We start from the raw sequence: 72089 nt of genomic DNA, 5'->3' as shown, positions 1-72089 counted from the left end.
AGGAACGTGTAGCCCAACACGGCAATTATCTTTTTTAACTTACAAGAGTGACTGCCAAGAAACTGGTAGTGATTACACATTTCCCCACTCCTTGCATGCAGCTGCACTGGAAAGAAAGAGCATAACAACTCTGTCTTCAGTTTGCACGTGGGCAGTCTGTTCCTGAACCTTCCAAGCCCCAAAATCTTTGTTGCACCAATTAACTGTACACTGACTTAAAAAAACACTTGCAATGGGAAAAGGAGCACATCCTGGGTCATCAGAATTTTAGGAGGCAATTTTCAATCTGCTGCCAGAGCAAGACAACATTCTTAATAAAAGTTTCATCTATGCAGAGTAGCTGAGAACAAAATCAATCTGTTTCCCAGCATTGTTTTGCTTTTGTTCAGTGCTCACACAATGCAAACCCGTCAGTACCGCTCTGGTGGCAGTTTCCATGAAGATGATTTTCTATAAATCTGAGTATACACTGTGCTAAATTGTTCCTTCTCCTGCATCGCCCCACAGAGCGGTATTACTCAACACAGTATAAAATTCTTAGTCACCGCTATCACTGGACTTTCTGCGGCACAGACCCAGTTTTCTGTGCTGCATTCCTCATTTTATAGAACAAACTGGAGCTTGTTTTTGTTTGAAGAGCATTGACCAACATCCTGAGCACTGCCCATTAGGGTCAAGCATGGAGAATTTCACCACCTCCCATTTCTCTGGACCGCACTGTGTACCATCATTAAGTTTGTACTTGCAGGAAGCTGAGTCATACACTCTTCTCCACTTTGATGCAACACAGTTGACAGTTGATGGACATTCAAAGACAGAAGCAGGGCTTTGCAGTTCTGTCCTGTGATATGTTACCTCTCCAGAGGAAACAAGGTAATTTTCAAGCTTAGGTTTATTGTGGCATTGAATTTCTACCCTGTACTTTATATGGCTTTTCCATCTGATCTGACCAATTGATTTGCTGGTCTTGCTGCCCAATCATTAAAACACTTCCTATCACTATAAATTAAAGTAAGCACTGGAAATTAGGGGAAGAAGACAAGAGATTGGGAAAGCCAGCCAAGATTTCAGTGATGTATGCAAAGCAAGACCATCTCAGCACTCTCATCCAAATGCCCAAAGACCACCACGTGGAACAGCCTGGACATCTTTCTAGAGGCAGGGTGATGACAGGAGGGGTAGGATAGAGAGGTGTCTTTTTTAAATATGCAGGGGACCTATGGCAGTCACTGTTTAGGCCCATGGATGACCATGGGCATTGGCAGGCCTATTTCCTGGAGATAAAGATTCCTGAAGGTTTTAAAATCCAGTGAGCGCATAAACAGAACAAGCAGGACATTTCATGCACTGACTCCTCCATGAGACTCTGAGAGGAGCATGCCCCTTGTGCCAGAAGCACCAGGGGTACCTTACCTCCTACTTTTCCCCACATGTCAGGCTTTCATATGGGGGACCTGATAACTTATCAGTTTTGATGGACTTGGGACACTGCATTATAGATACACTCTAGATTGTCCTTCCTACTGGATTAACCTGTGGCTTAATCAAGCATGACAAAGTTGCTACAGTAGAGTACCTGAAATAGTTCACACTCTCATCATGATGTGCTGGGCTTGGCACATCTACACCACCCACGCCAAAAACATGCTATTGATGACAAAACCTGAAAGTCACCACAAACCTTTCATAATCTAAATTACAGAGACAGTGTCTGAGTAGCAATCACATGGCAAAGATTCTCTCTGCGTGCTCAAAACCAGTTAGCCTGTTCAGTCAGGCAGAAAGGTCAGGGGATGGACAGGGTTATATCACCTGTAAATTCACTGGGTTTTAATCCTCTCATTAACATGGGCTGAGAAGGTGGTATCCTATAACATGAAATGGCTGTAGTCATGCCATCACAGGCATGTAAAGTTTTTCCCTCCAAACTATAAGCTCATATTCCTTTGTATGGAATCATAGGCTGTGATTGGAATTGTATTTATCACATTGACATCCACCAATAGCAGTGGGTGGTTGGACTTCATCTTAAATGTCTAACCTCAAAGATTTCATGATTCTATGGCAAACTTACTGATCATTCTGCACCAGATTTACGTCTTAATGTCAAAGCAAGATTTCCCCATGATGCCCCTAATTCTTGGACTGTCTCGTGAGCCTGACTTCATCTCACACCAAATTTCCTACCCCTCAAACATCTTTCTCTTGCTTCTTGCCTGGTTGGCTGAAAATTACACGCTGTTTCTCATCTTGATTTCCTGGCAATTAAAAAAAAAATTAGAGCTCCCAAGGAGCATACTCAGTGTGTTCCCTTATACTCATGTTTGTGAGTGCACAAGCGTGCACGTGTGTGTGTCCACAAGGTTCCTCTTGCTCTGTTTCCAGGGTGCAGTCTGTATGCCTCTTGTGATCAACAGTGTGCTCATTCTACCAACATCAGACCTGAGATGTGATTGCCCTGTGAAAGACCTAATTGAGAGCAATCTGGAAAGAGCAAATACAGCAAGAGTTGCTTACAGGACCCCAAAGTTATGTGATCAACTAAAGTAGCAGAATGTTTGCTTAGTCACTAACAACTGAGTGAAACGCAAGCAGGCAATGTCATTTCTTTAGATAAGGTGCTGGGGATCAAAAGAATTTGGACTTGTTTCCATTGAGCACATGGCAGTAAATGTGGTAACTTGTGGAAAGTGTTTGAGAAGGCAGAACTTTGAGAAGGCAATATTTGTTGTATCTTGCAGGTGAGGGTTAATGGGTCAGGTTTATTTAGCTGGTTTAAATTATTCAGCAGGATGAAAAATTCTGTCTTGGTTTGAAAGGCAAGTCCTAAATATTCACATCTACAAAAACAGGGAATACTCAGTCAAACTCTATCTACATCTTGTCTCTACTGAACCAAAATTCAGAGTAACTGTGCACACCTATTTATTACAAATTTGGTATCTCTTTCTTCCACCTGTGGGTTGTGGTCCTCTCAAACAGAAATAGTTACTCTAACCATTTAGTTATAAATTTACTTGCTTTGCAGTTATAGAATATCCTGATTTAACAGTAGGGCAAAAATTGGTTTTTTTCTTTATTAGTAAAATTTTATTTTCATTCTCTGCCTTTTTTTAATGGGCAAGACTGAAAAAAAACAGTGATGACAATTGTTGAGGGGCTTGAGTAAGGAAAATCTGAAGCAGCAGTAGAGGCATTTTAATAATTATCTGTATCATCTGTAAACTTGGAATCTCTACTTAGAGCGACAAATTATTACTCTCTGAAAACATCAGAATTGTGTGGATTTATATAACAAATATTTTAATTTTTTTATTAATTTGCTTTCATTTCTTAGCAATTCTCATTTATTTATTACAAAATTGCAAAACAGAATAGTTGCTCTGATGTTTTGCTAGAATATTTGGATCATTTTACACCAAATGTAGTAAGTTTAATTTTATTTAAATGAGTTTTTTTCTTATTCACTTGATATTCACTAGATTTTTATGAAAAGAACTAACTTCCTCAGTGCCTGTGTCTATCTTGTACACATATTTATATCTCTAGTAGAAGCTCCCAGTTCAATACTAGGTTAAGTGTAAAGGCATCTCATTGTTTTTTAGACTTGAGGAAGTTGTAGATTAGCTTAAGTTTAATTTAAAGCGTTCAGGCTCTTTGATATGAACCGAAACTGAGATTTCCCAAAAATGAAAAGTGGCTGAATTGCAAACATTCTTCAGACCACAAAACCAGTAAATTCACCTTAGTTTTATCCCTGAACAAGAAATCCTTGGTATTCGTAATGACTCAGAAAAAAGACCCTAGCAAACTTGTTTTTGACCCAATCTATCCATTGTCTTCCCTCACACATTCTAAAACAAGTCAGGCCCATACAGGCAAGAATGCTGCGGAGCACATGGGCTGTGTGTGTGTGTGTGCACAGTGTGGTGGGACACTGTGACCCAGGGCACTGCCCTGGCCAAAGCCTCCTCTTGGCAGAGAATGGGAATGGATCCTGCAGAGCCATTCTGGTGGCTGGGATTGGAGATGCTTTGGTTTGTGCTGGCAGCAACAAAGCCATTTCTTGCAACGACAATGACGTGCGCATGGCTATGGCCAGTTTCACTTTGAGTTTTCGGGTTCACACAATACTGAAACCCAAAGCACAAATAGTGGAGGGAATGTCCCAAAATGAGCACACCAGGTCCATTTTCCAAAGCCTATGCAAATTGCCGTTGGTGGGTTTTGCACAACATTACCTGATAAATCATGCTGCAAAGCCATCTAGAACATTTTACACTTGTGAGCTCAGGCTTCCAACAGGGTTGCAGCAAGTGCCTCAAAAACACCACCTGGCACTCCTCTGACACAGGAGGCAACTCTAACAATATCCACAATAAACTTCAGAGAGCCCTCAGCAGAAGCTTAGGCTGCCTGTATGCCCTGCATAACTCATTGAAAATGCAGTGCTATTTAGGTGACGTGAAGTTTTTGTACTGTTTAATGTCGTGGGATGAATTTCACCACAAAGCAATCTAAAGTGACCACACAACTGGCTTCAGCTACAGTGGTGTGCAAATTGTGACCCTGCTACCAGCATGGATTTAGATGTCAGCATCTTTTGTGAGGCTGATTTAATTGTGTCATGGCCACTGTTTGAAAATGGAGCAGTCAAAATATTCAATGGAAAAGATTTCCTGAAAATATCTGAAATTCCACAACTAGCTGCTGAAATGTCGCTTTGTTTTTTTCAGTGCTTTTAAAGGACAGACATAAAAACTACATGCTAGAGCAGGTTGAGATTGAGAAATGCAGAAGGTGCCCAGCTCATGATACTGCCACTTAAAAGAATTGAGTTCTGTTTCAGCTGTAACTACTGTCATTTTTCTCACTGGAAACAACTGTTCCTTGGAAATTTTGACAGAGGGGAACTTGTTGGACTTAATATTGACGAATTATCACTTGAAAAGGAAACTCATGAAGATACCATTTCACGGATAATCATTTCTCCATTTATGAGCATGAAATAGAACAGGATTTAATGAATCACTGACTTGTGATTCTATTCCACCAAAAATTGTGTATTTTCCTTCTTCTCTTTTCAGGGAACAGCAAGATATCATGTGAGGCTTTTCAACTGCATGGGGAATCTGGTTTTGACCACTGTAGGTTTGCAGATCAATGGTATATTACTGGCTAGCATTAACTGTCAAGTTATATTACAGCAGCTACATTAAGTAGTGCCAAGACACTAATCTTGAGTAAATTAACAATTGCTACTAAGGGATGTTTCATTTTAATCCTTAAATAATTCACCTACCTTTGATGTAAATAAAGTGGCTTAGAGAAGTAGTATTTGATGGAAAAAGGCCTCAGATGCCAGCAACAACATGAAAAGCTCCTGCTTAAAGCAGTTAACAGCTGCAAAGCTAAGTGCAACAATAAAATGTATTAGCTAAAGAGATGTATGTATATTTAAGTGTACTTAGATTTTATTACTAAAATGTATAATGTGATACACTGCAAAATTTAAGTGGTAGGGATTTTTATTACCTTCTCAAGTGTTCAGAAAGAACATAGTGGAGAATGAGGGATAATGCACTGCATTTTTGTGGGCTGCACCCACACGTTCACATTTCCCAATGTTTTTTTCTTTATGGGAAAAAAAAGAATGCACTGGGCAACTACTTGTTTTTTTCCCATGTAGAAATCATGTGCCAGTGATTCACTAATTCCTATTTTTTCTTGTGCTCATAAACGGGCAGAGGAATGACTGTCAATGAAATTATTAAAGGATGGAGAATACCTCAGAGAGTCAACATTCCATGATATATTTAAGATAAGACAGATTCAAACAGGTCACTGCTTTGCAGTTGCACAACTGTCTGGATTTTTTGGATGTAGTTCATTTCATTCCAGTCTCCTGAAATTCTAACTTAGGCATTGTTAGGAGGAAAACAGTTTGATGAGCTGACATTACAGTCACTCCCAAATGTTAAAAAAGCATGAGTCAGGAAAATCTAGGGAATGGCGTCAAGAAAACCTAATGCTCTTTTATTTGTTTTCTGATTCCTGAGCCATTAGGGTGGACTTCCTCCACAGTTTCTGGCTTTCCATGGTATCAATTAAAGCTAGAAATGTAAATTTATTAAAAATGCAGGCCAAGAGCAGCATACAGCAATAGGGTTTGGATTCACAATAAAACTAGCAGTGTGGCCTGTATAACCGCATGGAAAAATCCAGTCTCTCCACCTGTATTTTTATGGCTTGTGTTCAGTTGAAACATTTGAGTGGTCAGATTTTTTTTCTGTGTCTTCACAGCAAGTCAGTGGTGAGTTTATACCCTGGTATAGCAATCAGTGGAACCTACAGATTCATCATCTCAGAGAGGAGGAAGGCTGCTAGGTATTTTAAGAGACAATCAAGGTCATTCCCTGCACCAAAGTAGCCACAAAATCAGAGCTATGAATTATGTATTTACTCAGTCAACAAGTCTTTCAAAACCAATTTTTTTTCTACTATCTAATCCGTGTGGTGAAAAAATGTCAAAACGAAAAAGAAGTGAAAAAATAAGTTCATTTTCCCCCCTAAAAATAAAACCTTTTCTCATTTATTTAATAACAGAGATTTTCTTAGGCCTCATTATAAAGGTTTTTGTTTTGTTTTGTTTATAACAGTAGTACTAAAACAGTGTGGGAACAGAAAGGAACCCCTGTGATTTATACAACTAGTTCCAGTTAAGCCAGATAAAACTTCAAATGTCAATATTGAATAGTTCACTTTTATACCCGTCCACCCAAGCAAATCTCCTTAAAAAGCTTTAAGAACAACAACAACAACAACGATGACAACCAAGCCAACACAACTTATGAATTCCACAAAATCATCACTTCTGTTCAAATTAGATGCAAAATCCTCAAACAAAAAGCAGTCAAGATCATGCACTTTCTTAGGGCAGCTAACAGCTTGATAGGTCCTTCCTATGGCTTATGCCATGCGTGGAAACAGCTCACATCAGAAACAGCTGAACCTCATAGTCAATTCTTCTGCATCAGTCCAGTTCTGCACCTGATGAAGTTTTTCTCTTGGAGGCTTGGAGCATCTTCACCAGAAGATGATGTTTAAGAATAGCTGTATTTACTGAGAATCTCCTTCACCTTTAATCTTTTCTCTTTCCTGTGCAGCTCTTTAGGAAAAACACTAATCAAAGTTACATTAACTTCTGGCTTCTGTGTGATGCAGATCAAATCTATACAATTTTTCAAACTTTTATTTTGATTCAATAATCAGTTCAAGAGAGTGCTGATATTGAGTGGCAGTGTTCTACTAGATTTTACTTGCAATTTGCTGAGTGGCAACAGTAGAAAATGAAGGGGTAAAACATTACAAAGTGATCCACTAACAGTAATTTAGGCTTTTGGAAAATCTGAACTACAGGGGTTTATTAGAACAGAGTCTCACAGGGATTGCAATAGGTGTGCACACCCTTTGGTGGTCTACTCCTCCTTTCATGTAAAGAAGAACAGCTTAGTAAGGAAAAAACTAATGTGAAATGGGTGAAGAACAGCTGTTATGATATTTGGAGGGTGCTTGGAAGCAGAAAAAGAAGTGGTATAGTGAGTTAAATGAGAACATGCTGAGTGATGGAAAGAGGAATACAGAGATTTAACAAGAGAGCAAGAATGGATGTTGTGAAGGCTATGGTTAAGCTGTTATGTTTCCCACTAGGCAAGAAATCAAGCACTGAGCTTTCTCCCAAGCCTGTCACAGATGTGCTTTGTGAATTTGTGAGGGTCAGATAACCTCTCCATCTTTCTGGTTCTCCATCTGTCAGTCAGGAATAAAGTACTCCTGTTAACAGATTGCTACAGGATTCTCCCCACTCTTCTTTTCCTGGGAGGTGTCCAAATACCATTGTGTTGATAATCCTGCCTCTATCAGTAGATCAAAGATAACGTGTGATACAAAATGTAGATCAAAAAAAGTCTAACTTTTTTTTTTTAGTTTTCAGACTTTGTATTCTATTTTTATGTGATATCCATAACTATGATATCAGATCACCTTCTAATAGTTATGTAAGATGACTAATATCTGTCAGGTTAAGTCCTCTCTCCTCCCAGGGGAAAATTGTCGGGGTTTAATATATGTGTTTATATATATTTTTGTGTGATTTTAGTATTGACAGCTGGGTCAAAGAAGATTGCTTGCACTAAGCACAGAGGTATGAACACTTTGGGGAGCCAAAATTCTGCAAGAGGCAATTCCACAAGCTTGGACTAAGGCGCTGAGAAAGACCTGTCTCGGCACAGCCTATTTGCATAATCAGGATTTATCCTTGTTAAAGCAGCCAGCATTTCTTTTTCAGATTCACTATAGGTCTCTACTCACAGCACTCTCTAGCATGAATGATGATCACACTTTCTGTGTTACACAATATTTGCTGCTATGGAGGGGTATTTCCAGGCAGCATTACAGGTACTGACCTTCATCCATGCACATCACTTTGTTTATCTAGGGGTTAGATAAAACTGGTGGATACTGTATAAGCATTTAATAACTACCATTTCTGAGAGAGAAAAAAGGGAAGTAATAAGATTTGCAGAGGTTTGGGTTTTTTCATGTAATTGCTCAATTTTTATTTGGTTTACTGGATTGAGAGCTTTGTTATAAATCACTGTACACTTGTCATTGGAAAAGCTTTGCCCAAAATGTGGCCCAAAGAGCATTTGAAAAGTTGAACAATTATCTCTGGGCATGAGGATGCAGCCTCCCACCAAGACACTATTAATAATATATCATCTGAAAAGATAACATAACAGAGTGAGTTTCAGGCTGTACAGTAATTTGAAGGTAGCTGAAGTGTCTATGATGAAGGGAAAGTGGGCAGGAAAGGAGATGCTCAGAGGCAAGGTTGACTGCTACCCTCCCATCTCTGCATTCTGTTTCTAATGTGATCCAGTCCCCAGTTGAAATGCTGTGCTCGTTCCAAGTAAGCTTTTATTAAGAAAATAAAACCACCAGGGAGGAGGTTGTGCAAACTGTCTGGAGCTCCAGAAAAGAGATGACTTACACACCAACGTAGTGGACAAGCTCAGAGGTTTTACTCACCCATCTTCTGGCACGTCCCAGTGCACGCCAACTTTCCCTTGGGGAATTGTCATTTCCCATTGGCAAAGTTGGGGTTGAGAAAACAAAACAGCATTTACAGAAACAGACATGCCAGCACATCACGCAATTTTTTGGACTTTTTTGCGAGGTTTTTAAGAGAACAGAATATAGAGAATGTGTTTTAATAGGTAATTGTCACTGATGAAGGTTTTTTATTCTTTTTGCAGCCTGGGTTAGTGAATGTTCAGACTGATTTATTGTTCCCCTTCTTGCTATTGTTTCTACAGAAGTTAATATGCTGATCTTAGAAAAACCACTATATTACAAAGTTTTAAGTCCAAAAATAAAAGGCAGTAATAAAGCTCCTTATTTTTATGCACTATCCAGAGCAACTTCTTTCATTGTGTATCATGCCTTTAATTGGCTGAGATCCTGGCCTGCTACAGAGGAAAAGGAGAAATGAGATTTCCTTCTGAATCCTCATTCACTGTACCATGTTTTCCAGAGGACATTGCTGGCTTGCTTCTGCAGCACGTGATCTGGGGCCATACTCCTCTCTGAAGTCATCTCTATCCAGAGCTTCTGCCAGAAAGAGGGTTTGTGTTGGGTTGGGTTTTTTTTTTGGTGGGGGGTTTTTTGTGTGTTTTCTTTTTTTATATATATTTTTACAAGGACAGGCTCATCTCAATTTAGCTTTCTTTACCACATGGAAGGAAATTATATCTCCTTTTCAGGATTCTGCTCCTGCATGCCTTTCTCTCAGGGTAACCTTACATCAGTATTTTAAGACTGATATTAACATAACCATCATATGCCTACTTTTTAAAATCAGTGGGTTCTTTGAAAAGGTAGGTAGCCATTTCAACACCTTCAGTAAAATACTGTTGGCATTGAATGAATACAAACAGCAAAATAGGAGTGAGACCTGCTGACATGATTACTGGCTCTCTCATATGCTGGATTCAGATCTCACTTATGCCCTGATGCTTCTAAATAAAGGTGGATTTATTCTTTTATTCTTTGGAGCAAAATCTATTCTAGGTTGGTGCAGATAAAAGAACTCTTAGAAGCCAAATATTTGGTATTCTGTCCAAAACCGAGCAACCTACTCATTTCAGTGAGCAAGACTTAAGGATTTTTCAAACTGAAAAGTGAGAAATGTCATTATCTCTTACAACCTCCCACACCAAACATTTCTACTTGAATTTTTATGTATGACCTGTACATAGACTTTATCCATTGCAGAGCTAGTCACCCTGAGGGATTGCAGAATTAAGCTTCTAAGGTGACTGCCCCCAAGCCCAGCTATCTTATAACTTTATGTGGGAGCCAGCAGTATTTCCTTGTGTAAGCTGTCTCTACAGATGCAGTTCCCTGTGCTGCACAGACCACCAAGATCTATTTCTACATGATGAAGGAGAAAACAGTTGTTTGGCAGTAGCTTACTACCCAAGCCTACATATCAGTTCTGAAAGCACTAAAACAACAGAAACTGCAGCATGGATTTATGAGGTATTTCAAACATCCCTTTGCTGCTGACCATTGAGGTGTCTTAGACAAAAATGTAGTTTTTTCATACTGAATCATTAATGTTGTGTTACTGTATTTTCTCTGCTTGTCTACTTACAGTTGAGTGCTAATCAGCCTGGTTCACAAAGCAGAGCATGTCACCTACATGAGCTCTTATTATAAAAGTCAGGGACACTTACTCCAAAGATATTTTACTAATCACATGTACACTTGCAAATTTGTAAAGAGTGAACGAAGAGTCTTTAGTGGCTTGTTTTAGCTGTCAAAGCTGATTTCTTACTAAAAAGACTGTGAAGCTATATAGTGTTAGTTTTATGGTCGAATAGCTTCTAAAACCCAAGACTATTGAGATATCCAGTTACTGCTTTCCAAGGAAAACCTTTTTCCTCCACTGGCTCTGTGTGTGAGATGATTAGTATGCTTTGTATCACAGTTTCAACAGAACTATGTATTAGAAGTCTATTTAGTGAGTGTGGAAATGAGGGTTGGATTAGATGGATCTTTGTATGTGCCTTCCAACCCAAACCCTTTTTCAATGTGTTCTGTGAGGGGTGCTCACCTGACTGACACCAACTCACTGGTTACACCTGGCAACTCCTGGCACAGAATGGCACATCTGGAAGTGAGGGTGAGAGTGCTTGTTGCAGGTAGCAAGGCTTTACAGTGTGCTATGGACTGTCAGTGCTGCATGAATCCTAAAGTTCACCTGTGGGAAATTTCATTGGGAAAGATCACTAGACCTGGCTGCCGGTTCTTCAGACAGGCTGTGACTCTGACTAATCTCTTCAGTTCACTGAGTCCAAGTGGAATTGAAGTGAGACAGATTCTACTGACCCATTTGGAGTAAACTTTCAGGTAGTTCAGAGAGGGAATGAAGTCAGTATGGTATATGCAAGCTGCCTTGTGCAAACAGGCCACTTACATTGGCAGGTTAGATTGTGGCCAGTGCCCTTTTTTGAATTTTTTTTTTTTTGAGAAGACATTATTTTAATGGGTCATGAAGAGATATTCCAGTCTGATTTTATGAGATTCAATCACAGTTCAGGAAAAAAAAAAAGAAAAAGAAAAAAAAAAAAAAAAAAAAAAGACCACTTTCTCACCCCCCACCCCAGAAGTTCAGAAGGCTTATTTGAAACTAATTTTCCTGCCTTATAAATTTCCAATTAACAAAATTGTGTTAGAGGTGGACATGACAAAATCTACTGCAAACACTTTTATTCTGGTTCACCCTGTTTTGCTCCTCTATAATATACTCCAAAAGAAACTGGGCTAATAGCTACAAAATCTAGGGTAAGGCATTCATAACCTCTCCTCAGACCTACTACAGCTTTGCACAAGCACCTAGGTGTAGCAAGCTCTAGAGTTTGCTGCAAAGTAAAAGCTGGAAAAAGTTTAAATATCCAGTAAATGCAGAAAGTTCAAGCAGGTTAGAAGAAATAGTAATAATTACAGTGGTCTAAATTGTCATACGTCAGTGACATACATCATTGTAACTTCTCTGAAGGCCACGGGATCCAGACTTTAAAATACAGGATGGAATCCAGCTGCAAATTAAGCACGATTAGGTTTTCCTTCTTTTCTTACTTGCTTTCTTGCCTTGAGAAAAACACGTGCTATTCATTTTGCCTCCCATCTGTACAAGAAGGTAGCAAGTATGCAGGCCATATCCCTGGACAGAAGTAAAAGAATACTGGGATCAGACGATTTCCAGTGGAAAAACATGAAGCAAGTGTCTGCTGTTTGTGAAATGACCACCCAGGTGTGAAGTTTCTTTCCTGATTTAAAGGGTCAGCAACAAAAATACAGACAAGAAGTTCTTAGAGGGGTTAGTCCTCAGGGGAGCTAAGAGAAGGAAAGGCAGTTTCTGTGTTGTATTTCCTGCTCTTGTATCAAAGGGGAAGAGCCCCTCTGTCAGCTTTCCACCACGGACTTATACCCAAATTTGGAAAAGTACTGTGCTTGCCCAATGATGAGTGCCATCACTGATAGCTAAAGAGAACTCAGTAGCATGCAAAATCCACTAAGTCATCTTTGCAGTTGTTTAATATTTGGAATGTCTTTAGAGAAGCTGATGCACCAAATAACAGAACCAAATAAATGTGTAGAACTGTTTTCCCTGACAGCATGACTCATGCTGATCATCCTAATTTCCAGTTAACTTTCTTACACTATAGTGTGATTGTCACCTTCACCAGGTGTGGTTCAGTCTTACAGAAAGTTGCTGACATCTGGCCACAATCACAACCCATTTCAAACTACAATAACATGATGGAAGTGTAATCTTGTGACTTTATTTCCCATGACATTTACCATCAATGTACAGAAACTCAGATAAAATCCTCACCTAAGCCCCTAGAGACCAACACACCACACTACAGCCATCTCAGTGACAGCAAATAAATGGCAAAGAAATAACCACCAGTGCTGATAAAATAAGTGTACTTCAATGGAGGTGCAGTTGGACAACAGGTATAAACACACATACAGTTTCATGAGCATGAGGAAATTCCATCCAAGTCAGAGAAAAGAGATGGCCAGAATTACCCATGCTGCCTGGATGCTCTGTGTTCTCCAACTCTGCTGGAAAAATTCCATGTTTGGAGGATCCTGAATAGTTTGAAGTGATTGAAGTGATTTCATAGGCTGTTGAAAATTCCCCCTACCATTTTGACACCTGCCTGACACTGGGGCTTATTTAGACACTCAGGCTCAAAGATGAGATAGGAAATCTCACCAAGGAGTTATGTGTTTTCTGGTGGGCAGAAATGTAATTTTGTGAGATATCAGAGAATAAAGAGTTCCCTGATCAGCCTGGCAGTTCTTATGAGTTCAGCAGGGTGGTGATTTATAGTTCTGCTTCCATGGCTGTGCTGCTGCTGGGATAAGATCCACCACTACTCCTGGCTGCTCCTGGCTTGCCCTATTACCTCCTCTTCCGCGGGGATGATAAGATGCCTTTGTCATCCTTAGCATTTTCCTGAATTGCAATAATTGTGAGAACACCATTTATACTGTAGGCTGTAGAGGCACAAAATCTTATACAAAAGCTTTCTCATAGCTCTCAAAACATTTGCACTGAGCTATCTAGTTTTATAGTAAGAGAGAGACAATGCAAGGGAAATACTCCAGAGCTGGTTAACTCTCATGCTGAGTGAGTATGTGGGAGAAACATGTTCAAATCCCTGATGCAGAATGAAAAATCAGGGTAGAATCAGGTAGAGCAGGAAGCTGTGCCTGGGTCTGCCACATGCCTGTCTTGTCCCTGCAACACCCAACTATTAAAGTGACACATTCATCCTACCAGTACAAACAACTGATAGAACATTCCGGATTTAATTTCAACAAAGAACAAAAACAAATCCTTAAACCTCAAAGTAGTCATGTAGCAGAGTTGCTGTCCCCTAATCAGGTAATGTTTCCTGGCCTTAGTTACTTTAGTTGCTGCTTGCCATAATTGTCCTTGCCCATTACACACTAGAAAAGGAAAAAGTAAGAGGAAAAACTGCTCTAAGGGGGTTCCTACTTCCAGCAGCAAGTACACGCTTGTAAGAAAGCCTTGGTCTCAGGTAGCATGGGTTAATTTTCTGGTAAGCTTTTGATGAGCTTCTGGCAACCAGTACTGAAGAAGGGTCTCCATCAAAACACTGCTGGAATCTATTTAATGGTGTCTCAAAGGCACACTTCTGTGTCTCCATCACGTCCTCTCCTGGCTACCAACATCTTGCTATATCCTCACATTTGATTTGCCCATAGCCCCCATGGGCTGTCTGTCTGCTGTGATTGGACCCTGGGAGGCAGCTAAACACTGCACAGCTGCTTGCTCACCACCACTCCATCCCCAGCAGGATGGGGCTGAGAATCAGAAATGTAAAGGAGGAAACTCAGGCATTGACATAAAGACTGTTAAACAGGTAAAGCAAAAGCCACATGCACACGCAAAGCAAAATATAGAATCCATTCACTGCTTCCCATGGGCAGACAAGTGTTCGCCCTAAAATGGCTTTCAATCTTTACCCATGAGTAAAGGACTCACACATATTATTTAAACATTTCACTCTCCTTAACAGCAGTAGTTTTTAAAATTATAAAATTGATGTGACGACTTGGAAGAAAAAAAATCACACTGCAGGAAGAAGGGTAAGGATATAGCATTAGAGTTTGCAAACTTTAATCAGTTTTAACTGAGGATCATAACCCTTGTTTCCAATTACATGTGACTCAGTTTGTTTATTTGTTCCTGTTTATCAAGGACGTGTCTCTGATCCTCAGTAAAGAAATTCTGTGGATGCTTAAATGTGAACCATGACTGGAGAGAACCTCTGAAACTCTTCACTTGTCAACACACAGGAAAAGAACTATGTAACTTTTCTCTTGTTCTTTCTACCATGTGGTATGATAAATAATAGCCAAATAATAAGTAGGAAAAATAGTGATTTCTTGTAAACAAGCAAGAAGTAATTCCCTCCACAGCAGGAATTGTTATGTCAAATTCTACAGTTTATTTGGGATTAAGTGATAGCTTGTGGTGTAACTGAATCTACCAGTAAATTTTATTGCAACATGGGTTTAGTCATAAGTATACTTATTAGAATGGGAAGAAGACAGGTATCACATATATAACTGTCTCCACATCTTCACAATGACGAGTCAAATTATTTGCACACATTTAGTATCAGAAATAGAAATGTTCCAATAATATTTGCAAGTTTCATGTAATGACCAGTAAATAATATGTCATGTAGTTGCCTCAGTAAGGAACTAAGCTGTAACAAGACAAGTCATAATAATGCCAAAAAGAGAGCACAAGAGTGATAGAACAGCAGAATGTCTTCAGTTTCTTTCCTTAATCCCTGGGCTACATAGCAGAGAACACAAAAGCCCAGCTGCACCTTTTCCTGTACTCCAGACAAGGTGATCCAATTGTGTGTGACTTCAGACTCAAAAATCTTACCATAATGCTTGTGAATCACAAATTCAGGGGGAGCTTTGTCTGACCATCTGCAGGTGTCTGCAGTATGGACTCCTACATTTGAACTCCTTGCCCAGGACTCATCAGTCAGGGGACAGGCAGGCTTACAGTGCAGCTCCTCTCATCCTGTAGTAAGTAGCTAAAATAGATCAGATGAAGAGTGCTCATCTGAGAGTGAAGATGCTTTTTTCAGGGCTCCCATATACGCCCTTTGTAGGCAAATCTTAAGGTCCTCTTTCTCTCTGAATAATCCAGCTAAGGCATGTGTGTAATCGGCAGGATCATGGGCTGTGGTAGAAGTAGTAACTCATCTGCCTGCTCCATAACAGACAAGTGTTAGATATGTTTTTCAAATCTGAGCCCTAGTGAAGACCTACTGCAGCCCTTTGAGAAAGGATTGTAATGAACTCCAGAATTGTGAAAGTAAAGGAAAATTACTTGTTATTATTTTGGAAAATAACCCTTCCTCTGGCCTAATTGGTTTAGTGGACTTTTTTTACATTGGTAATATGCTGTGAGTCTAAATGTTAATGAATAATGGCTAAAACTAACCAAAGATGAGAAGAGATTTAAGTTATCAATTTGCCATAAAATAAATGCTTATGCAGCATAACATAATATTGTGAAAGGCAATGTCTTAAAATATTTTTTCATTTGTATTTCTTTTTACAGAAAAAAAACCCCCATATGTAGTGGCTTGAACAACTGTGCATGGTTTGCCACAGTGATTGTTATATAATTAGATAAGTGGTTTGGTCACTTGTAGAGTACATCTTCATATGCATTCACACACGGCTCTGTAACCTGGCTAAGTAACTAATTGCTTAAAGTGCTCATCTCTATATATACCTGAATTGAACAGCCACTTAGAATGGAATCAAAACCCTATCTAGGTCAAAAAAGGCTCACAGGGAACTTGTGCCCTTTGTAAAATGGCATGGCATCTAGCTGATTCATGACTACTGGCAATCCATGTTTTAAGACAAAAATCATCCTATTATGCAAATCTCACATAATGAGTGGTGGATCACTTTCACTTGAACACACTTCACTTCTTTATTTTTATCTCTAATCAATACTGCCACAACTGTGTCAAATTTCTGAAGGAAAAAAACCCCCATAAACCACAAGACGTTCTCTGTAAAAATAATAGATGCAAAAAGAACAGTTCTTAACTGTAAAAACGCAGTTCTTAAAATATGCAAGAAAGCAAATTAAGCCTACATGACAGAATGGTTCTAAATCACATATCACTTCTATTAAAGTTGAACTGCCAGAAGAGTGTTTAGCATGCCACACCAAGGAGGAGAAAAAGTGTACATCAACCTGTCTATAATTCATATAACCCTTAGCCACTGCCTTCAAAAGGCAGCCTTCCGTGACAGCACAGCAGGCAGATCGTCACTTTCTTACCCTTCTGCCAGGCAGATTTGCTTAGCTTTGTAATTTTGCATATGTGTAGGTTTCTGCTTGATGCACTACAGTAAAAACTCAGCTACCATGTCTATTTTGCATCCCTACCATTCTGAGTGAGGTTTTGTTGCTAACCTTAAGAGATCATGAGTATACTTCTGGAAATATGCATTAACAGAACAGATATTGAAATACATCAGCTTGAAAGCAAACACGTCTGTATGAGCAAGCCCATGAGAGATCGTTTCTAGACATTCTCACCTCCACAACTGCTGCTGTAATGGAAAGTCCAAACTGCAGTTTTTTGGTTAAGTCACTGCTGCTGTTTCTGTTACAGTCCTCCCACAGACAAAAATTTATCTGGAGGTATGGGAGTTGTTGTTGAACTCATTTGCTTTTTAGTATTTTTTATTTCATTTGGATATTGGTAAGGCAGTTGCAGAAGCTGAAAATGCCCTTGAAACTATTGAGTCATAGGTGAAAATGATTGCAGAAATATTTTGAGGGCCTAATTTTTATGTGACTATTTTATGTTACAGCCGAAGTTGCTTATAGATGATTTGTCTTCTTTCTTGGGAGCTGTGGGCTCTGCTCTGGAAGACAATGTTGACAAAGAAAATAATGGTAATTGAATTTTTTCAAAAGAGGGGTTGCATTGAGTTTTGGCTTGAGGTTAGGATATGTTCTTAGTTTAGCAGAGCTACTTCAAACATTGCTAATTAGAGAAGCATTAACATAAGAACAACATTTCAAATTCATTGATGTCATCTTGCTAACAGATTTGGATACACAGGCCATAATCCCACTGAAAACCAAGAGCTGTTTTTTCCAGAATGGGGAAGGCCCACATGTCCAGACCTGTTTTCATGGTTGGAGAAAATGGGGGAGATGGGAGGGGTGGGATCAATTCCTAATGGTAACTTTTCTTCCCAGGAGTCATCAGCAGTAATGAAGTACACAGAGCATGTTTGGATCAAGCATCAGACTGGTTTTGGTTTGTGACTCATTTATTAGTCAGAAATAGAGCTTAATATAAAATCTCAACATTTTTCATGCACCACATGACACTGATATCACTGATAGGTATTGTCCCAGAACGAGTGGCTACAGTGACCCATAGAGAAAACAGGCCCCACTCTTAAATTTAGAAGGTTTTAGGCATAATGCTCCAGTTTTTGACCAGGAGTCAACTTTACTGTGTGCTACATTTTTGTCATACGAATACACATCAAAACGCTTTTTTTCTTCTAAAGTCAGTGCCCTCAATATTAATTTGCTCGGGCTGGTAAGAGTGTTTCAGGATCGATAGGGTATTTTCACTTGCTTTGCTTCAGATGTATAACATTCCTGGTGCCTGCACAGCAAATGTCACATTGGCAAGACTGAAAGAACATGATGTATCAAGATGGTTTATTACCCACTCATATGATCCCAGCCCTCCAGCAATCCAGTACCTAGTAAAATTATTAATACCTAATAAAAAGACTTATTGAAGCTCTGAAGCTAGTGATTGTTTTTTAATTACATATTTCTTTTGTTTTAATAAGGTAGTAAATATTTTCTTCATCTCTCTTTAAAGAGAAATATGCATTTTATGTACTGGTACCCTTTACATAGGTTATTTATATTCCATGCATAATCATCACCATATTTACCCTGGGTCACATCAACCTTTTAGCCACCTTTTTGCATCGTTTTTGCTATCTTTACAGGACATCAGTTAGTTTACAAATTGTAAAAAGAATTCCTTAAAGGATAAAAGATACATAAGTTCCTCCTTGGTGTGAATATACTGCAGAGTAAGGAGGACCCTTAGACAAGTCATGGCACATTAGTGTTTGCTCCAGCTCACCCCTGTGAAAAGGAAGTGATGGGGTCAGAGGCTGCATGTGCACTCAAATTTAAGACAGCACTGTAGTTTGCATAGGTTGATGGCATGACTGAAGATAGCAGCACTGAAATGCTCATAGCTTGGGACTGAACACAAACCTGCCTCTCCTTCCAGCAGCTGAACCACTCAGCTTCTCACTGTCACACATGGCCTTGCCTTTAGCTAAGTCACTCCTTGAGCCAGACATATATAGGCACATATATACAGCCTCACACACTCAGCCCAGTCACAGCCCCACACGAGAAGGGTCAATGCCCATGCTGGTCCAGGACACTGATTTTTCCTTTTTCTTTATCCAGGACCAAGCTTTCTTCTGCCCTCTATGTTCTTTAGGTATCCAGGGTTACATCCACACAGCAAAATTCATAGTCTTCTGAAATGTACAGTGGAGAGAGTGACTGTCTTAGAAACTCATGTACTTCCTAGTAATTGGCTGAATGCCAGGGTGAGGTCAAGTGAAAAGTGCTAATTTTGTGGTTATGTAGAAACAAATTCAGCATCCCAAAATGTGCCGTTGGTCATGCTTCTTTCTCATCCATCTTGATGCTATCAGTAAGAACATGGACCTCCACTGGAATTTTGGCTTATTCAGGCTCTTTATATCCAGAGGTATTTCCAGTATGGACTGCAGAAATTCATGAGAACACATTGCTAGGATTCCCTCTACAGCATCAGCCCCCAGTAAGTTGTATCAGCACTTTCTTTGCCAGATGGCAAGAGGAAGAGAGCCAAGAGCATCACAGGGACAGGGACAAACAGGTAACATAGGAGAAAAGTGTGGGAAATTCCTTTTCTAAACAGAATGCTAAAGAAATTATTCATGCAACTTTACCCTTAAAACAGTCAAGAATTCTAGGTAGTTTGGTGAGTTGGCACCGGTTAATATTTGCTTTTTGCTCACATAACCTGAGGATCTACTATAACCCATTCAGGTTTGGTTGACCTGAAGCTTTGAATTCAACCTTCCCAGTTACAAACCTTAAAAGAAAGAAACCTGTTAAATAACAAACTGTGCAGTGTGTTACTGAAAAAAAAAAAAAAGAAAGAAAAAAAAAAAAAGAGCTGTAATTGCATCCTGTCCCTAGGGATTATTTGAAAAACCTAGCACGCACTAAGAAGACATTCTACCGTGCTATGGACTGTAAACATAGTCCTGGTGTTATCCTCCTCACATTTTCTAAGGAGAGAAAAAGTTGCTTGGCAAAAATGCTTATTTAGCTGTGGCACACATAAGACATGGCATGATGGGTTGGCCACAGCTGGATGCCAGGTGCCCACCCAAGCTGCCCCATCACTGCCCTCCTCAGCTGCACTGGGGAGACAGAATGTAACAGAGGTAAGGGCAGGCAAAGATCAGGCACCAGGAATTGTCATGGTCAAAACAGGCTCAGCTTGAGGAAAATTAATTTAATTTATTGCCAATCAAGTCAGAGTAGGGTAATGAGAAATAAAACCAAAACGGGGTCACAAGTCCTGCTGGTAAATCTGCTCCAGTGTGGGCACCTTTCTCCATGTGTTCATAGGTCCTGCCTGGAGCCTTTTCCAGCACAGGCTTCCCTCGGGGTCGCATTGTCCCTCAGTCATGGGATCCTCCAGCGACTGCGGGTGGATCTCTGCTCCAGAATGGACTCCCATGGACTGCAGGAGGCATCCTGCTTTACCATGGTCTACACCAGAGGCTACAGAGGAAACTGCTCTGGCACCTGGAGCACTTCCTTCCCCTCCTTCCTCATGGACCTTGATATCTACAGAACTGATTCTCTCACATATTCTCACTCCTCTGTCTGGCTGCAGTTGTGCAGGTGTTTTTGCCCTTTCTTAAACTGGTTATCCCAGTGTTGCTGATGGGATCAGCCTTGGCCAGCAATGGGTCAAATTTGGAAACAGTTGGTGTTGGATTTATCAGACAACAGGGGAAGCTTCCAGCATATTCCACAGAAACCAGGCCTCCACTGCCTAAACCTTGCCACACAAACCCAGCAAACATGGATAGGTAGGTACCAGGGCATAAAATACATTAACAACATCACAAAATACATGATTGGAACATCTAACATAGTTTCTACTAGTATATAGTCTCTTTGGGTTTTTTTGCTTTGTTACTCTACTTAATGGTCACATTAGTGGCTGTATATGCTGAGAAATAATCACTTGAGATGGGATTAATTTTGTTTGCCTAAGGCCACCTTGAAACTGAGGGCTGCAAACTCAAAAGCACATCCTGTCTGTAAATGTCACTCCCAGCCCAAAGCTCCAAGTCTCTGCTGCTGCCTTCCCTTTACTCCATGAGACATCTTTACACATATCTTATTTTTCCTCTAGGACCACACAGCTGAAATGTTTACTATGACAGAAATAAAGTCTCTTTCTCCCCACTTTTGCTGTACCAAGCTGTGTGGCTGGAGAGTGGGCAGAGTAATAGGTCACAGTGAAGTGAGAGATGCAGTGCCCAGCTACTGTTTGCTGCAGAAACCAAAATAACAGCCATCAATCTTTATTGGGGAAAAAAATAGGGGGAAAAATGCTAATGGGGTATTGCCTTGGTAAACTTAAAACGTTTAATCCTAAATTAATAGGGGGAAAATAATATACAGTAGAAGAAAATCAATAATGAAGCCAAATACCATATCTTTCTGGATTCTTTATTTAAATGCAAAACTATTCTCTGTTGACCCATGTCCAAAGGAAGAACCTATCTCTGATCTGAAGGGCAGTCCTTGGATGGCTCACAGAGCACTGTAATTCTCTAAGCTACAGTGACATAAGACAAGCCACAGACTTTTCTCCATCCCTTAGGAAGCCTGTCTTCCCTCTTCTCTTTGATGCAGACACAGCACATGAAGAGGGAACAGCCTCATGGCTCAGGCACAGCTGTGGCCATTCTAGGTGTTGTGTCTTCATGGTCAGCTGAGGATCTGCTGAGTTGTTCAGCTGCAATCTCTGCCTTTTGCTGCTAACTACCTGAACGGCACAAACCCCTCTCAGTGGCAGTTACTAAGGGGATGCAAAGAATTTTAGAAATCCCTCTTAAAATTCCTAACTAGTGCCAATGCATTATAAGAGGCTTTCTTCAGGCCACTCTTTTACTGCTGTTTGGTCAATTAGGGTAAATGAAAAGACAATGCCCGTGATTTCCCACTCCATCCTTTTAGTTCCACATTAACGTAATAGAGCAATTAACACTTGAGGCTTCAGCCCCTGCACCTGCTAAGCTGGAGCGAGCAGTTGTGGCTGCTAAGCTGGGAAGGCAGAGCTGGGGCACTGGAGAGCTGAGCAGAGGAGGCAGAGCTCTGAGCCAAGCTGAACGCGCAGCCTGGGCAGGAAGGCTCTTTGATGTGCACAGAGATGCAAACAAGAGGTTGAACCTCAGTAATAAATAGCAACACTACACAGTAATAGCTGGGAATTACTGAGTGCTTCACTCTTATATAATGCCAGTCATTTTGCAAATGCTAACCTCTACTATTAAGTATGCATACTGTGAGCTTATTAGTTTATTTTTTTCTGTTTTTCTTTTTTTTTTTTGCCTGGAGCTGTTCCTCAGTCTAGCTCACAACATAGCCCCACACCTAGTTACATCAACATTGCTCCCTAGATTTTGATGGTGCTGACAAGGGAGGTAGGGCAAGGAAGCTCTTTGCACCAGTGGAGTCCTTGAAGCCTTCATATTGTTAAACCACAGGTTTAGGCAGAATTATATTTAATTCCTCACTCCTATATTTAATTCCTCACTCCTATATTTAATTCCGAACTCAAGCAATGCAGTTGTGATTAAGATTTTACTGCCTTTCATTACAGTCTCGCTCCCCAGAGCTGTAAGAACAATTAAAAGGCCTTTTTCCATGCCCTTGACATGACCCTTTCAAAAGTAGGTTAGGGCTCACCTTTCGCCTTCTCCTGCCTCACTGCTATTAAAGACAGGATTGAATTTTACAGCCACTAGATCTACTCAGAGTTACGTTATGATTCATAAATTCCCCCAGGCAGAGACTGGAGCAGATCTGTTGCTGGTATAAACTGGCACAGCTCCACTGATTTTGACAGTAATTTGCACCACCTCACCTGCATATGTTTTCCAAGGCAACATGTTACCATTGGAGCAGTAAGAAAATGAATGGGTCGTTATCTTGAGCACTGTACTTGTGTTGGCTACAGCAAAGACACATGAGCCGTGGGTTTGACTCAGTATTTCTTTGGCTGATGGGGAAATCATGGTCCTACAGATAAACAATATGTTTTCTGTTTGTTCTTTTATCAATATCTGGGTAGAACATATGGAGGAGGTTTTGAAAGCTTTCTTCCGAGCAAGGTTGTTTTCCACTTCAGAACTGCCAATTAACCATGAGAAATCCGTTCACTGGAATGACAGAACGAGCAAGATGTACAGCAGGAATAGTATGGTCTGTTGCAATAAATTACAGGTTTCTTTTTCATGTGCAGCAGTAGAGGCGGCACTGATGCAATTAGCTACAGCTGGTTATAGAAAGAAAACATGCATCTGTAGATGGCTCAGGCTGGAGGGAACTGAGATGTGTTCTCTGGAATTTATCACTGTAGAGAGAGCAGGGGGGGAAAACAGCAATATTCATTCCTGGCTACAGCAAACTTTAATAACCTTTATTTCCCCCCTGTTAAACAAACTTAACCTAATAAACACATTTAGTCCATTACACAGCAATTAGCAAATGCATCTAGGTCATCACAGATGCTCCAAAGGAAGGATATGAAGAGTCCATTTTCTGGAATAAAGGATTTGAAATAATTATTTTCTGAAGTAAAGAGCTGAAGTGTGCCATATGCTGTATGCCCTTTTACCTCTAGCCTTCAAATATCCCATTTAATTTTGTTGTAAGGAAGGCTTGGGACTAATTTGCCAGCAAAGCTCTTGCTGAAAGCTGTTCAGAGTTTGCATGTTCCCAGGTACCACAGTTTCCAGAAACACAGGTACAGAGGATGTGGAATACATGCATGATTTTTAGCACCAGACTCATAGTATAGCAGAGCTTCTCTTCACAAATGGGCTGATGACAGATTAATTTTTTTTTCTCTGTCTGTTTTACCTGCCCCTTTAAAAAAAAAAAAAATCTCTGTTCATTCACTGTTTTCTGCCACAATCCTCCAACAAAGCATGTGTTTATCTTTTTTTCTTTGAGAATCATGGGATTTTTTTACTTCTAGAGGCAACACATTTCCTCAAATAAAGCTGCACCTGAATGCAGCTGCACCAGTAAGATTGATCAGAAAAAAATTATAAAAATAATGTGTGTTTCTGTGTCTGAGGCTTTCTTCCCCTTTTCAATTTCCATTTCCCCCATTTTTTTATTTTCATACTTCCGTGAAAAATAAAATTAAACAAAACTTTTCCTCTGAAACTGTCTGTGGCAAGGTTTCTCCTTAGTCCCCTGCTTTGTTTGCCTCTCTCATTGCCCTGGCCCTCATCCTTTATGTAATATTATCTGCCAAGGTCAGGTCTGACAGAAAGGAGTGAGAGATCTGCCAGACCAATTCTTTCTGCTGTTGCTTGCAAGTGACTTTGAGCAAGACTTGGTTGCAAATAGCATATTTTCTCAAAATCTGACTACTTTTGCTACTGTACCACAATTTCTCATAATCTGGCAATCCCACAGCTCATCTTCTCCTGTGGAAACTTCTTCAATAGCTCCTTCATCTTCTGTGCTTTGCAACGTGCATAAATTAGTGAGTTGAATCTTCTCCATTTCTGTTATGCATGAAACACTAACGTCTGGGGAGTATAAGAGAATGATAGCCATGAACATTAATATTTCCCAACAAGGCATTATGTTTTCATCCTTCAGTTCTACTAAAATCCTTCTGTGTATTTGAGAGGTAGAAGGTGTTTCACGGCTTCAGCATCATAAAAGCAGCTTATTCAGCTATTCTTGCTATTGCTTTGGGTCAAAATACCATGGCAATGGCTAATTTGTCCTTTCTTAGAGCAAACTCTAAGTTGAAACCCTTTGGGTTGAAAACATTGCAGGGTGGGAAAGGAGAGGTGACCTTGAACATTGGTATTTAAGCCCAAAATTCAAAAGGGACTTCTAGACTTTTATCCCATGCTTAATCTATGTCTAAGCTGACAGTCCAGCAAAAAAAAAAAAAAAAACCACAAAGGAGATTACACCAATGCAGCATGATCACTGATTTGCACTTATTTTCAAAGCTGTGTTTAAAAGTAAAATGCCATTCCTTAAACTTCCACCCCTGTTACATAGCCTGATTTAATGTTCCATCAAAACAAAAAAGCAACTGTTCCCACATTAGGCATACATTAGCTATGGAGAAAAAAAGGAAAAACATTTTATTATTACATGCTTTGGAAAAGGAAAGGAGCCAGGGTGTGTGCCTAGACGACAAATTTCTATAATCTCCACACCTATAATTTACTTCAGAAATGTGTGGTTACCTTGAAGAAAAGAGGGATCTTCCCAGCTTGCCAGCATAATGAATGATTCAGGTGTGAATGGAAACACATGAAGGGAAAAATAAAGATCTAAGGAAGACAGAATTTAAAAACTGTAAGGCTAAACAATGTCTCCTCAGACCTCACCCACTCAAATTCCTGCCCCACAACTCAGCAAAAGGAGAAAAGCTGTCTTGATACTGGCACCCTACTGCATTCAAATAATACAAAGAAAAAGCAAATATTTAAACCCACAGGACAGATGGCAAAGGAAGCATTTGAAGCTCTCAGATCATCCTGTAAGTTGAAAACAGATTTTGACAAGCTTCAAGCTATTGAAAACGGGTCCAAGGAAGACTTGAGGCTGCTGCCAATTACTCTCTCCTTAATTACAATCAATTTTTGTCGTGTGCTCACCAGAAGGAAAAAAAACCTCCCCAACTTTTGTATTGGAGTTGGAAATACAACCTGTACTCATACATCCCATTTGTGATACTGAATGCAGAAGATGTTCAGAGCACAGAGGAAGTGTGGCTACTTAATTTGCTTATGAACAGAATACTTTATACCTACTGCTCCCAAAAGGGATAATGAGAAAGTCTGTTTTCCTTATTACTTGCTTTGGAACCAATCTTTACGAATCCCACCAGTAATGGAAGACTAAATTGAGTCAAAAGAGATCACTTAAAGTGACCAAAAAACCCCCCATTTTCCATATCACAAATTAGCAGTGTGTGCTGATGTACTCAGTTTGGATATTGTTGTCAGTGCTTGTCCAAGAATCTGGTAACAAGGAAGAATAAATCCATCAAGCCAGGTATAAAGGACTCCAGCAGTGTGACACATTTGTTTAGCATCCCAGGGGACCCTGCTTCAGCTGGCTTCAGTGAGTCTGCGAGCTGCTTGTCTCAGGCTGAGCTAATCACCTGAGGCTCCTTCATCAACAGCAGCACTTTCAGGTTTGGGACACCATTCTCAGATATCCTGAAGGATATCTGAAAACTGCCTTCCAGAAATGCATGTGCCTCTCTGCTGATTATGGAGACAGTTTGAGCTGACAAGGTTAGGCTGAGGCTGCAGTTCAGCTGTACAGCAAATACTGCCTGAGGGTTCCAGCCTAACTGTGGTCACATGTTTTGACGGACCAATTTTTTATCAGTGGGTCTTGCACCAGACCTGGCATTATCCACACTCTTGCAGATGGAAAAAGCCAGCATAAAAAAGAAGAAATGTAGAGCATGGGCTCTGGCTAACTTGATGGGAAAGCAAAGGTGCAGCTGTATGGGATAAGGCTCAGATTTGGGCACTCCATAAGGAATAGGGATGGTGAAACACATCCTGGGGCACTGGCATTTCAGCTGTCAGAGAGCCTCAAAGCTCCTTGAGGGAGCAACATAGACAGCCCTGGGGGAAATCTGTGGTGTTCCTGTCCCTCTGGGCTCCGGTGGCACAGAGCCTCTCTGTGCATCTTTTGGGAGAGGGAATGAAGTGTCAGGCTGGACTGTCACCGGTGGGAGATGGCTGCTCTCTCACGAGGCAGTAACACCAGACCTCCCCTCCCCACCTCCTGCATCTGGGTTCATGCCTAAGTTTCTGCCTTCTCCACTTGAGAGAAGGGCGAGAGGAAAGGAGCAATCAGCTCTGTAAGATTTTGAGCCCACGAGCAATTGACTCATGTCATCCATTCCTTTGATGTACCCGGGCTGTTTGTGGAGGCAGATGATCACAGCTCGGCCCTGGACAAGCTGATTGTTTCAATCAAAGATTTAAATGAGTGCCACATGCAAATACAAGGAAATAAATCTGAGCTCCAGAGCAGTCTCCACCCTCCTGGGACCCCTTGAGCACCTGGTGGCATGGAGGTGCTGCAAGGCTCTCCAGCCATTGAGGACAATTCCTTGTTCAGCTCAGCCCATCCATCTGCCCCGAAGACAGTCCACACTTTTAAGTAACTCAGGAGCCCAGGGCTTATATTTTAAAGTAAATTTTACACGTTTATTACATGTCTCTTCTGCAGGATATTGTCAGGATAGAGTTACAGACCCATCCTGTGCCCAAGTGTTTCCTAAGGGGCAGCTCTCAGGTGCTCCCTGCTTGGTGTGCAGGTGGGTTCCAAACTCACTGTAAGGCATTCCTGCCTGCCTCGTGTTGGGTGCCTGAGGGACTGGATCACACCTCAAGCAGCATCTCAACTCCAGGCTCGTGGATCTCAGTCCTTCATGAGTAGGTTTCTCAGAGTCTACAGCAGTGCAAGTCATGAAAACAAGGGACAGTGATGCAGTCCTTAAGGTAAGACATCTGTGGAAGAGCCATGAGATATCTTTGTAGTGAGGAGAGGAAATGCAACTTGTACATCCAGAACTCTCGTTGCCTTACTAACAGCAGTGTAATAATGTGTTCACTCATTTTACATGACTGCACAGCCCAGAACTGCAGGTTTTGTTCCACATTGCCATTCAGTTCTCAGAGAAGCCTGATGGTACGTGCATGTAATTGCTTTTCGTGTCTTTCCTACTGAACCCAAGTAATTGATATCAGTTTGAATATCATGACAGAGTCCAAGCAGCAAAATACAAGGAGAATTCAAAACATGTTGCTTCTTTGTCCAAAAGTAGGCAGCTCTGCCTGGTGGGAGCTTGTCTTTTGTGCTTCCAGTAACTTAAATGGGCTTGAGAGCTACCTGTGCTGCTACCAAGTTGCTACTCCTCACCTGAGTTGTCCAGAGATGATTCATCTTTTACAACATGTTTTTGTGTTCGTGATATCCAAAGAGGAGTTGCCAGCTAATTTGGGTGGAAAGTTTTGCACTGCTTTTAGGAATGTGAAGCTAAGGCTTTTAATCCTGGTCTGGCCTTTGTAAACTTGGAGAAAGAAAAAAACACACATGGCAAGAATAGCATCATACAAATCCCGTTTTAGTTTATTCCAGTATTTATCAAACATCAGGCATTCACTCTGTAATAAATATCAAAGACCAGAGGCATAAGAATAGGTGGGGACAGAGGAAAAGATGCAAGACGCTTCAGATACACATACATGAAAACATGTAAATTTTAATGTAATAATGTAATATAAGAGACATGTCTGATTTCATGTGAAAGGGAATCTGATTTTGAATTTAAGCAAGCTGCTCTTGTTCAGGTCTCAAACTTTGGAACCATCCAATTACATCAGGTTCAGGGTTGTGTTTGAGTGCTTTTCTGCCTTTTACTGCTCAATAAAACCCTTTGGAGATGTGAACAGGCTATGGTGTAGATATGCAGATATGTAGATATTTCTACATGTAGATATTTCTGAGTCAGCAAATAGCCTAAAACAATCATTCCAGAGCTGCAGCTCTTTCCCTCCATCTCTAGGAGCTATTTACTAAAATTTTTACTGTCTTGAGAGGCTGCTGACACAATCTACCCTGGGAACACTGTGCAGGACAGAGGAAGAAAGACCATACAGAGTTTTGTCCTTCCTAAGCAAGTAGAGCCTTACCTGCTACTGGCAAGGCAAGGGATGCTGCCAGACTAGCATTTTTAAGAGGAAAGACAATTATGCTGAAACTTCTGGCTAAAGAGTTCTACACCACAGCTTCTGTTTCTCAAATGAAACCCCCAGCCACTATCACACCATCTTGTTGAAGTCCTGGTGTGCTGTTCCATGGATTGCTAAACACAGCTCTCTGGGATAGAGAACAACAAACAAACATTTGTGAAATCACAGTCAGAACTGTAAGTTCATTCTTGCTGTGCCACTTGTGTAAGATTTCCAGCCAGTGTCGTGTTTTGCCCCAGTACAGGGGTCTGCCCATCCTGAGGAGCCCACAGAGCTGGGGCCTACTTATGGCAATAACATTTGGCAAATTAATGTTCCACAGTTTCTCCAGCACCTCTGCTCACAGTGTAGCAATTTCACAACAGTGTGCATGTAAATAAACATCAGAGCTGATCTGAGCTGTCTGAGCAAACCTCCAGCCAGAAACACCACACTTTATTGGAGGGAGCCACTTAGGCTGTCATGCTAATGATATGAAAACAAACATAGTGTTGTGAGGCTTAATATTGGCGAACATTTGCTTTTACTCTGCTGAGCATGTGTGTGTCTCATATGAAAAAATAGCAACTAATGGATTATTTCTAATCATACTTCCTTCTTATGTTTTCCTCTCACACTCCAGTTTTACCCTCCTTACACTTGAAACTTAATATTGAAATGTTGGCATTTTTTTTCTTTTTACTTCACCTTCTCTGACTCCTCAGTGCATGAACCATCTCATGCAGGGACCGTGTGTGCACAAACCTCATTCTCTTCAGAAATACCTTATGACAGCAATATCTGCTCTGGTTCCTGAGGGGATGCATGGTCCTCATGGAGTGAGGCAAGGGGTTCAAAATGCAAGTACTCTGTATAGAAGGATGGCATAAGCAGCATGCTAATGCTAAGGTGATGTGAAGCTGTGAATTTAAGTGAGGGACAACCTTATGAGTATAGCCTCATGGCCTGTGGAGGGATAACACCTAGATCCACGTAGCATGCCCACGCATGGCTGAGCTTTAAAGCTATGCCAGCAGCAGAGGAGCTGCTCCATCTTCCTGCTCTGCAGAAGCTCTGTGACATGGAGATCCATACCCACAGCTCAAGTCTTCAGGAAAGATGAGTGCCAGGCCTCATGCATGAATAGAAATTCAAGATGTTAATGTCCAATTTTTGAGATTCACAGTGGCTATAAGCTTGCAGTGTTGGTTGGAAGCAAAGGTTGGAAGCATAGTAGCATGGGATTTCTCAGGATAATTGTTCTTTGCATGAAGAGGAGGATTCGCTGCATTCAACTTTAGATACTTGCAGTATGGCAAGTTCTCTACAGACAATGAAGAGTAAATAGATTCTTCTGGGGCAAGGTTAATCTTGTCCTCACGTAGATATCTAAAATAGGTCAGATGAATCATCTCCTGTGAGTATTTCTTTCCGCTGACTATAAAGAGAGCCTGGCCTCAGATGTAGACCTCTGTATTACAAATGTCTAGAGTGAGGTGTAAAGAGTTCATCAGAAAAATATTTGCTCCGGATGAACGTGCAGAAGCAGGCTCCAAATTTAAACGTCAATATTTAATGCACAGCAAAGAAGTGTAAATATATCTTCAGGTTTGAACTACGGATATTAATAAATTTTGATTACAATCTCTAAGAGAACAAACACAGAAAATCAGCAGTGTGTTTCCTTATCCCTAGGTCAATGTCCTTGCAGAAGGTTGCTGCACTTTCCCGCTGAGCAGCAAAGGAAGCAGAGGACAGGGTTACAGTCGTGTGCCTCTCCAGGATTGTGGGTGTCAGTGGGAGCACACCCCTCTCTTGCTAAGTGACAACCTCTGCTCCTCTGCCCAGGGCTCTCCCAGCTCACATCAAGGGCTGGATGTGTCAGCAGCCACCGACATTCCACCCACTGTGAGATGCCCCAGCATCACCAGGGCTAATGCCACGAGTTGGTGGCTGCCTGTTTGTGCTATGACCGTGACATCAACAGGGCTGATTCATCCCTGTGACATGTCAATTCCACATTGCCAGCAAGAAGAAACAAAGCAGGCAAACTCCAATAACTGATAATGCTCAGAGAGAAAGTAATGCAAATTCTGCAGTGATTCAAGATTAAAGAAGCATTAAAGCAGTGGGACCTACATGCTGCCCAATTTTAAATATTTGTGTGGTACTTCCTGCCTATATTTGTATGTTTGAAGGATGAATTCTAGAAGAAAAGTGCTTGTCCAACTGACAGAAGGTAACATTTCACACTGTTGTAATTAAAGGCATGTCCAGTGCTAAACCCTGCACCCAGGAGTGGCTGACAGTGATGAGGAGTAGCAGCAAACAGCAACACTCCTGTCTTCCTTTACCTGAAGAGTCAAAGTTGCAATGTGGATCTTGCTTACTTTGAGAGAGGCAGCTGGAGGCCATCCTGCCTGAGGAAAGACAGCCAGAATTCCCTTCATTTAATAAAATGAAGGGAACTAAAAACTGTGAATCTGCAGGAGAGACAGAGTGTTAATCCCCCTAATTTTATCAGGTTCTCCACTAGTTCCTCCTTGTTTGGACTTATGTCTACCACCTCCTAGTCCCTTCCAGACACTGCCAATGTCTCTGAGTGGTATGACCACATTTTTCTGCTATGAAATCCCAGAGCCTGGCTCCCAAGGGATCTTGCTATTGAAAATGCAGTGTTGGTCTTCTTGGGTTTGGGTTTCTTGTTGTTTGCCTCTGTGAGCTGTTTATTAAGTAATCAAATAACAGCGTAGTAAATAAATAATGTCTTGCCTCATAAGGGCTGAAATATGCATGAAGTAAGTCAGCCTTCTTCAATTTTACAAATATTTAATAAGTCAAAAGTAATACAAAATGTGTAGTGCCTAACCCTTGGGTGAAAATACTTCGGGATAAAGCACACTGGAAATTGGAATGGTTTCCTTCCTGTTATGTACAAAATGGCTGCAAAGGAGCTATTAAAGTCTCTCAAATAAATACAGTTCTTTGTGTGTTTGTTTGTTTCCAGTTAGAGGTATCCAGTCACTCAAAAGACCATGTGCTGTATAGCCTCTGCAGGGTTTGCTTTGTAGTACAGATAGTGCCTAACCACTACTTTCCTCTCTCTTGATCACTAACGAAAACAGACCATATAGAGATGAAAGTGTTCTAAATCAGTGTTCTGTGTCATTTCCCACTTACTTTGCACTTTTCTGACAGCTGAAAGGCTGCAATAAATTGAGTGCATGCACACCCACAGAGAATGACAGTACAACCATAACCTAGTACCTCAGGACATGCATTTTCTTCCCCAAGGAAGTATATTGAAAAAATTATCAAAGCAGGGGTGTATCTTGGTGTTTTCTACTGTGATTTTAACATTTTTGACAATATAATTTCTCTGAGAACTGAGTTTTCCTGCTACTTTTAAAAAACCTGAGAAAAACATTTTTAACTAAAGTAATTAAAAACAAATATACTATAATCAAATAAGAGTTTTATACTAGCACATAAGAAAATAAAAATCAGGCATGTAATGCAAGAAGATTTTCATCCTCTTTTTCTGCTTTCCTTCCTTCTCCCTTTTCCTCCCTTTCACTTTTCTCTTTCTTTCTTTCTTTCTTTCTTTCTTTCTTTCTTTCTTTCTTTCTTTCTTTCTTTCTTTCTTTCTTTCTTTCTTTCTTTCCTTCCTTCCTTCCTTCCTTCCTTCCTTCCTTCCTTCCTTCTTTCCTGTCCTTCATTCCTACCCTCCTGTCCTCCCTCCTTTCCTTCCTGCTCCTCTTTCATTCTCCTGTTCTTTCTCTTTTTTTTTTTTCTTTCTCCCCTTCTAATTTTGTTTTGTAGGTAGTTGGAGATCTGTTTTATTTTAAAACAATGAAGAAGGCAGAATCCCCTGAGGTAAATTCATTGAGTACTGGGAGGTCTTGGTAACACAATTGAACTGGCACCAAATCAATAAAAACAGAACAGAAGAAAAAACAATAATTAAAACATTCTGTCAAAAAAATGGAGCAGTAATTAAAAGATGCAAACTATTGTTTTGCTACACTAATTACATTTTAATTTTCAATAGCTTGCTGAATAGTATAAAAGCCCATGCCTATAAAATGTCCCAGTGACAGTGCTCTTTCTGCAACTAGCGTGATAACAGTGTTTATGTGCTGTAACAGTGGTATGTGCTTTCAACTCTGTGTGGGTGAAGCTAGCTTCCTTGTAAGATAGCATGACAACAAAGTTTCGATTTTTTTTCTGTGCTGTGGAAAATTATTACTCAACACACACACACACGCACACACACACACACACACACTCACACACACTCAGAGCCGTGCGCGCACATCTACACGCACACAAACCCAGGCTCAGTCCAAGGGAGACGCTGCTCAGGGCACTTCCATTGACCTCAGTGGGAATTCTGTGTGTGGCGCAATAGCAGGCTGCTGGCCTGTGTGAATACTCTACTTAGGTTTAGAGCATCTTGTTTCCTTCACATGGTATTGAAGGATGAAGAGAAAAACAAATTGAATTTTCCTATTAATATACACCATTTGCAAACCTAACACATGCAACTTTTTAGGCAGGGTCCTGAGGACTTTTCTCACAGAACAGCCCTTATAGATTTCACTGGTAGATACCCATACATAAAAGAAACATAATAAAGCCCATATTCTGTACAGTTATGAATCATAGTAGTCCTGAAAAAAATTACGTAATTCATTTAGCCGCTTTTGAGAAGAGTTTGCTTTTGAGAAATTTCCATAGGCACATTTACGAAACACTCCAAATCAAGCATACATGTAAAGGAGTTTGTTGTTATTGTTGTTTGCAGCAGCTCAACACAAAGTCAAGTTATCCAGATGACTCCTGGAAAAATCTGGATCCATTAGCTACAATCTGTTTCTCCACAGCTGTAGTTTACACACTCTGCCTTTCATATCATCTCATTTGAATGATAGAGTTCTTCCAGAAACAACATCCCATGTGTTTAGGCATGCCCCAAAAACAATAGATCCCTTCCATCAAAGTGGGAGCGGTGGGGAAATAATTTCTCAGTAACTAATCCCTGGATTTCAGATGTATGAAATCAATGAAATGCCTCAGTCTATTAAAATGGTCAGCACTGCCAAACAACATTTCACAGCTGCATAATTTTTCTACATTATTTCAAAATAATGTAAATATGTTATTTTATAATATGAAATATAAAGAAAAGACTGGACCAAATGATGGAATAAAAGCAAAATCCTTCATACCACCACAGCCAGAAGCACAAATACAGAGAGCAATGTATTATAAAGAGAAAACACTGAGCAAACATTATCTATGTTTTCACCAGTTCGCAGTTCCTTTCATATCCTCCTAAATTAACCTCTCAGTTATATGTATTCACGTCCATCCAGCTGATAAGGATTAACAAGGTAGAAAGCATCAGCCTACTGTCTGGAAATATGTAAAAATTAAATGGGAAGCAAGGGTAACAACATTACCAAAGGTGGAGTCACTGACAGTGTATACAAAATCTGTTATGTTTTTCTAGGGAGTGGTAAGGTGATATTGGTCACACCAACAGCATTGGTACCTTTTGAAGATGGAAGCTAACCAGGAGATTAGGACAGCTAGCTACTCTCAATAGTTGAGTGGAAAACTGCAATTACATATTTTCACACACCAAAGTTGCAAAACCAAAACAGACAAAAAGCCCAGAGCAAAATCTAGGAAAAAAAATTAAAATTAAAACTACAATCATCTACTCTGAAAAAACTAGTCCCTTATCTTCTGGGAACAGCCCAAATGGAAGGGGTTTTTACGATGATGCAAGAATAAATTGCTTCAATAATTATTTCATGGACACAGAGTATTCTGCAAATCCCTATTATTATAATGCTAGTGAAATGTCCTGATTTACTGAAATTAAACAAAGACAGATATTTATTTGGAAGTCCTGTAACTGCTACAACCAGTAAATGTATTTCATCACTGTGATTGCAAAAACAAATACCTACCAGAGAAAGGCAGTTCACAACAACACAGAACTGAATGGAAATAGAAATGTTGTTAATGTTACGCTAATGCTCATGGCAGAAGTATTTGACTGAAGGAAAAATAAACCAAAATAACTGACTGAGGCTGAGCCATGGGTGATTCTCAGTAACTAGTGAGCTGGGCAGACCCCGTGCAGTATCATTATCCTCAGAACAGCTGCCAGGGCACAAGGAGGTACTGAACAGCTCAGGAAGAGAAGGTAAGACTGTTGTGGGGCACTAACACTGGGACTGTGAGCCTGAGGTCACAGCAAGGGAGAAGGAAAGGATGTTCTTATGGCCTTTGGAAGGATGCAAAAGACTCAGGATGCCAGAGTCATGCCACCTCTTCTGCACCATCTGGATGGAGCCACCAGCATATCTTGCAAGTATTTTGCCTCTCTACCAGCCTCTGGAAATGTCTGACTATTGTAGATACCTTGTAGAGCCTTTTTTCTTCATGTACAATACACACCTGTCCTAGGGGAGAATGTTGCAGCAGCACCAAAGCTGTAATTCTCTTACCACTCCTGTGTGCTGGGGATGCTGCAGGACAGAAGGGAGAATAAGATATTTCCTCACAGCAGATCAAGTATATGTGGTCAACTTTACATGGATAAGAGTGGAAAAAATGTAATGGTTGGTATTTGTGGTAAAATGCTCACACTCCCAAGTTCCGCTGTCTGTTATGGGTAGGCCACTGGATAGACCCACTGGATCCACCCTTTCATTAATCTTTGGATACTCATATCACTTCCTGAGAAGACAGGACCAAAAGCAACATCAAGGCACAAATCTGTATCTACATATTCCTCCTGCATTTGATTTTTTTGAGTATACAAAGGCTGTGGTTTCACAGCTTGGCAGAATAGGGGTGTGACCATTATAACTTGGCAAGCACTCTAGAGGTAGGGGAAGGCTGCTGTGTAGCTGGAACCAGATTAACTTCTCTATGTCAACAATAGATCTCTGTGTCAGGTATTGTCCCCTCAGCTGGGATGGGAATGTCATGGGCAGCAGGAGAGGACAGGTATGTTGATAAGCCAAGGTAGGGTCGTTCTCATGTTATGTGCGAGTGAGCTGCTACAGTTGTGTGACCAATGGTCCATGTGTTTTAAAATTAGGTTTCTTTCAGATCCTCTCAGCGACTTTTTGAGTTGGAGATGATGATGTGACATAACCACAAGCAGCTACTCACAGTGTGGTTTGGATTGTATTTCCTTCTGCTGGAGATATTTCTGTTAAAGGAGATGATCAAGGCAATTGTAAATACATTCATAAACTCAGACATTATTACACCTTGGAAGCATACAAAGGAGAGCTCCCTGCCCTCATTTGGGTAGCTGTCTAATGCCAAAGCCATGAGTTGGGTTTTGTACAGTAAACACACAATTCTGTCAGTTCTGTGCTAATTGCAACAAATACTGGCTGATGGAATCAGCCTCTCCCTATTGGAAATCCAAGATTTTGAATGGGCAGCACAAAACTAATTAAGCTAGGTGCCAAGGCTAGGATGTACAGCTTCTTTTCTCTGTTAAAAGATGTTCAAGAAAGGACTAGAATTCCCGCATATTTTTAGTACCCTCCCCAGATATACCTGCCTTTTAATAATTTTTCACCTTTACCACACAGTCCTGTGGCAACTCAGGAGGCCTTCTTCAGAGAAAAAAGACAGTGTAGCATGTGTAAGGTTACACTACACTGCACATTTATTTTCCCATAGAGCCCAGAGGACCAATATAATCCTCTCTTCAGTCCCTCTAGTAGAATTATTGTATATCTCTTTAACAGATGTAACACTGCACTCAGCAAAATGATTTCTTGAAACACTTTCTGAAGTGCTGCATGCCTCAGGCAGAGGCCTGCACAGAAAGAGCAATCTCCCAAGATCCTTATGATCCTAGCAAACAGCCTATGCCTGGGAAAATAAAAAACCTCACACCTCTTGCCCCTCTGGTGAGGAAGAAATCCCTCTCTATCTCCAAACAGTGAGAAACATCAACCAACCTGCTCTCCCAGTTACTACCAGAAGCAAGTTATTGATGCTGCAGTAAAGAATAAGCTTCTCTTTCATCTTCTCTAAGGTCCAAAATACATCCAGACAATCTTTACGCTGAGAAAAATGTTTTATCCTCACACTGTTGCCTGTGAACTCTGAAGTCTATGATTTGAACTTCATTATCAACGCAGAATCAGATGTTAGACTCAAGTCTATCCCAGATAACTTTCATCCCTCTCTGTCTCATAATGGCAGAGTGGTGAACTCAGGGACTGATCAATTTAGGGATTAATGGACTCCTCTGTAGGATAGCAATACTAATGGCCTTGACTTGGCATGGAAAATAAATTAAAATGAGACATTTGGATTTTTCTTGCTTAAACAATTACAAAGAAAGTGGAAAGTGGAGAGTGCTCTAATTTCTACCCATATTTTTATCTTACCACATTTTTGAGTCTGTCCTGTAATTTATTGCAGGAGCAAAATTAACCATGAAGTCCAACATTTAGTGGTGTCTAGATCATACAGTGGGCAGCTTCATAGGAAGTCAGTGCAGGCGAATTAGACAGAATTGAGAAAAGTGTAACAAAGGAGTAGCAAAAATTAACCTGCAGTACAAGGTCTATGTTTAGCACAGAAAAAAGGAGGCAGAAAATCTGCCTGCTGACACATGAAGTAGTGCTCAAGTGTAGAGCTCAAATAACAGGTTTCAGTACTTGCAATGAAACTACTAGCTCAAATAAATATTAGGATCATTACAGGGCATAAATTTCACAATACAGTGGATGAGTTCCCATTTAGTCAATACTTAATTTCTTTCAAAATGGGTATTTTAGACCCTTCTGTACATCCCCCTTCCTCTGAATGCACTGACAGTGGAAGTGACTAGTAAATAGTGACACCTAGGAAGAGGAGTTATGGCTTTGCTGAAGGGTATCTCTTTTCTCCTCTGTGTAGCGAAGAGCATTAGAAGATGCCCCCTGAAATGACTGGTATTTGGCTTTATGAAGTGAACACACTGTTCCCTGTTGAGGAATTTCTGGCCTGACCAGGAATAATAGAAATACTTAGAAAAGATGATGTTTTCTTTGAAAGCGTAAGGCACATTTCTTCTGAAGAAGAATTAAAATATTAATTTGGACTGTGGTTAACATTTATCACCTCTGTGACAACAATAGCAACATCCTCATTTTCACTTCTACAGCCATACAATCAAAAGCTCATTGATAGTGAGCTAACATTTTTTGAGGCTTTCAAATGGCAGAACACAGCAAAAATAGGTGAGGTCACAGGCTTATAAATAGGCTGATAAAAAGGGGCAACACTGCCATGCAGAAAGTGCAGGCTGTGTCTTCTGCCAGCAGCCCGTGTCAATCCCCACAGTTTAACAATAACTACCATTGAGGCTCGTTTAACAACAGAAGAAAATGAACTCTGCACGGGGGATCCTCCTGTGGCATTCTCTGCAACCAATAACATTAGAGACACTCTGTTATTTTATCTTCATCACTGGTGAAGCTGTAGCTGATACTTTCTCAGAGACACCATTCTGCCAAGGCATAACTGCCCCTGGGCTCTACCACAGCACACATAAGAGTAACAAGACAAAGCAATGAATTTCTGCACTCCATGTTCTCTACGATGCTAGACTAGAAACATACGTAGCAGGTCACATTTAAATACATTTAAATGTCAGTCCTGGTGTGTTTATGAGTGTTCAAAGTGCTGACTCCTGCTTTATGTACCAAGAAGGTACAGAAGAAGGAAGGGCCCTTTTCCCTGTCTGGGATGTTTTAAATCTGTCCAAAAGAAAAAAAAATCTCACCTCTTTTCAGCCCATTTTCCAGCCTTTCTCTAGATGCAAATTATTATTAAGATTTAGTTTAATATTGACTTTTCCAATAATTTTTTCCCATTAGAAAATGAAATGAAAACAGCAGGCAGTCTACAGGTAGCAATGACCTTTACTGACTACAATGTAAATCATACACAAAGAAATAATGTGCTTTGTTTTTTGGTTTCTGTTACGTGTCCTGTCTTGCCTTCTTTTTTTTGCTTCCCTTTTTTTGGATGACAATCCTGCTTTTCTTATCTAGTATCACTAACTGACACTGACACAAATCTGTAAAACATACATTAGGTTTTGTAGATTGTAAGGTAACACAAAGATAACATTCATTTATTATGAATTTGTTGTTATAATCCAAAGGGAGAGGTGCCAGCCTTATTCTTTTTTATTCTCATTTTAAAAGTCTCACAACAATCCTGCTTTAGGATTAAGATTCTGAGATCTCCCTTTTAAAATATAGAAATATATATAAAATATATAAGTATGTAAATAATGCAGAATAAAAACCTCTATAAGAGTGAATCAGACACAAAAAGCAGGTATTATTTTTCTCAGTGCAAACATGACTTATTCAAACACGTACCTTGTCAAAACTTGAGAGCAGAACAAATAAAAGAGAAGACCTATACATCAGTTACCAGATCCAGTAGTCTATGGTATTTCTTATTCCATCTTAAAAAGGTTGTATTGTCTCCACCATCATTAAAAGTTTATCTTGATTCCACCCAAATTTTATTTTGGTGTTCATCCATTATGAAGTGTCTCTCTCAATTATGATATATGTCTCTTCCTCTAAGAAAACATATTTCCTCCCGAGATATGTGTATGTGCTTTCTCACTTCATGTAATCTGTGTGATTACATAAGCAGCCTGCCTGTACCTTCACTCTTGGACATTTCAACACATCCTTTGCAGTAAGGAAGCTGAAGGCAGTGATTTATTTGACTTGTTCCATCCCCAAATGTTTTAATTCAGAAGTAAATGCTGTCACTGCAGTTTACTGTCTTGAAGTTTATTTCCTTTACCTTGTTCAGAGAGTTCTTGAATTTTCCAGTATTTTGTTGGCTGTCTTGCTCATCTGGCTTCCATTTCCTAGAACTTGATTAACACAGCAGCAAAGAGGTGAGGGTAATTTTCTGCCTTTCTAGTGCAACTGCAGTGGTTACAGAGGTAAGTGGTAACTGGACCCATCCTCCCTCCCTCACCCCTTTTCCTGTCAACCTCTTCAAAAGCTCTTACATGCACTCCTTTAAATATTTCAATGAAAACAATAAAAAATCACTTTTTGAGATAATGCAGCTCAGTATTGCTGATATTCTTAGGAAGGTCTTCCCATCTGTAGCTGGCTTTGGGAAGGCAGCAATGTTTGCTGGCAGGGGGAAAGGTGCCGCAGAGATTTTAGGGTGGATTCACAAAAACAGAGAATAACAGCATGGCTGAGGTTGGAAGACCTCAGATTTCATTTGGTCCAACCCCTTGATCAAGCAGAGTCACTGAGAACAAGGTTGCTCAGGACCAAACACCTGGATGGTTTTTGAATATTGCCAAAGAGGGGTATTCCACAGACCCTCCAGACCCCTCAGGCCAGTGGGTTACCCTAACAATAAAAGGGTGATTCCTCATGTTCAGACAGAACCTGCTGTGTTTCAGTTTGTGCCTGTTGTGGGTGTCCTGTCAGTGGAGTGAGCCTGGCTCTGTCCTCTTTACACACTTGCTGCAGGTGTTTATATACATTGAGAAGATCCACCCGAGTCTCCTCCAGCCTGAAGTCATAATTCTCTTAGGTTTTCCTTGCAGAAGTGTTGCTCTAGTCCCCACTTTTGCTTAGAGAAGGTTTTAGCAGCAGCAAATTTGTGCTGTTTGTGCCTCTGCCATTTCTTGCTCCCCTAATCACCATCGTGGCTCTTTGCTGGTCTCTCTCCAGTGCATCCTTCTCTCTCTTGTGCTGAGGATGCCAGAACTGGAGACGGTACTCTGGCTACAGCCCCAGCAGTGCTGAATGGAGGGGGAGGATCACCTCCCTTGATCTGCTAGAAACATTTCTCCTATGGCAGCCCAGGACAGAGTTTACTGCCTTTTCTGTAATGTGAGGTTGCTGGCTCATGTCAACTTGGTGTCCACCAGGACCTCCAGGTCTTGCTCTGCAGAGCTGTTTTCCAGCTGGTCAGCTCCCATTGCCATGTGGCCCATTATAATAATGTGAATTATTCCTTCCCAGGTGTAGGACTTCACACTTCCTCTTGTTGAATTTCACAAGGTTCCCATCAGCCCATTTCTCCAGCCTACTGCAGTCCCTCTGGATGGTAGCAAGGTCCACTGGCACCTCAGATGTTCAGGGCAGTAATTTCTTTAGCTGGCATTGCTGGAACCAGAAGACATGCATCTGCAATGTGCAGTCTGCAATCCCTGTGCCATTCCTTTTGCTCTCATTTATTCTGGATCAGTTAATTCTGCAGCCTTTGCCTGGTCTGTCTTTGTACTACACACTTTGTAATAGAGTCTAACAGGTATTTAAATGCACGGTGGTTTGTATGAGACATTCCAGCAGTTAGGATATTCTTATATCAAATAATATATACCTGGGCCATTATTAAAGCAGTCAGAGGTGAAAACAGAAGATTCTTATCCTCATTAATTCATTTTTTTCTGGTTGGAGTTGATGAGATGAGCTGGGAGAAAGACTTAGGGGGCTGAAAGGCAGCAAAGAACCTGGTGAATATGGTGTTGAACCTGATGACCTGGACCAGGCCTGCCACACTACAGTTTCACTAAATATCAATGGTGGCACAAACCACAGCTTCTCCTGCACAAGTTTAATAGGTAGTAGGACCTGGCACTTGCAGTCAGGTGTAGCAAGTTTCACTAGTCTCTATGACCACTCCTTTGAGCAGAACTCAGGCAGAACAGAGAGCTGTACTCCTAGGATATAAAACAAAGCCATGTCACTTCTTGTGGCACTGCCCTGAACCAATCCTTCATGCAGTGACTTTTACATTTTCCTTCCAGGCCACCAGCTGTCAGATGGTAATAATTTCCATCCACTTGCTGACGTGAGCTGGTTTTGAACTTTAATCCAGTCCATGTCTTAACTGTGGTGGCAAACACTTTTTAACTAAAAAGAGCCTTCAAAACAATTAAAAAAAAAAAAAAGCCAACAGCCCTTGCTAGCAGCGCAGCTTTTATAAAAGGCTTGACAGATGTAAACAGGCTGAGCAATCACATGAAGGAAGGAAGCAGCCATTGCGTGACTGCAGGAGCTCGTGGTTGCTGGGATTGGGGCACCTGGATATTGCTCCACACAACCATCCCTCCGAGGGGCAGGGCTTGCCCCAGAGAGCTTCCAGGCTGCTCTCACCATGGGGCACAAGATAGATGCTGGCTGATGGGGAGCACAAGGAAACAATGAAACAGTGATGGTCAGCATGAGAAGCAGTAGTCTCATCATTAAATCATCTCCATTTACTTTCCTAATATGCTAACATTTTCTGCCACACACAGATCTCTTCCTCCCAGGCAGTACTGAGTGCCTTCAACTCCCAGGGAAGTCTGTAAGTATGGAGAGACGTCAGCATCATGCATGAGGTGCTTAGCATTGTGCATGGCAAAGCCTGGAGAGCCAAATCTTGGCTAATTTACATACTCTGGCTTGGAGCAACAGTCACCTCTGTAATGGAAAATTATTATAATACAATAATACAGCTGGGAAGAATTGGCCATGTTTCTTTCTTGGACACAAACAATAGTAGTTTCTTTGTCAAATATATATGGGTAATAGTTAAAACATTGCTCTTGCTACAATTCTGAAGATAATTTCTTTCTTAAAAGTTAGGCCTTCTCAGTAGAAAGAATAATACTGACATTTTCTATACAATTTTTTTTTCTGCTTGGGAGGTGGACAAGTCACTGCCATCTCTGGGTGTTTGGGTTCGCTCTTTGCATGTCTTCCATCCAACTAGTTCCTTACATTTCCTTTTCCTGGGTGGTGCTCACTGTGAGAACTCAACTGGTCAGTCACTTTTCTGTGTTCTCCCTGCTGCCTGCTGACACCCTCACATTGCAGATAAACTGTCTTCACCTTCTACTCATAATCTGGATAGTCTCATTTCCTTGCTGGATAAATTTGGAGTGTTGAACTATCTGACAAGTCTCAGAATTTGTAATAAATTTATTCTACTTAATACCTAGTATTTTTCTATAGTTGTTGCCATTGTCTGTGCCTTTGGTAAATTTATTAATAATAGGGCTTAATCAAGCACATTAACTCTAGATTCAAAACTAAATGGTTGCAAATTAATTTGAATTACAAAGATTAGCCTTAGGAAGGAAAAATGTGGCAAACACCACAGTCTTCTGGGCTAACCGCACCTTTTGGAAATTCCCACAGGAGCTGATTCACTGGAATGACAATCACCCCCCTGCTTCCCCCCTCCCTCCCTTTCTCCCCTCAAAGCACATTGTTTTACAGGAAACTTAATAAAACTCAGTTTGTTAACAACACTCATTAGAACTTTACTGAGATTGCTCACGCTGATGATAATCTTTGAACAGCAATTTCTTTTTCATTCCAACAGGATTTCTCTGCTTTTTCACACCTTCCACCTGGTACGGGAACCTACCCTGAGGAAGGGCTATGAACCCATTAGTACATCACTGATGTCACTGGGAATTTTCCTGTTGGGTTCAGAAGGACCAAAGTTTATAATATCCTGAAAAGTAATCATAACAGATTAGACACCCATTCTCTTGTTGCTTGTGCACTCAGTTTCTAGCAACAATAGTTTTAATTTCGAGTTGCTAGGATTTTTTTTTTTTTAATTACATATTATGAGTCAAAGGATGTTGAATCCAACACTCCGAGGAAACAATGGAGACAGATCCTTCACCCTGGCTAAGTGCCTTTTTGTCCTTCTGTGTGGCTACTTTAATTTGTACCAGAGGCCAGCCATACACACATGGATGCACATGTATACACATGAGACCGAGCAAGCCTGAAAATCAAAGGGAAAAAAGAAAAATGCTTTACTGGCTCTTTTATCTTCCACTGCCTAGCTTCAGTTTTAACACACTCACAGCATGGAAGAGGGAAAATTTTAATAGCTAAAGAGAAAAGGAAAAGAATCACCATTAAATTATTAGAGTAGTAGGTAGCTTGGGGATACTACAAAGAAAGAAGGAAAGAAAGTATTTACAGAGAATGATCAACACTGTAGTGCTTTGCCTGACGGACTTAGTCAATCACAATTAATCCACAGACATTTTTGATTGCAATGGCCCTCTCCTTATCATTAATTTCCACTCTTGAGCTACTTTCTTTCCTGTGTTTATATCTGTCTCTGCTAAACCGATTCCTTTTCCTGGCTGCACAATACAATATCTTGTAACCTAGTACTGTACTGTATCCTACATAGTTGCCACAAATATGTAAAATATGGTAGAAAAGCAATATTTTCTACAGGGAATAAAAGTAGCAGTGTTAGCTGTCTGATAAAATCATATTTACAAACAGTCACAGTTTATCATTACTATGAGTCAAATGTCCTTCCTATCTTTCAATTAGGAGAGCGAAGACATTTGCCCATTTTAGGGAGAAGGACAATTTCAAAGCTGGAAAAGGCTGGCAAAAACCATAGTTCAGTTCAAGCCACTTTTGGGAAATTCCCAGAATGCTGAATCACTGGGGTGGGCAATTACCACCCTCTTCAGCTGAACAATCAGAGATTCTAAAGATCAGAAGTGTATGGATGCTTAAAGAAAGGAAATGCAGCTTTACTGTGACTGTTTGTTTTGAGAGTAATTCCTGAGAAATCATTTTCTGTTCGTAATGGGTTTCTTTTCTTCTTAACCTCACACTCACTAGGAACAGAACTAACCACAGAGATTTCTAAAAGTTTATCAGTGACCTTATATTTACCCCCTTCAAAACACTTTCTGCAAGGCTTTTCATCTCTGCGACCCAGCTCAGCTGCCGGGCAGGGCTTTTTTTTTTTTTGTCATCTAACTCCCCTATCATGTAATCCCTTAAGCATATGCATTGTTGCATTACCTGAGGATGCCTAATAAATCCAGACATCCCAATGAAGCCAGCTACTTGAATGCCAGCAATTTTGGGGCCCCAGCTTCTGGAATTATTTAAGTTTATATCATGCTGAAAATCTAATGTATTTTTCATATGCATCTACCACACTCCATAGACAAACAAAAATGGCAGTGGTTTCTTTGATAGGATGCTTGCTTCCCCATGACAGTGTTCCTCTAGTGATGTCCTCAGCAGTGGAAGCAACTTGCACCTTTAGTTTGAGTCAACAGCCCTGTCCCATGAGACAGCAAGTGCACATCGCTAACACAGTAGAAAAGAGCTGGATTTTGACATTTTTCTCAAACCTCAAAAGTCCTAAGAATACTTCTCTTTCATTAGTCTGCCAGATGGTACTATATTTTATGTTCCTGTGCTCCTCTAAACCCAAGTGATAAGGCATTTCTGTAGAGATAGTGTTTTAACAAGCAATGTTTTTCTGTTTCTCAATACACAGCCTTCAATGGAGGGGTAATAAATCACTCCAGTTCCCATTTTTACACATATTTGGAGCTTTATTAAAATGGAGAGGAACACAATGCAAGGCATCACACAGGACAAAATAAAAAGACACATTCGGGAGAATTTCACCTCTACACTTTCCAAACCAACAAAATCCAATCATAGAAGATCAAGAAATTTAAGCAATATTATTTGGCCATTAATTCTTGCTTGTGTCTTACTCGGCCAGTTTCTTTCATAGCCTTAATTGTAAATTCCTCACCCAAGTCCCCTGCAATCTCCACACCTCCTAGATTAGAGAGTGAGCGCTCAGCACTCCTCCAAAGCCCTTCCTTCCCACGTGGCACTTGCTGGGCGTTGGGACAATGTCAGCAGCAAGCTGCTCACCGAGTACCCGTGGGTGAGCTGTGCTCCCAGGAGCAGGTCTGCACGGCCTGTTGGACCAGCACTCGTGCTTTCCTGCTGACCAAACAGAGAAAATCAAAGTGGCTTCTCACAGCGCCCAGGTTACTCACTGCTGCTCAGGAGCGTCTCACTGCCTGTCCCAAGGGGTGCTTTCCTGCTGACCAAACAGAGAAAATCAAAGTGGCTTCTCACAGCTCCCAAGTTACTCACTGCTGCTCAGGAGCTGACAAGAGGAGCGTCTCACTGCCTGTCCCAAGGGGCTGGGAGTGTTGCATCAGCTGACTGGCGCAGGAGTTGTGACCCACAGTCCCTGTCTGGGACCAAGCCATCAGTCAGAATGCAAAGCAGGCTCAGGTTCTGTCACTAAGCATGAGGTACAGCTCCACAAACTTCAGCTGACTGAATGGATCCAGTACAGAGCCTCTTGCCCTTCAGCTGAGGGAGAGATTCTAGTGCCTTTGGAAGGCAGTCCAACTCACCCTGCCTGAGTGGTGTCTCATGCAGGAAGGATCAATCTTTCTTCAGAGCTACTCACTTCCCCAAGTTTATTGGAGAGACAGCCTGGACAACTTGTTCAGAAGGGTCCCACCTTTTAGGACTCATGCTGCAGCCATATCAGCATCGGTGTGTGTGTGGCTTAGAATGAAAACAAAGGTGATGGCTAAGGTGTTTTTTTCTAGGCGGTCTGGCTTTCTTTTGCTTTGAAAGAACTGGTATTGCAGTTAGACACTTGAGTGTGTGGTAATGCAGTGAGATAGCCCCACACCCAGTCAACTGAAAGTAGCTGGCATTCAGCCCAGTGACTGGCAACATCCCTTAGGTGTGGTGCTATCTCCCAGTATCACCCCACCCTGACATGTCCAGTATTTCATTGGCACAGGCATTAAGGTCCAGTTCTACTACCCTTACAATGAGTAAGGGTGACAGGATCTAGGTCTGAGTGAATTAATATTGCCATAATTGCAGCAGCATTTGTAACCTTATTGTGCCAGTGAAAACTCCAAATCAGAGCTTTGAGAATAAGGAACTAATTGGCTCCGAACAGTTTCAGTCTAATGACCTTTTACCAGAAGCTCAGCAGTGCATTAAGGTTTATACCCAGGGTTGGTTAGATTAATTTCCATTTCAGGTAGTGGGTATCTATCCAATTACTCTCCTCCTCCTCGCTAGGAGTAGAGCGCACACTCCTTCTGCTACTTGATGTGCTAAGCAGCATGTGAGTTGGCAACTTGGGCTGAAAAGCAAATTAGCATTATGCAAACTGCAGGATTCTGGCACTCACATTAGGATCACTGATCTGGCAAGAAATCCTGCCAAGCTACCAAGCTTTCCTGAGCCCAGAGAGAGCTGCAAACCCTAATCCAAGAGACCAGCTGACAATAACAAAACAAAAAGAGATTGCGGGGGAGGGGGAACAAAGCTTAATTGTCTGGGAGGGTACTGGTGGGAGCTTGGAGGTGGATTTCCTATGGAGATCTAACTCTTGCATTGCAGTGAAGAAATACAGATAGAAAGGTGAGAGAGAGAATTGTAAGAGAAAGGGAGAGAAAGATTAAGGAGGGTAAGGAAGAATGACTGACCCACAACAGGCCATGTTGACACCCCAGCTGCTGCCTGTCTGTGGCATTTGTGGCTGCCTGTCTGGTGGCATTGCTGCCTGGCAGTGGGCCAGCAGAGTAATCCCATTTTGCCACAAAGATACCCTCAATTAATGGGCTCATCTGTGTGATGGACCAGCCAGGACCTTGGTCCTCATGCCCTTTTGCTGACTCTGAACTCACGGGCAGCTGCTGCAGGAGTGGCAGACGACAGCAGGGCAGTAATACCTTAAAGCACTTCAGCCGGATTCATCAGAATTCATCTGTCTTCAGGGTTTTTTTAAGGCATTCACTGCTAAAGATTTTTTTTTTCAGGTGCTGAAATAAGCTATTCCTGTTGGTTTTGTCTGGTCTATGAAAGCAGTACAAGGTCAATAATCTTTACATCTTAGTTTGGATGGAAGGGAGGGGGAAACTAGAAGAAAGTGTAGAGCAGTACCTAAGCCTCAGTGAAAACCAAAGGGAGTTGTACATCTGTCTGTGACTGTGTGCCTAAGAAACTATTTCTGTATTTCAGCTTTAATAGGTGTGCTTCTTTACACCCTTAGCCCCAGCCAGCAGCCACCCCTGTCTGTACTAACCCTGTGCACATACAGCAAAAGCACTGTGTGGACCCCCAAAGCCTTTTGCAGTTCTCAGATGGTAAAATATAACACATGAGGGTCAGATAGCATTTAGTTATAGTTTCATGACATCAGTTGCATCAGATTTTTCTCTAATTACCAAATACCTGTTGCATTATAAAGGAAATTCTATATTTTTAATGAAGATTTTTTAATGGCAAGATATAGCTGTATAAGTAGTTCTAGATCTATATTTTTAATGAAGATTTTTTTTTTTTTTATGGCAAGATCTAGCTGTATAAGTAGTTCTCGGACACTTGGTAATGATATTTCACATTAATGGGGGAAAGTAAATTTGTAGCTTTGTTGAGAGTAAGACAGGGTAAGAAAGATGTTCCTAAGTGACAAGGTCAGTGACAGATACAGCAGAGGAAATAGAACAGAAATAGGAGCCTCTTTAATGGAGTTTTTTATCAAGCTAGTGCACTATAGGATTGTATATACTTAACATTGAAAATTTACTTTTTTTTACCTTGCTCATGGTTTATCCATGCAAAGGCTGTAGAGGGAATGCAATGAGTTGAGTCCTCTGATCCCCTACCTCTCAATGGCCATCAAAGTTCAGTATAGTTATCTCTACACTAAGCTCTACAAACTGTGCTTTTACCCCTTGACCAGTCCAAAGTTCTTTATTTTCAGTATTTATTTTGCAACTGTTTCGGTTCAGTGCATTAACATCAGAGCATGAGACACAGCTTTTCAGCCTGTTGCTATTATTCCAAGGACCTGGCCCAGTGCTGTGAACCCAGGAGGCAGAATGTACCAACCCTTTGAGGGTTTTGTGTGGAAGTCATTAAACCAAGGCAGTGGAATTGTTTCATTTACTTCATTAATTTCCTCTGGACTTTCATTACAATAGGAAGAAACTGAGTCAAATTCTGGATTTCCATTTCTTATGAAACAACTGTGTTTGCTTTTATTTCAGCTGGATACACACTTCTGCATCTGCTATGCCAGACTCTTTCAAGTAAATTGACAGAGATCTACTTTTAGACAGACTTTTCGGCTCTGTTTCTTTTTCTCTGATGGAGGGGCTCCCAAAACAGCATCCAGAAAACAGGAACTAGCCTTTGATTTCTGTGCCTTCAGTTTTCTAATCAGAACCCCAAACTGGGATCACAGGAAATAGGGTGCACCATTCCACAGGTACCTGGCTGCAGCAATACTGGTGAGAGCAAGTTGAAGATTTTATTACACATATCTAGGTCACAAGGTCAAAACTAATACGTTTATGCTAAGAGGGGAGGTAACCCGAGTGCCTCTGGATAATATGATTTCATGAAGGCAGGCAATCTTCCAGATTTCATTGAGTTTCTTGAGAAATCCTGGTTGGCAATCAAGTATATGTTTCCACACCTCCTCCTTACAGCATAGCAACTTGTATTTTAGGTTTTTAAAAAAATCTAATCCCTCTCATCCAGGTAAAATGATGTAGCATATTTGACTTCCTCCTTTAATAAAAAGGAATTTACAAGCCAGGCAACACAAAGCAGGATTTTAACCACCTCTGTTTCTGACCTTTCAGGAGAGTACAGGCAAAGCTGATCCTCTACTGTGTTTCCTCTACCACACACTGGTTTCTCTATTTACATCACAACCTCTTTGTGCAGTATAATTGTCTAGCACAATGGGGCCCTCAGTGGGAACCTCAAGGTATTTCCATCATAAGAACAACAAACAAGAGCAAGGAAGAAGAACAAAAGGAGAAACACTGAGATTACAAGAATAGGTCCAAACTTCATCAGACTGAAGAGTTCCAGAATTTGGGACATTTCAAAACTAGAAATAGAAGCAAATGAGAGGATGCAACACTGGCTTTTATCTTGAGCTGCAATGTGTGTCTCCAAAGAGTCATGGCATGCACTGTATGCCTTGCTTCTATTGTCAGAACATATCAAGTGAGAGTACAGTGAAGCTCTAGAAATTGTAGCGTGTCGAGCATCATCACAACCACACGTTACATCTTGCCTTGCACGGTCTTCTTCCCAATATTTATGTTGTGAAAATCCAGTTAGGAGTTTTACTCCTTTCCTACAAATGATTTATTTTGTTTTCTTGGAACAATAGGTCACATTGTTTTTCTCCTTCGGAGCTTTCACTTTGATGTGTTGGCTTTGACTGCTAGAGGAAATGTTGCGGACCAGAAAAGAAGCATTGCTGTGCTTCACTGTAAACAGCAGGTGCAACAGCTGCTGCAGGAAAGCCACTCGTTTTCCTGCTCCTTTTTGGGGATGAAAGAGGGGGATGTAGCAACTTATTTTTCTGGAAAATCTGAGACATAGGAAACAAAAATAAAGACACAGTTTGAAGTGTTTCCTTTATTTGTCAAAAGTCTCGACATGTAAAATAAAGAACATGTAAATACTGTACTTTAATATGTAAATACTGCATGCAAGTATGCAAATGCTTCACCTGGATATGATAGGCTTGGTGGTATCTATAAATCTGAGTACACAGGCCAAACACTCAGCTGAGCTATAATTTGAACTGCCTCTTCAGCAGAGCCAAACTAATTTTCACCAGCAGTTATGTGGCAGACTCTTACAGTGACGTGCAGAAGTGTAACAGTAATTTGTCTTCTATACAGTCTTAAAGGGAAGAGTGCAGAAGAAACTGCTTACACATATCAGTGCTTCCCATGTTCAGAATATATGGCTTTCAGAATATATGGTTAATTAATAAGCCCTTAATTGTATGTTTCTCACAAAGAGGACTGGGGCAAGCCATAAAATGTGTGTGCAGTTCTGCATGTGTTCCTACTGACCCTTGCTCTAGAGCTGCAGGGAACAATTCCCCTAGCCCTCTGGACAACATGGGTTATGGCCTGTTATGCTTCTCACAGGTCCACAGCCCTCCAGTTTCAAAGAGAATCTACTTAAAATGTAAGGTTTTCCAGACTTTGTAAGGCAGCACCAAATTTCTGTGTTGTCTCATACTTTCCAACAGTTGAGTTTATCAGTAGAATGGTCTTTAAGAAATCAGGCAGCCACTGTCACTGTCAGCAGAGGTATTTGTAGTCAAGGAAATTCAACTTCTTTACCCCTAACTGTGGAAAAGGATAAAATTTTGTGTAGGAGCTCATCCATGAGTTCTGCTACAATTGTGGTCCCTATAAATCTTGTTATTTCCTTCATGAAAATGGTTTGACAAGCAACGTAATTGGGATTTACACGCATCTGTGCTGAATATATTCTTTCTTACCTGTGCTACGGAAAGCAGAGCAGTATTTCTGTAAATAACTCCACCCCTTGCTGATAAGTGCTCTCACTTGTAGAGTATGTAGTAACAAGGAAACAGGCAGTCACCTCCACAGTAGCTAATGAGCATTTGGCAGCACTGCTGAAGCTAAAGCTTTGGTGCTTTGTTTCATCAGGTGAAGCACTGAAGCCACAGAGAACAAAGCGGGGATGGAAACATTTTGTGACAGTCACACACAGGCCCTCCTTCCTGCACTCTTTCCCTCTGCTCCGGACTGCCAAAGTCCTGGCTCCACCAGACGTACCAGGAGTATGTTTTAAACAGGGATGTTAATCCTACTCAGAGCAGGATTAGCTGCCCCTGAAGCCTCTGAATGCCAACCAGATGTTGCTGTGCAGTTGGCAAAATGCCCAAAGCAGCTTTTAAATTCCTTTTTCTCTTTTAAGATGAAGGTCTCTTACCCAAAAGCAATATGCTCTGGGAATCTCAAAGGATTACAGATCCATCACAGAAGATGGCTCATTTTCACCTACTTGTAGTCTACTGATGCAAATCAAAAGACTCTCAGAGTATACCTGTATTAATAAACCAGGGATGGTTACTGGCACAAGACTATCCTACATATTTTTAGCATGCTTCAAAATCTGGTCCCAGCTTTCCCTGACACTGCCCAAGCAGCATTCAGGCGTGTGACCCATGGGTTGTCATTCCCAATGACAATTTGGTTCTGGTCACTCTGCTCTTGTGGAAGAGAGCTGAGAAATATGGACATACTCTGTACTATCAGAACTTGACATCAGTAGCAGGGAGTAGTCCTTGGTTTATCTTATTTACTGCAGTAGACATGGCCCCGTTGCCTTCAGTGATCATTGGATTACGCACAGAGAAAGATATACAAGAGATTTTAAATGTTAAAGACACTCAGCCCAGAAACTTGGTTAAACTGGAGCTAATTAGATACCAACAAGGGCATGCTCTGCTCCATGACTATACTAATTCATATATAATCCCTTGAAACCTTGTATCTCCAAAGGGATGCCTGCAGCATAACTAAATGAAGGTTCATAAGTTGCAGATTGATTTTCCCTACCTTACAGGTCTCTTCTTGTGGTAAAGGAATTGCATCTCAAAAGCAGATTTGGAAATGGATTTTGGTGGCAGGCAATTTCTTACCAGGCAGCTTTTCTTGTCAAATGATTTAGACAGGACCTTGCAGTCATCTCAGCACTCCAGCTTCTTCCATACAAACTGTTGTACAGCATACTACTGGCTGAACTTCTGCCATCTAAGCACAGGTCATATGTGCAGGCTCCCCCTACTTAATCACTTAAACAAAGAGCCAAATTTCTGAACCAGTTACCACAGACCTCACCTTATTTTCCCAAGCTCACTCAATCACTCAACGTACCCTCTTCTATCTTGTTTTTTTCCTCCACCAATCACTCATTCATCCATGACTCGCAGTCTTTTCCATCCTTTCCAAATTGCTGCTTTTTGCTGACACAGCAGCCTACTTAGATAATGAAAATCAAATTGCTGTAATAAGATAATGCCATGCTTTTCACTAAGAACAAATAGAAGCAGAACTTAGAAGAAATCTGGAGGATTAGGAGCAGGGATGTTATTATTGGTTAACTCCAAATGCCCGAGACAATCTGCCAAATCTTCTGAGTGTGCCTCATGTGGTTAAATTATCCTGAGATACTTTATGCTCCAAGAAGTTAGCAGAGTAGCCTCAGGTAAAGAAGTGTCTTTCAGCACATATAGAAAAAGCCCTGAAGAGCCCTTGATGTAAGGAGAGTGTGTTGAAACACGTAGCTGGAGCCAAAGAATGTATCCGTAAAACAGAAACAAATCTAATAATAATTCTATTACTAAGGTACTTGGAGTTTTTACAGCATAGTTTTAGGTGTTTTTAAATGCTGATTTGTAGTGAAAGATCATAAATATTTGGAGGGGGTATCTGAAGTCCTGCAGTAATCAAGTGCAGACTTTAGAAATCGTTAGCAGTTGTTCAAATTCCTTTGTAGGTCTGGATGGCAGCTCTTGATATGAAGTGGTGTTATCTTTGACTGCTTATGTACCTCTTGTCTATACTTAGTATGTTCAAGGCTGAAGGTGATCCTCTCTGTCAGACGTGTTAAGAACCCCACTGATGTTTGGGCTCTTGCAGAACTTTCAAAGCTTTCCAATCTCCTACCATTTCATTTGCAAAAGTAAATCTATGCTGCTGAGTTGCAGAGGTGATTTCCCATTCTGACTGTTTGCAAGCAAGACCGATGAGAAATGTCTGTCCATGATCACACTTTAGTGCTCTCACTGATTTTGGATGCATTATTCAAACTTGCACTGTTCTCACATTGCTGATGCCTTTGTGTCGGGGAATGAAGGTATGGTTGCTGACTAAAGTGCAGTACTGTACCTACTATATCATTGCACAGAGGATTTTGTCTTTTCTAGACATGCAGTCTTGTTCTCAGACCACTTACTTTTTTTTCCTGTTGAGTAAAATTGAGCAATTCAGCATTTAAATGCAAGAAACTAATGAGGCATTCCTAAAGTAAAACCTACTTTGTCCTAGAGGTGTATAGCACAGATCATAGAAAATAGGCTGTACTCATACAGTTTTACTGAAGGGGTGTTTTTTATCTTAACTCTGTTTAAATGTCTCAGAGTGAGTTTCTTATGTAATAGTCAATGGGAAAAGAGAGGAGACTCCAGAAGCCAAAATACACCGCAGTTATTTTAGATATTGATCTTAGGGTGAGATTATAAAGTCAGTCTGGATAATCAACTCTGATTTAGACAGATAGAGTTGTCTGAAGTTGGACAGGCGATTCCCAAGAAGCAGCAGAATATCTAAGGAAACATCTAAGAGAGAGCACTTAAGCAGACGTCTGGGAGATAGCTGGAATTGTTCATCCTCCTGTTGGAAGAATTGACTCTGTAACAACTCTCCTCTGTTGACTGCTCTGAAGGAGCATGCATATTACTTGTTGCTTCAACTTAGACTCCATGGAGGCATGGCTGATACAGGGATTTTAGGGTAAGTCATATTCTTACCTTCGACCATGGAGGGCTCCATCTACAGTAAGGAATGGTGACCTGGAAAGGTAGCACAAGGAACCCTGTCCAAGACTGCCTCAACAAGCTCTCAAGCATAAGGAACCCTGTCCAAGTCAGCAAACAAGCTCTCAAGGCTGTTCATACAAAGAGTTTGCACAGGTCAGAGTTGGAGCAAGGGCATTTTGCTAGTAAAGAAATATATAACCTGTTGTCCCAGAAAACACTCAAAGGAGTTTTGTGAGAAATTATTATCTCCCAGGTTCCATGCATGGATCTGTGCATGTGCATGGATCCAACAATTTCAGTAGGAAGCTCTGCCCAGCTATTCTGATATGTCCATTATTCCAAGAATATTTTCTTTGCCATAAAGGGAATTCCAACATGTCCTAAAGCATAATCCTCTATCTGCTCCAAATGTGAGTGTAAATGTGGATAGGAGGCAGACAGTGTGAATTTTGTACTGCATACTTTTTCTATTTCAAATAATTTCATCAACATGGGGTCTGGCTTTCACTTTCTAATACAAGCTTCTAGTAAGTTACAAACCGCACTGAAGTCTCTCCCGTCTATCAGCCAAAAGGGTTGACTTCTTTACATCATATACACCTAATATAACTAACTCTGTTAACTCATGTTTATGGGATGAAAACCAAATTGGAATCACAGAGAAACATATCCGGGGACTCCACAATATCTGATTCCCTTTAAGAATAGGAGAGTTTTGTAGCTTTGTCACAGGACTTCCCGGATGCGGGAATGGAATACAGGCCATGGGACCAGCTAGGTTTGCAGGGGAGCAATGTAAAGCTGGTAAAAGTACCAGTGAATGAGGGAAAATGCTCACAGAATCATGAAGGAACTTCTGGAACAAAATGAGACCTCTCCTGCGACACTGGGGTTGGCTCTCTTGGGTCTCCTACCTCTGGATGACTCTGTTTCTTTTCACCAACAGAAAATTCTCACTATTCACTTTCCATGTTTTCTAAGTGTGTTACAAGGCAAAAGAAATCAGAATAGGTCCCCATGGTACATTATGGATTTCAGAATTCTCACAGCTATCACCAGCCAAAGACTGCTTTACAGAATAAGAAAGAAAAGTAAGCTGTTAAAAATAAGGAATGTTTTGGTTAGGGTCAAAAGTATGAAATCAGTATCACCCACCTCTGTGGCCCTGACCCTGTGCAGAGGTACACACATGCTTCATTTCTCATATTGTGGGTGCTCTCAATCACTGCCACGCACATGAATCAGTGTTTGCAGGGTCACAGTCAATTGTTTGCAAAATGAAAGTTCCAGGGAAGTCTAGCTAAAAAACCTGTGACTCATTTAACATATTCACTAAATAAATATTGTATTAAGTGTAGTCAGTATTAGAGGGTGATATCATGAACTCTTATACAGATCCAAGCCCTTGCGTACATTTTTTCAGCTTGTGGCTGCTTCTTAAAGTCTCTACACTCCATCTTTCCAAGCCAGAGCGTCAGCAATGGTTCTCTGCTAAAAGTATAGTTCAGTGGAAACTAGATATTCACAGTACAGTTAAAAATCCACATTGTTTTTACTGTATTTCCCCAAGCAGAAATAGATGCTAAGCTTTAAAACCAGACATTTGTTGTGAACCAGTGCACTGAGGTTTAGACATGTCTCATCTACCTAATTAGAATCCTCTAAAACTAGACATTGGTAGCTCAAAAGGAACACAACAGAATGACAGAAGGACAGGGAACTGACATGCCTCAGGTGAGTTCCACTGTGGACTAAAACTGTGTTTGAGAATATGTGTGTGTGGGTATAAGCAGCTATAGAGCCATTGTGCGTATTTTATATTATTACACTGATGCCAGCACAGACCTCAGACAAATCCCAACAATGAGCAATAATTCAAATCAAAATCTAAGAACATACTTGAAACTCAAATCCACTTCTCTTTTGCTCAAAATGTAACAATCTACTATATAATTACTCTCTAAATAGAAAAGGCATCATTAAGTTATAAAGGCTTACATCTTGAAAAGCTGATTGGTAACACTACTATATATGCAAGCAAGTTTTATGGTAGGTGTCTTTATAAATTAAGTTTAAAAATGTGTCTTTTATTTCAAAATAAGGAGACCTAAAAATTTGGGTAAAATCCTGGCCTTTTGAAGACACATGCAAAATTCATATTTATCAGAGCAGGTACAGGAATTCATTCCATGTACTTTGTGTATGTCTAGATTTTAATCGCATTTTTTTCATTTTGCCAGTAAGCAAAGACATAGAGGTTTCATATCAAATGCCTGGCCCACCATGCTAAAATGGTATCAAGCCACCAGAGCTGAAGAGCAGCCAAGAAGCTTCCACACTACAGTGTCTGCTGCAAAATTCTGGTAATTGTTAGGTGGCTTCACCTATCTGTGTCCTGGCAAAGTTTGGTGTGATCCAGCACTCTTAGCTCTGCTTCTCATCACCAGCTGGTATTTCTCTTCACAATAAGTTTAGAACAGTGTGTGGCATTAAAATTTTAACAAATACCCCACAGTAAGTATTGAATTTATGAAACCATATGTCTTACTGTAATGAAGTCAACTGTCCACATCATGAAATCATTACCTGTCCTTGAAAAAGAGATTGGCTTTGTGTACACACATATATGTATATATTTGTCATAAATACAGAGTGACATCTTAGCCTTACTTAATTTTTGCACATCCAGGATTCTCTCGTGGCTTTTAGCACTTATAAAGCATATTTCTTTTCATCGTGCTTCTTTTACAATAAAAGTTTGGTTGCTGCCCAGATTTTTTTACTGGTGAGAATGCCAGTTGTCTAAGAAAAAGCCTTAAAACACAAAGAATGGGAGTTTTGCTGCTCTCAGTCCAAGAAAGCCCATACTAAGATTTGCCTAAGATGAAAAGTACAAGTTATGCACTATAATAACATTAATGACAAGGGATAGATGTTTTCTAAATGAACCAAACATTATCAAATCATTCATGGGTTTGTAATTTAGGGACAGAAACTACACAACAATTTCATAGAGGAAAATCATGCAAACATTAGCCATTGAGTAGATCATAAAATTACCAATGTAATAAAGAGCAATTGGAAAGTGTGATATTGAAAGCTATGTTTGCATTGAAGGTGCAGTTACAGTGCCTGTCAGACAGCAGAGTGGGGAAATGGGGAAGAGACATTGCAGCCATTTCACACACGAGGAACAGAGGAATCAGCTCACAGCCAGGGACCCAGGCGAAAACCGAGAGCTCTGGATTCTCTCACGTGCAATCACAAAGCAGTTCCCCTCCAGACCTCCTCTCTGACACTTTCCTGAGCAAGCAGCTTACCGGCACGAAGGACAGCTGCAAGGAGACAGGGAGGAGAGGCAGCCTGGACTTCTCAATCTGCAGCAGTGCATTTCCCAATACATTCATTGGAACTGAGTGCTGCAGCTCACTCTGTGGAATGAGGCCAGGGGGGGCCTGGCTTGATGTCTTGTCTGCAGTTGCTTCAGAACAACTAATTTAATGGTAATGATGATAACAGTATATCTGAACAGGACAGAGGTTAATTTAATTCTATGAAGAGGTGCATACCTTAGCATAATGAAACCATTATGAGAAACATTTTTTGCCCAAATCAAGATAAGGGCAGATTGGAATGAGAATCTTGCAGCCACATGGCTAGGGAAAACAGTCCACTAAAAATGTGGGATCGGAAGGTAACACGGTCCTTTCATCTCCCACTCACTAATTATGCATGCACTAATATAGGCCCAGGATAGTTTTCACTGCAGGCAATGAAAAGTATCCTATTAACTTCCGTGGCCTTGAAGTAGAACTCTCAGAACAATGTGACAGCTTGAATCTATTGGTGACTCTACCATTTACTAGGGTGAGTTTTAATGCTCTGAACCCAAATTTCAGACAAAGATTTCCAGTCAAAGAGAGGAAAGAAGGTAGAGTGAACTATTTGCAGTTGGAAGTTATTCCTCACATACAGAAACAGTAAAAAGTTAAATAAAAGGCCTCAAAGGAAGAAGACAAAAGATTCAGATATTATGTACCTGAGTTGTGATTGCTTTGTGCTGGAACTCTTTTTAACATGTTCCACAATGCTTTAAGAAGGCTGCAAAGATGTGATAAAACAGATGCAGCAGATGCAGGAAATATAGCACTTCTCACAGGACAGACTTTTGGGGGTAATTCAGTTTATTAATGGCATGTATTATGGAATAATAAGTTGCAGATGATCATTAAAACTTATCCTTAACAGACATTCCTTGTGTATTCATCTTTTGTTGTTTCCATAGAAGGGATGAGAGAAATTTGTATAGCCTGAGACTTTTGAGCTCCTAGGGCTAACATTTGCATGTTGACTTGTGATTTAAAAGTAAGGATTATTTTTAAGAATGGTTTAATTAAAAAATAATAATGAAATAATTCTGTTGTGAGAAAGGCTTGTGATGTGATATATTCCAAGGACAGATTTTGTTCCAGGAATCTCATTTTCTTGTTCCCCTCATTTTCCTAACAGATCTAGCAAAATGGCAGATTTCCACTCCCATTAGAGATTAATTTCTTTCCTTAGAGAAAACACTGGAGCTTTCAATCCTTGCCTTCAAGTCCATCCAGCTGTAGCATTGGCAGTATAAGTGGTGATCCAATGGCTTTCCTGGTGATTCCATCAGGGAGCTCCATACCACTTGCAATCAAAGACAGCCCAAGGGAAGATAAAAGCCTACCAGGAGAGCAGCAGTAGCTGCAATGTGCTATAAAGATGCAGTACTTTATTCCCAATCTGTATGCAGGTCAGAATCAGGAACATGCCATGACCAATGAAAGGACAAACAGGAATGCACGAGATGTACAAAGGAAGGGATAAAAGGTGTGAATTTGCAAGCAGAAGAACAATCCTGGCCATGTTCTGAAGCAAAGACATGACCACCAGCTGAACAGGTCTACATCAGTTAGACATTGTGACTCCAAACTCCAGACTGAAGCTGAAATGACAGGGATGTTAGCAAATAAGTGAGGAATCATTTTGGGAAAGAGGGTGAGAGGTGGATCATTGTATTTATGTCAGACTTAGCAGCAGCAGAATCTGAAATCACATGCTACATCTCAAACGACAAGTTGCATTTCCACCCAAAGTTTACATAAAACATTAACATGGGCAGAATGAAAATTGTTGCTGAGGGGGATTTTGGATTTGCTGCAACTGAGAGCTTTTAAGAGTAGCTTAGACTTTTTAAAGACTAGATTAGACAAATGTCTGTCCAGACTAGCTTATGTTGTGTGTGTGCTTTGAGCAGGGGGCAAATTAAGCCACTAATGTGGTCTTCAGACCACTTGGGGTCTCTTGCAGGCCTGTCTTTCAATTATCCTGTGCCATGCAAGTGCTGTGCAGGAGAAGATGATGTAGGTCCAGGCAGAACAGGGGAGGTGGCATTTGTGAAGAGAATACAAATGATGTGGGATTGATACACAAGCTGAATGCCATGTTGTTAATGCCATGTGTGTGTCACCAAGCACACTGCTGGTAACATTCAGTGCCAGGCACCCCTGATGCTAACAAATGAAATGTGTGCGGGCAAGGAGGTGGCTTTGCAGACAGGGTAAACAACAACAACAAATGTGATCAAGGCAAAATGTAAATATAACGGTAACCACTGTCAGTGCCATATTGCATATGTGACAGATGTGAAACACTGTAAGTGCTAAATGTACCCAAAATAAAAAGACACAGATGTCCTGACAGCAGGCAATCTGTGTGTTTCTTCTCTGTGCCAATTCCATATAGCACTTTGTAGTCCCCAGCTGTGAGCCCACACATATAGCTCCAGACTCAAAAGTTAAAACTTAATCAGTCCCAAGCTTCTGTGCCCCAACAGGCAGCAGTGACGTCACTCCAAATGCCAGTGCCCACCGGCATGCCATTCATGGGTTGCTGTGACTCAGGGCTGCTCAGCCCCAATGAGAGGAAACGACATGTTGCTGGTCATGCTTCAGTGTGTGATGTTCAACTCATCTATCAGGCAGGATGAGAGGAGGCCAGGCACTGCAACAATGTGCAGAATTCCTTATCGGCTCAGTCATCACCTGGCAAAACACCAGAGTAGAGATAGAGCACTATCTATTCAATAGTACTGTCAGGACCCTTCTCATTGTGTTGGGTACCTTTGCCAAAGAGATTTCTTACTAATAGGACCATGCACTACAGTGTCTGGCCTGGTTAAATGGAAGCAGGATTCTAAACTTCATTTTCAATACCCACTAGAGGTAAATACTTGCCTTTCCAGATGAGAAGAAATAAAGCAGACTATATAGCATAAACAGTGCGTGCCATGACAAACAGTTATATGCTTGCAAAGTAACAATCCAGGACGTCACAGCAATCAACACTTCTCCATAACCAGAAGGGGAGGAAACCAAATCAAATTTGTGGTGACTACAGGCTTCCTCAGGTTTATCCATTGGCATCTTGGTGCAAAAGTGCAGCAGACAGGTTTCTGAGCTAAAGAAGGTCATTAACTGCAGGCAAGTCCTCAGCAGCCATGAGACCATTTGATCTCCATGGATGCAGTGGCGTGCTGCATATCCCATATTTACAACTTGGTGTTTCCAAATGTAGTTGATTAGTATTACAGGCCGCAGCACCATGTGTAATAAAAAAGGAGTTTGAAGCCTTCTGTGCCTTCAAAGGCAGAGAGGGCACAATCCAATTAATACCAGGTGACAAAGGCCTACACATAAACAGCATAAACATCTTGACAGACATTGGAAATGAACCATTGTCCCACAGAGCCTGAACTGTTGGCATCCAGAGCCAGAGCACTGCTGGCAAGGAAAAGTTGGTTTCCAAGTGTGAGAGTGCTCTCAGTGAAGTCCACTGCCCAGCACACACATGGAAACAACCAGGGCCCCAAGGAATACTCAAAAACGGGCAGCTGATAAAGAGATATGTGAAAAAGCTGTGTGAATATGGTGTTACTGTCACCCAATACAGCATGTAACCACTCTGGTATGTGGTTTATATAGCACTCACGCATAGTACTCATGTAATATTCCAAGTCCTATGCGTGCTGCTCCAGCAGTACCACACATGCACACAATACCACAATCAAAAACACATCTTCCTGGCAAATTTTGACAACCTATATACCATGTATTGCAACCACCCGCACACATATGACGTGATGATAACAGCTGCCATTGCATCACTAGCAAATACTTCAATGGACCAGCACACATTTTCTCAGAGAGAGAGAATCTTCACACAGTCTCTGAACAACCTACAAGCAGATGGCAAACTGTGCACATGAGGAAAAGCTTGATGAAGCACCCAACACAAAGGCAGGACGAGCAAATATGCTGATGATGAATCTGGCTAATTGAATGTTTCATGAAGTAAACACATCAGTAAAAGCTATCCCACCCATTAAAAACAGGCTGCTTGTCAAAGAAGTTCAGAGCACTTAATAGTTGGTGGGCCACCAGTTGTGAACATCGCTGGTGGGCAGTCCAGTCCAGGACATGCTGTAAATATTGCTGCTAGGAGAAAACCTAGCATGGCCAGCATAACACATAGCACATAGCATTCTTCCTGCCTTCCTCACAGGCTTCTTCGATGTGACAGGGACAAGAAAAACTTGCCCTATCACTAACAGATGTAGCTCAGAGGAAATCTTGATATTCTGAAAATGGATTCCATTATTGTGGCAAATATACTAATCCGAGATGTGATAATTTTGGTCATAAGCCATACAGGACTGAAGATTCAGGTTTGTTGGAGTTTTTTTTACCCATAAATCAATCAAGTGACCAAAATAAACCTAGACTATTTAGTGAGATATTTAAGAGAGTTAAAATAATTGCCTTATGATGGAAGGGCTGAGCTAGAAGCCAGAGGAAACAGCAATGCAACTGATGTAGATACAGGAATTTCCAGCTAGTTCCAGAACTACCCTTGGTGTTTGTGCTGGGGATGTTTGGCCTATGTTTTGCTGTATGGCACTGTGTCTGTGCAGTCACAAACATGCCTCCATGAACCAACCTGTGCTCACAGCAAGGCTTTCATCTCATCCCACAGTTGTTTCTGTTCTTACACACCAGGCAGCAGAGCCACACACCTGTCTTTACTTAGCTGGCTGCATTCTTTCTCATTTCTCCAGAACTTGTCCTAATCTACAGAAGATTTAGTTTGTGAGTGTTGCCTGGACAGCAATGCTTTGAGCATTTTCTTGTTGTGTTTAGCATAGTAATTCTGGGAATCTGGCATTTCTCTGCCAGGTTGTGCTATGTTGCATGCCACTAACAGCAGTTTCTCACAGGGCCCGTATCCCACCGGTGGGACTCCAGGAGTCAGAAAGCTCCATGAGGACCCTTCCACCTCTGTTGGAATGGTCTTTCTCAAAAGCCTGAGTGAGCCTGGCTGCTGGCACGCCATCCCACTGCAGCAGGGAGGGGCAGGGCAGCAGTGAAGGAGCTGAAGTGGAGTGCAAAGCTGTGCCCACCAGCTCTGCCCTGCATGGTCGGGCAGGGCTGGGTTCCCACTGGCATAGTGTGCAGCTGGCCGGTGGTGTTAATGAGCCTGGCTGTGCCATGTGTGCAACTCTTCTGGAATTCTGTTCAGAAACACCATGAGAAACTCAGAGCATGTACTATTTACGCTGGTTATTAGAAGCAGATGCTAATGTTTCTCTGCTGCGATCCCCCAAGTATCCTGTCCTTTTATGATGTGTGGCATGTGTTTGCAGTATGTATGTCTCTATATCACATGCAAATAAAAGGTTACTTTCACCATTTGTGTTGTGTTCATTGATAATGAGGACCTTACAACCTCTTTCTGTGGGCTTGCCCCTGCAGATGTTGACTGTGGAGCTGAGGTAAGCATCTGTAGCAATGTGGAGGGCTGCTGTATGGTGCACATATGTGGATGTCTGGCATGAGCAATGGATGAAGTACAAGCCAGGGCAACAACAGTGCACTGAGCTGCCTGCTGCCACTGGGTAGGACAAGGGCAACCAGGATGTCTTGTCTTTGGGTTCAGTCCCAAAACAGTGCAAAATTCACATTTTTTGTCTGTTATGTATTTGTATATATATATGTACACATATATACGTATATATTGAGTTCTTTCCCATCAAACACCTCCTACAAATAAGAGTGAGTCTACAAACAGTACTCTACATACAAAAGTTTATCTGGAAAATTATATGTATAGATACACTGGAAAAATTTATATATATATATATATATATAACAAACGTATATATAAAGAAAATATTGTTTTCCTGGGTATTTCTCAGTACAATTTAAGTAGCAGCAAAGCTGTATTCACTCAGTTAATTATTCAATAACTAGAAGATTTGTTCACATAACTCAAGTGTCCTTTAGTAGCAGAATAGCAATAATTCAATGCCTATATCAGACAGAAGGGGCCAAAAGTGATCCTACCATAAATTCAGGTCTTATCAAGATTTCTTAATCTTGTTTTCCTGGGGTGACTAGACCCTGTTGTAATGGAGCCACATGCTTGAAGTTTTAAGTTTTCTTTTTTTAATTTCACATTTTCAAGCCTTGCTTTTCAAACAAAGAAATAGGAAATGTAGAAGATTTCTTAGGCTTCTTAGGCACAGAACAATCATCACAGAACATCACAGAACTACTATTGTAGTTTTCTTCTTCTTGTTATCTTGCTTTCTTCTTCTTCTCCATCCAGGAGCCACTGTTTTCTTCAGTTCTCAAGTCCCTGTCATGGCAAGACCTTATCACTGAGCTTTCCTCTGACAGCCTGTGTCCTGGTGTTTGGAGATGCTCCTACCACAGTCACCATCCCAGCCTAGGCAGACAAGCTGGACCCATGATAGCTCCTGAAGAGTGAAACACAGAGTGAAGCAAAAAGACACACAAATCAGTCCCACATGCACGCTATTTCCACCACCACAAGTGCTAATAGTTTCCGTCACTGCCTACTTTGATACATACTAAATTGAGAAGCCCTAATCTAGATGGGTTTCCCCTTCTTTTCACATCTGACCCGCTATGTCCCAATAGATTGTGTTGGTACAGATGTAGTATTATTGCATTTACAGTCTCTTCAAAGAGATCTGATTATTTGTTTGAAGAGAGCCAGACTGACCTTGTTCCGGATTGCATCTACTTCTTCCTATTCCAAACTCATGACTCGGTGACAATTTCAATGGGAAAATCTCCTTTAAGGTGTTAGAGTTCCATACAAGATTTGAAAGCATTTAGACCACAGGTGTATAATGGTGCAATTTATAAATGTTGAACTGGAGGTGTCCCAAAGTTCAGCTCTATAAAACATTCAGTATATCAAAACAGCATTTTCATGAACTTCTTCAATTTAAAGCACTATATAAAAATTATTATTCAGTGTCTTCATATACTCTTATTAGATGCAAATAACAAGAGCTAAAGCTATGTTTTCAGTCACTGGACATGTTGGCTTATATAAAATTATACAAAATTTTAAAATGCCAAAGCTATGAAAAACAATTTTAACCAAGTCTTGACAGCATTAAAATAGGCAGCTGATATACCCAAAACTTTTTAAAAGATTACATAAAGGCTACCTTTATATTGCATGCACTAACTTTTATTTGGTATGGATTGCAGCTTAAAAATTGAATATTTATGTAGCCTTATTCCCCTTTTATACAGTAGAGGGTCAGATATTCAATCCATAGGACAGGACGTGTCTCCTGACATGCCTGCTGGAAATGACTGAAGCCTTAGCTTTAACAGAAACTAGAAGAGCCAACCACATTATTTTGGGTGAATCTCCATAGCAGCAATGTTCTCCTTCAAAGCTCTGCCTAGCCTTTGTTTGCCAAAGGCCATTCGTTGCACCTTAAGCTGGGGTGGAGTAATTAGGGGGAAGGAATGGCAATTATGGTCTAAGCTGATAGGGAAAAATAAAGAGGACGAGCAACGTGCAACTTGTAATGATCATTGTTTATAGTATGAAGCAGGACACGAAATGTGGAATGGGGCAGGCACTTTCCTGTGATTTGACTACTAGGGCTGAGAGGCATTTCTCTTACTTTTTAATATTCAGAATGCTGGGACAAAAACAAAAAAAGTCTTCTTTCACACCCCTTAACACCAGTACCACAAGGGAAACCATGGGACTTTGGATCTGGTGAAGCCTGCCTTGCACAACCTCCCGGAGCTGTGACAACAAAATTAAAAATCAAACTCATTCTTTCCAGCCACTACTAAGTCCTGCCCCATTTTGGAGGCTGAGGGAGTCTGTCGGCATGGATGCAGCATGCTCTGTGCCAGCTTGCCACCATGCCTGGGAACATGCTTCTGCAGATATGGCATCTGTGCTGTTACTGCAGCCTCTGGCAGTATGACTCTGACACTTGACTTTCTGAATCTGCTGAAAAAACCACCCAAGGACTCACAGTGAAGCCAAAGGGAGTCACACTGGGAGGAATGCAAGAGGCCTTCTGAGTCCAGTGGTTGACAGCACAGTGCACATGAGGTGTCATCATTACCTGAATGGATAGTGAGCTCCCGGCCTGAAGGAAAGCTCTTGCTCATGGGGCCAGGCTCCAGCGCAGGAGCCAGTCTGGTCTGACACAGCCACCTGCCTTCCTGGCGAGGTGCACCCTTCCTGGCAGGGCTGGAGAGGACAAAACAACAACAAAACTACTTTCATTCAGGTGTCAGTGACTCAGGCTGTGTTCAGCAGCCAGGGGCTGTTGACAGGCAGGCTGGGCACTCCTAATGACACCCTGCTCCTGCACGGGGTGGAGCTGCCCTTCCCCAGCACACGCTGCACCATCGGGATGTCCCGCCAAGGCCACAGTGCCACAAGAGTCCTAAACACAGGCAGGGTGGTGGGAAGGTCAGCAGGGCTGAGGTTGGGTTTGTCCACTGACAAACCACCTCCTTGTGGTGGGAGGCACTGCAATATCCCCAGTCCATTTGTGCAGAGCTGGGGAGGAGAGATCATGATGGAACTCAGGAAGAAACAGGTTGGGTATCATCCAATAGCACACTCACTCTGTTCCTGGGTTGTGTAATGTGCCTTTTAATCACCAGACGAGGATCTGGATGCAAATGTGACCCTTGTGCAATGCATGAGTAAGATTCTGTGCTGCCTGCAGCTTCTTTTCCAGGCTGTGTGGTTGCCTTTGCTGCATGATGAACCTGAATGTCAAATATTAATAACAAAACAAATTATCTCCACCCTATCATCAAGGTGTGTCGCAGCTGATTCCTGTTTAACATCAAGGTTTCTACTGCTCAAGAATCCTTCTGCAATCCTGGGATCTGGCTCTATCAGTTCTATGAGTGATTAAGGAATGACAAAAATCCTGAAAAACTTCCTGGTGTCTGAGTTGATCTTGATCCTCTTCCATGGTTTGCTGGGATGGGAGGAAAAAGAATGGAGCTCCAAAGATAGAATGGCTGGAGTAATTCTTGCAAAACTAGCCTAACCCAACCATCAAAGCACTTCCTTTAGGTAAGAATTCAACCCCACCAAGCTCACAGTGCATAAATGAAACTGTTTTTCTGTCTCATACAATAGGATTTGGTATACATCATAAATGACACTCCCATTGTTCTAGCCACAAGCTCTTCAGTGCATTCAAGCATTCAGTCTGATAAAAAACTTTTTTGCAATGCAGGATTCAAAAACTGGAACAGACTATCCAGAGTTGTATCTCCTCTGGCATACTCAGGAGGATAGGACCCTCAATAACCTGACCGAATGTCAAAGTTGGCACTCTTCCAAGTGGGGGTGGAACAGATGAGGTGCCCCCCAGAGATGCCTTCCATACTGCATTATTCAGTTAATCTGTGATTCTGTGGGAAGGGCTGGCAGTTATGGATGGTGGCAGTCTGTTACATCATTACTATCTGTTCGAATACTCAATGAAAAGGAGAAATGTACTGACAGTGAGAAAATGGAATTCTGTGGAAGACAGAAAATGTGTGAAAGAGAAAGGCAAAGGAAATAAGTGAGACCAAAAAAATCAACATGAAGGCATGCAGAAATAACGAAAATAAATTGAAGCAGATTCTCATTCCTATCAGAATACTTTGAAAGCACTGGCTGTGCAAAGAAAGGCGGATAAGAACATCCACTTCAAAGCACATTACTTCATATTAATCTAGAAATAGGGGAAATCTGTCTCACTGTAAATGAAAATTCAGTCTACTTTTTCTAAGGAATGAAGTTCCTCTCAAAAAAGTATCCTCACTTTCATTTGACTACAGTAGATTTACATGTAAAAAGTAGGCTTTAAAAAATATTGCATGGAAATAGTAACTAGCAATATAATTCTTGAACACTTCAGAAATTTTATCATAGGTTGTGTAGTGGTTCATCTTACCACCAGTTCACAATTCCGCCACAAGAGTTAATTTAAAAATACATTAAGTGATCTTTCTGCAAATTATCCACATGCAGAACATATTCTCTTTCCAATATCTGAAGGTTCCTGAGCTTTTCCTGAAATAACTACAGGCAAGTGTTTCTCTGAGCAAGCAGGTTTGAGGACTTCCATGTCAGATTTCTGTTCTTGGTTACCTGGCCACTCTGTGTCAATTTTCCTTTCTGATGGTGAGGTGAACAACGTAACTGCAGGAAATGTCAACAGAAATGCCAAAAGCCAAATGAAAAACAACCATCTGGAAAGGTGAATCAATGACTGAAGGAAATGGGAAGCCACTAATCATTTTCCCTCCCTTCTCCTATCCTTAATGATAAGTATGAATAGAAGCTTCGTCATTCAATGCTTGCGTGATGCCCTCTTTGAATTGGGTTGGATGGTATCCATATTACAAAAAATACCACAAGAACTGGAAATAATTGGTACTTCTTACAACATATGCAGATCCTGTGTGGAACACAATGTCTCAGAGCAGTCTTTGATGGTTTTCAGTTATATAACCCCCAGGGAAGGAGGATGTTATTGTTTGCAGAGCACATTCTCTCTATTTTCTATATCTAATTAAAAAAAAAATAAAAATCAAATATTAAAACCTTGAGATCTTCACCAAAAAAAACCACCTAGAAATCAAACACTTCTGTGGTGGCTCCTTCTGTGTTATCTCATTCACTTCCCAGTCAGAGAATAGAGCAGAGTAAATCTGAATCCAGCTGTTGCGTTGTTCCTAGAAGATTAATCAGTTACAGTCACAGAAGTCAATGAAAACTCATGCCTGATGGAGAGGTGGGAATCTTGCTATTTCACATGCATAGAGATTAGAGACCCACAGAGTGAAATGGGATGTCCTGGTGGTGAATGAGAAGTTTTTTTCCTGGAAAAACTCCACAATAGAGATGCTTTTCATTACGAGATACTTTACCTCCAGACCACAGTTCGATGTTTAGGAGAGAAATGGCACTAATTATTAAAAGGGAAAAAAGTGCAGAGGGCTTTGGGTACATTCACAGTTTGTCGGACAGAGCCCAAAGAGGAGGTGGCTCTTTTGTAATTTTTTCTCTGCTCTGTCATAAGGAGGGAGCACTTTGATACCTTGTGACTCTGGTTAACCAGCATAAAAGTACTACAGTAGATTAAATGTATTTGCAAAAGTGAAACCAGCAGCTAATCATCTTGTTCATACACGCTGATTTTTCCCCCTGACTAATTTCTCTTGTAGTGGGAGTAATTAACTTTATTAGTAACACTGACTACTCTGGTACCTTCAGGCAAGCACTGGTGGAGCTGCTTATTAGCAATCACATAGTTTCACTTACACTGAGCCTGAGCATTTCCTACAGAGTGAAGTGCCTATTGAATATAAAGGGGGACTGATTTTATCCTACTACTTAAAAATAAATGTGATATATAGTGTTGGAAACAGGGGGAGGGAAGAGGCAGAAATCCTACGTTTTTTGCTTGCTCGGATTCATTATCACTTTCAGTTCACTTACTGCCTTTGCAAGGGGAGGATGACTGGAGTTGCAGTCATTATCTCCCAATTGTGTCTCCTCAGGTGGGTTCTCAGTGGCAAGTGTGCCCAGACTGGCCTCAGCTCAGGACACTCCCCTTGTGTCTGGGAAATCTCCTACACAGCATTCTACAAGAGACCGCAGACAAGATTTCCATCCAGAGGTGCAGAGGTGGCAGTGGATTACTCAAGCAGCAGGCAAATCTGTGACACTTGCAGCACAGATGAGCTGGCACTTTACTGGAGGACAGGAGCCAGTGTGGTACAGTTCTCTGGAAACACTTGCTAGTGCCAGCTTTCCTGCTCGGAATAGACCGCAAGGCAAGGTGAAGAGCACTGTACCTGTTCTGCCTTGCTGTTCCCAGGAATACTTTCTCCAAAACTGACAGGCCACCTGGCAGGGAGCTGCATTGCTCAGAGATTGTGAAACAGCTCCAGTGCTGAAAAGAAAGAAGGTCACGTACCCACTCATTAACTGGGCATGGAATTATGGAGCGTGCAAAGAGGCACTGGCAGCCAGTCTGAGTGTTGTTTTAGAGGCGTGGCAAATGGTAGAAAACTGTGCTCAAATAAATCTGAATGGTCTGAAGGCAAGGTCACAGGAAGAAAAACTACCAAGAGGAGGGAGAAGAAAGAATTCTCCTTCTCTGTCAGATCAGTCATTGATGTTTTTTCTACTATGACCTCAGCTGTCCATCCCCATAATACGTAGACTACACTTACAGTGACTTACTGGGATTAGGACATAGCCCTTTTCCCCCACAGGGAAAAAGGTCCCACAAGGGACCAGGCATAGTCCCTTAAGATTCCCTTTGTGTCTTAGAGGAAAGTCAACAAAACCCATCTGGTTTACCTGTTTGAATCTATTTTGCCCATTCTGTCCCTGGTGCATGGATATTTCAGGAGACATTGCTTAGAAGAGTTTCACTCACAGACATATATACTGGTGCTAGAAATCACAGCCTGTAGTTTGCTAAAGTGGTGTACCACTGAGATTGGAAACCACTGAAATCTATATTTTATAGACCAGATAGGCTGAACTTTTTATTGTTGCTATTATTTGAAGCAAAGGGAAGAAACCCTGCGGAAGACAAGTTGCCGCACTTGCTGGCCCAGCTTGTGGCTCCTGCTGTGCTTGAATTTTGCTACAAACATCTGCTCCCAGGCTCTGGTGTAGTAGAGGGGCACGTGTGTGGAGAGAGTACGGCTGAAACATCCTTACAGTCTGCAACTGCCAACCCTGGGCTGGACGCTGGGGAGGGTTGGCAGCAGCCGGAGCAGAGTTGGGATGTCACTCACAGGCTCTGGCAATTCTGGCAAAGGCGTTTTGCAGTGTGCTCTGTGCCAAGCACAACTGAAACAAACCTAGCACTATTATGCCGGTGAAAAAAGGAGAAAGGAAGAGGTGGAATTGCTGTGTGGGTGGAGTTTATATCACATAAATAATTGGGAAATTATGAATTTACATTACTGAATTCTTTTTTTCACTGAGCTGTTATTTCAGGTGAAACTCATACACAAGCAGACAAACAATACCACTTGTCAGGTAATAATCATTTGCATGCTGAACAGCTGGTTCTGGCTCTTTCTGTAGCATACTTCATTCACTGACACACTGAATGCCCAAGAGACTTAAGACATAAGCTCTATCAAGCTTAAGAAAACAGGATTTTATTTTAGAAAAAAAATTACTGACATTTCCCAAACAGATCCCTTTCAAATTTGTCTTTCTGTGTCACATCCTTAAAACTCAGTATACATTTCTGTCCTCATTTCAGCCAGGACAGGGCTCATTTTTGCAGCAACCAGGAGGGGCACAGCCAGGACCCTGGGGATATTGCACTCCCCAGGGCATGTGTCTTGGGGATGGAAAGGGTCCTGTTATTTCAAGTGTTGCCGGGGTTGGGGACACGTGGGTTTGGGTGGCACAGGGTTCAGCGAGGTGAGCACTCCCACACGTGATGTTCATCTTGTACACTCTGTCATTGGTATTCTTGTTGTTACTGCTCAATTTTCTTACTTCATCACAGTTTCTAGTAAATTGTTCTTATCTCAGCCTATGATCTTTACCTTTTTGTGCTCCAGTTCTGCTCTCCATCCCAACACAGAGGGAGAGGAGAGGAATAAGTGAACAACGCCTGGGCTGGGGTGCTTCAGTAGGAACACTAAATTGGGAAATAGCATTCCTAAACCATGACAATTTCTCAGAGAAAGAGATTGAAAGCTGCTTGTATTAACCAAATATATCCAGAGAGATGCTAGTGACTTTGCACGTAAGAGGTGATACACAGAGCCCAAAGACCAGAGCCATGTCACCTGAGCTGCCTCTGTGTACAGTACCCATCAGAAGCCAATATGGTATCATACCTGTCAGAGTATTAAGGTCCAGGTTTAAAATGAGATGCTGTTTTGCACTTACACCTTCGTTTGGAAACTTGGTTCAAAATCTCACTTCCCTGGTGTCCTTCATCCAGAATCTGTCCTGATTTTTATATCTAATTGTTTGACACCTCCCTCTCTGTTTTAATCTTAAAAACAACTCCTTCACTTACCTCCAGCTATAATAACAGAGAGCAATCACACCCTCTGTCAGTCCTCAGCGTAAGGGAGCTAAGGTTTGGCTCAGGTACAAGTGTGAACACAACCCATCATTCAGTGGTTAATAAAGACCAGTCCACCTACATTCACTTATTGCATTTACAGTAGATAGGGTGAATAGGTATTTTCAGCCTATAAAATTTTAATTATGAAACTAAAAGTACAAGCTATATAATCAGCTTTCAACATCATCTGACATTCCGGTTCTGCTTACATTAGTGTGCAGCTTCCAGTCATTAAAGGACAGAATTGCTCTTTAGTAAACAGAGCAAACAACCTTGCAAATTAAAATAATATCTGACCTGCCCTCAAGTATATTTAAAGTAGGACAGATGTAATGGGATGTCCTCACCACTGCCTCACTCAAACGCATTTGATCTTGGCATTTAGGACAAACCTTTCTTACAGTGATTAAACATACACTGCAGTCAGAGAAAGAACATTTGTTTTGAATTCAAA

General features: G+C 41.1%; 2 long non-coding RNA genes across 2 annotated transcripts; one reads left to right on the top strand and one right to left on the bottom strand.

The window, feature by feature from the left end:
• Nucleotides 1–45250: 45250 nt before the first annotated feature.
• On the bottom strand, nucleotides 45251–48726 carry LOC120511441. The gene is made up of 2 exons (XR_005629719.1): nucleotides 48317–48726; nucleotides 45251–45677 (listed from the first exon to the last, which is right to left on the bottom strand). It is a non-coding gene; the product is annotated as an uncharacterized LOC120511441 (long non-coding RNA).
• LOC120511442 lies at nucleotides 45858–62784 on the top strand. The gene is made up of 3 exons (XR_005629720.1): nucleotides 45858–47138; nucleotides 47537–47591; nucleotides 62420–62784. It is a non-coding gene; the product is annotated as an uncharacterized LOC120511442 (long non-coding RNA).
• The last annotated feature ends 9305 nt before the right edge of the window (nucleotides 62785–72089 follow it).

The sequence above is a fragment of the Passer montanus genome, unplaced genomic scaffold (assembly GCF_014805655.1).
Source record: "Passer montanus isolate IOZ18808 unplaced genomic scaffold, ASM1480565v1 scaffold11, whole genome shotgun sequence".
Lineage (NCBI taxonomy): Eukaryota > Metazoa > Chordata > Aves > Passeriformes > Passeridae > Passer > Passer montanus.
Note: the sequence above shows the minus strand (reverse complement) of the source record. Positions and strands in the feature narration are given on the sequence as shown.